This window comes from Quercus lobata, chromosome 11 (genome assembly GCF_001633185.2).
Source record: "Quercus lobata isolate SW786 chromosome 11, ValleyOak3.0 Primary Assembly, whole genome shotgun sequence".
In the NCBI taxonomy this organism is placed as follows: domain Eukaryota; kingdom Viridiplantae; phylum Streptophyta; class Magnoliopsida; order Fagales; family Fagaceae; genus Quercus; species Quercus lobata.
In genome coordinates this window covers 13,179,307-13,251,395 of record NC_044914.1, presented here as the reverse complement: position 1 = coordinate 13,251,395, position 72,089 = coordinate 13,179,307, and the positions used below count along the sequence as shown (strand labels likewise).

At 35.7% G+C, this 72,089-nt stretch overlaps 3 protein-coding genes across 3 annotated transcripts; all 3 read right to left on the bottom strand.

Moving 5' to 3' along the window:
- Window positions 1-37,737: 37,737 nt before the first annotated feature.
- On the bottom strand, window positions 37,738-38,466 carry LOC115967934 (cysteine-rich repeat secretory protein 38-like). Its single transcript, XM_031087092.1, has one exon. The coding sequence runs from the start codon at window positions 38,464-38,466 to the stop codon at window positions 37,738-37,740; it is 729 nt and encodes a 242-aa protein (XP_030942952.1).
- Window positions 38,467-54,616: 16,150 nt separating this feature from the next.
- LOC115967830 (cysteine-rich repeat secretory protein 38-like) lies at window positions 54,617-55,345 on the bottom strand. Its single transcript, XM_031086978.1, has one exon. It carries the CDS (start codon window positions 55,343-55,345, stop codon window positions 54,617-54,619), a length of 729 nt encoding a protein of 242 aa, XP_030942838.1.
- Window positions 55,346-65,776: 10,431 nt separating this feature from the next.
- Window positions 65,777-66,515, bottom strand: LOC115967852 (cysteine-rich repeat secretory protein 38-like). Its single transcript, XM_031087007.1, has one exon. It carries the CDS (start codon window positions 66,503-66,505, stop codon window positions 65,777-65,779), a length of 729 nt encoding a protein of 242 aa, XP_030942867.1. The 5' UTR covers window positions 66,506-66,515.
- Window positions 66,516-72,089: the final 5,574 nt, after the last annotated feature.

Below are 72,089 nucleotides of genomic sequence, written 5' to 3'. Positions count from 1 at the left end.
TTTGCTATAATTAATTTAAAATCATGCAATTTGACATAAACTCAACAGATTTTTTATTTTATTTTATTTTATTTATACAAGATAGAAATTCTCCTCTAACCTAATCAAAATGTATATGTGTTTAAAGTTCCCTTCTAAAGACAATTTATTATAATTTTAACAATTTATTATAATTTTAACACTAGCCCAATCAATGTGAAACGTAATTCCCATTAAAACTTTAGACGATAGGTTTCATTGTAACCATTTTAGACTTCCAAGGCCAATCTATAGTAACTGTAATAAAGTTTTTAACTACAATATGTGCATAACTTACCAAATTGACAACATGGCATAATAATTTTGTATATTAGTTAAATATGACTAAATGACATCATTTATATAATATCTAAAAAATGAAATGTAATATTTATTGTTGTTACGCTCCTATTAAGCCACATCAAAATAATAATTTGGTCCATTTTAATTCACTGTGGTCCACTTTGATCCATTCAATCTATTCAATCCAAATTAATGTTATGAATACCGTTCCGTTCCGGTCACAATGGCCGAAAAATACCATACCAGTGAGCAAACCGGAACAATAACCACCCTTGTTTCACCTCAGATCAAATTTCGGACTATTCCAAGTCATTTTGGGCATTTTGGGTCGTTTCCGTAAATTCTTGTTGAAATTCAAGATTCGGCCAGCATGAAGTTTGGGCAGTCTATTTTGAAAATGAATAAATAAATAAACTACATTTCTCTCACTGAACTACTCTCAAACTCTTTCATCTTAATATCGCTTACTTGTACAGCTTGATGCTGGTGGTGACAGGTTGCTTAGAATGATAATTGGAGAAATGATCACTAGGGAAAAAATTCAGAAAAGAGGAAACAAATAGAGTTGAAGATAAAAGAGGAGAAACTAAAAAGTGAGAAGTGGGAGAGCCAAAAGACTTGGGGAGGAGAAAAGACGAAAAAAAAAAAAGAAAAAAGAAAAAGAAGGAAATGCTAACGAATGCCCTAAGGGCATTCGTTAATAATTCATTTAAAGAAAGTTTTTATAGGAAAAAAAAATAATTAATGTTTTGACAGTTTTTTTCATTTCCCATAAAGTAATGTCAAAATTTTTCTAAAATGAATTGTTAACCAATGCCCTAAGGGCACTCGTTTGCATAACCCAAAGAAAAAATAAATGGAAAAGAAAAAAGGAAAAAAGAAAAAAGAATAAGGAAAATGTTGGGATTTGAAAATGCAGATGGCTTGGGCAGTGTGGTAGCCGAACTCTGCCAACCATTTCCTTTGATTAAATGAATTGATTAGACATGATATATATATTGTGGGGACCGACCCAGAATAATAGGTTGACTGGGCCCTGAGCCCGTTCGAGGAGGCATTCATCCGAGGAGGCGTCGTGGTCCAGAATCCTTATTTAGGCCCACTGGGGCAAAGAGAACATGTCCGAGGAGTAATTCCTCCTCGGACATTCCAAGATCCGGGTCAAGGGTGCACCCCAGCTACTGTAGTCCTCCCTCCAAGTACGTAAAAAGAAAGGAAGCCTAAAATATCTCAGCAAAAGCTACCTCCACCACATTAAATGCACCACAACTACTCTCCTGGCCGTATTAATGAGGAGAAGACCCCTGAAACAACTCACAAAGAACTGATAAGGGTGTCTGATGGGACAGGTGCTCAAGTAGGGGTTTGGATGATCAATAAGTGTAAAGCCCAGATGATTGGAGAGGGCCTATATAATATGTAAAAGTCCCCTAAGAGAAAGAGGATGAGAGACGGAGAAAAAGAGAGGAGAGAACATTGTAGAGAACTTTCATTTGCATGAATCTGTGCCCCTTAATCAAGTTTGAGACCTGATCATTTGAGAAGGATCTCCCTTCACTGTTACCTCCTTTTGTTCTTATTTCTGTATCCCCTGAGCCCATGCAACAAATCGTTTAAGCTAACTGAAACTAAGTTCTTTAGCCCATACTCTACAAAAGATTCATTGTGTAGGACCTTTTGGGTCAAGACCTGACCAATAAGGATCGGGTCAACTAAAACCGTGTCCCTACAATTGGCGCCGTCTGTGGGAAGAACTAAAATATCAGTAAGCACAATGGTCGAGCATGGTAGAAATGGATCCACACCAGGAGAATCCTCATCAGGCTAACCTTCAACAGACAGAACCCATTGAGTCCCAGCGGCAAAATAATCCTGCCAACCCAGGCAGCAGAAGGAATCGTGAGGGAAGCGTACATACTACCCAAACGAGCCAAAATCATACCCAGATAGGTAGTCACGTATCCCAAAGGCGAAACAGTCATCAGGCCATGCAGCGAGAGATAGATGACCTGAAAAGGAAGTTGTGACGTGCGCAGCGAAAGCGATCTCCCTCTAGCTCAGATGCGTCCTCTAACGAGGAGGACGTGAGTTATCGACGGAGATCGAGAACACCCCCAAGTGAAACCTTTTCTTGCGAGAAGGAGTCTCGTCCTGTACGAAAGTATGAGAGCCCATCCAGCAAGGGTTTGGAAAACGATGCTATGAATAGGGCACTAGACCAGATTTCAAGATCACCCTTCATGCACAGAATTGAAGGGGCTAAATTGCCTCGACGCTTTAATCAACCGATGTTCACCATCTACAACGGCCGAGCAGACCCGGTGGAGCACGTGAGTCAGTTTAACCAAAAAATGGCTATCTACTCGCAAAATGAAGCCCTAATGTGCAAAGTCTTCCCATCCAGCTTGGGACCAATGGCGATGAGATGGTTCAACAGCCTGGAGACAAATTCCATAGGCTCATATAAGCAACTCACTCAGGCTTTCTGCTCTCGTTTTATTACAAATAGCAGAGTCTCTCGACCCCAAAGTTCGTTGTTGTCCTTATCCATGCACGAGGGAGAGACCCTGAAGGCGTATTCGGATAGATATTGGGAGATGTATAACGAGTTGGATGAGAACCATGATAAAGTCGCTATCAGCACATTCAAAAGCGGTCTTCCCACTGAGCATGGCTTGAGGAAATCTCTTACTGGTAAACCAGTTGCCAACATTCATCAGTTGATGGATAGGATTGACAAGTACAAAAGGGTGGAAGAAGATCAGCTACAAGGAAAGGGAAAGGAGAAGATCATTCTCCCCAAAGCGAATGATTTCAGGTCGGAACGATATAACCATAACCAGCCGAGGAGAGATTTTTTGAGACAGACTGGACAAAGTAACATGCAAACGGTGAATGCCGTGTTCAGAGAGCCAGTACAACAAGTGCTGGAGAAAGTGAGGAATGAACCCTTCTTCAAATGGCCGAGAAAGATGGTTGGAGACCCGTCAAAACGTAACCAAAACCTGTATTGCCACTATCATCAGGACCATGGACATACCACTGAGGATTGTAGGAATCTATGGAATCACCTAGATCAGTTGGTCCGAGAAGAAAAGTTACGTCACCTTTTACACCCCTTGAGCAGTCATACGGGCCAGGCAATGCAAGAGCCTCGAAAAGATGTATCCTTAAGACCCCCCACAGGAACGATTCATGTCATTTTCGCCGCTCTAGGAAGAACCGGGTCATTTCCTTCCAGGGTGTTGTCTGTGGCTCGGCTCTCTGCCGAGGACGGGGGAAGAGAATTTAAAAGGCCTAAAAAGGGAAGCTCGTTAATATTAGGATTCTCGGACGAGAATAAGAGGGGAACTATCCAACCTCACGACGATGCCTTAGTGGTTACGCTGAGAATCGGAGGCTTCGATGTGAGAAGGGTGCTGGAAGACCCGGGTAGCGAAATAGAGGTAATGTACCCTGATCTATACAAGGGGTTGAACCTGAGGCCGGAGGATTTGACGGCTTATGACTCTCCCCTTATCAGCTTCGAAGGGAAGACTATTACGCCAAAAGGGCAGATCAGACTACCCATACAGACTGGATCAGAGGTGGTGAAGGTGAACTTTATTGTAGTCGATGCCTACTCGTCCTACACAGCGATAGTAGCTAGGCCATGGATCCATGCCCTAGAAGCTGTCTCCTCCACACTTCACCAAAAGGTAAAATACCCGTCCAGAGGCCAAGTAGAAGAGATTCGTGGAGATCAGGCCATGGTCAGGCAGTGTATGGTGGCCACCATCTCACGTTGGTCCCATGCAGAGTCCTTGGCCTCTGAGAACTTATAGCAACCAGCCACCTCGGCAGGGCAAGTCAATGAGTCAGCCGAGGAGATAAGGTGTGAAGGTTTAGAAAAGTTTAGAAAAGTTTATCGTTGACAATGACCCAGAGAGATTTTTCCAGGTCGGCTCCGAGTTGCCTCCTCAAGAAAAAGAGGAATTGGTCAGATTTCTGAGAAGAAATGTCGATATGTTTGCATGGGACGCTTACGACGCCCCGGGGGTTGACCCTAGCCTTATTTGTCACCACTTGAATGTTAACCCATCTTCCATTCCAAAGAAGCAACCACCCCGACGTCCTTCAAAGGAACATGCCAATGCCGTTAGAGATGAAGTGACAAAGCTGAAAAAGGCAGGAGCTATTAAAGAGGTCTTTTACCCCGAATGGCTGGCAAATATGGTGGTGGTAAGAAAGAAAATGGGGAAGTGGCGAGTCTGCGTCGACTTCACAGACTTGAACAAGGCCTGCCCGAAAGACTCGTTCCCATTACCTCGAATAGACCGACTGGTAGATGCGACTGTAGGCCACCCTCGAATGAGCTTCCTAGATGCCTTCCAGGGCTATCATCAGATACCTCTGGCATTAGAGGATCAGGAGAAAACGGCGTTCATGTCACCCGTTGGAAACTACCACTATAAGGTGATGCATTTCGGACTAAAGAACGCAGGGTCAACGTACCAAAGGATGATGGCCAGAATGTTTGAACCGCAACTAGGCAAAGTTATTGAAGTCTACATAGATGATATGGTGGTAAAAAGTAAGGTGGTGTCCGAGCATGTGAAAGACCTAGAGATCATTTTTGGCATCTTAAGGGAGCACAAGTTGCGGCTCAATGCCTCCAAGTGCTCATTCGGGTTCGGGTCAACTAAAACCGTGTCCCTACATATATATATATATATATATATATATATTCTAAAACACCCTAAAAAGGTATGTCGAAATATTCTAATATCAAAATATTTCGTTCCACTAGACAAACCGAAACAGAATTAATAATATCGGTCCAAATGGTATATTTTAGTTCACTTTTGTCCAATCGGTCCACTTTAGTCCATTTCAATCCACTTCGGTCTATTTTGATCCACTTCAGTCCACACCTTTCGTACTGCGTGTTATACATAAACATATGTAAATATACACACACACACTTTAGAGAAATGTTTTATCCATAACAATTTTACAATAAATCCTAGGTGGCAAGTTATTATTAGTTTTAATTTGGGTTTGTCACTGATGTCATCTTCTTACCCATCACTAATGACTAGTCACCTAAGATTGTTGTGATACTATTTTGCATCCTTTGTTATCCCTTTTCATTTATTATAAAAAAAAATAAAAAATAAAAAAATTCAATTGGAGTATGGTTTTGGAGTTAGGTATATGCCATGGGTTGTGTATACTTTGATTATATTTTATATCCAATTGAATGAAATCACTTGATTTAAAACTTGATTAAAACTATTTTTGCACTAAACTGATTATGGAGTTAAGTGTTGTTAGTTGTGAATTTATTACCTTTTCAATTTATGATTCTAGAGTTTGGTAAATATTTGAGGTTAAGTATTTTGATAAATATATGTAAGTTGTATGTTGGAAAGGAAGCAAATAATTATCCCATTATAAAATCTATTATTAAATAACTAAATGCATTAATTTAATTATTTTTTCCAAATTTATTAGGATATGAAGTCATTTAAGAATTTTTAACTTAATTGTGGGGCCCAAATGATTTATGGGCCAGGCCCATCTACCCAGGGAGAATCCAAAGGCCCAAGCCGAGGAAGGTTATGGCCCAAGCTCGACAAGATAGCCTATGGATACCGCCGAGGGCAGTTCAGTCATCGGCAAACCCAAAGTCCCCCCCAGAAAGAAGGGTAAAAACGGTATAGGACTGAAACTTGGAAGAAAGATCTAAAATATCCAGGGAAAGCTGCTTTTACTGCCATTTAATGCTCTGAACCTAACAGAGCCGCATTCTTTGGCTTTTACAACTACCCCCAACGACTTTGGGTATGGACTGATGGGACAAGTATCAGCCTTGGAAAGGTTGACCCTATACGTGGATGAAGGATAGTGGACGCAGGCGAGTATAAAAGGAAAAATAAGTAACCTAAAGAAGAGGCTGGGAAAAATGGCCAAAAACCAGAGCCTCCCAACCCACCTCCAGGAGAAAGACTCCAGTGGTGAAGGAAAACTTAACCTTGTATGAACACCACGAAAAACCCACCACCTGTCGATCAAGGCCTAGCCTTCCAAACCCACGCTCTACAAATGATATTGTTAGGGCCTTTCTACATGCGAACCCGACACTGTTATGGTCCGCCACGAATCGTGTCCTTACAATTGGCGCCGTCTGTGGGAAAGACTTGTGTGTTGACATAGGCCGTAGGTCGAAATAGTTCCTTTTTTATTTCTAACAATTGGTTATAGAGTTTCAGTGTAAAGTTCCGTTAGGGGCTATGTTTCTTGATTAGGGGCTACGTTTGTCAGCCTTAATCGCGCGGATAATTCTAGGGGCTTGGCCGAGGAGCTAACTCCCTTAAAGCCAAGTTCCAGCGCTAAAGGAAAACTAGGTTTTGGACAGAACCAGGGCATTGCATGGTCCACGGACTCAAGCCTATGGGGAAACCAACTACTTGGATGAGGAAAACTAGGTTTTGGACAGAACCAGGGCATTGCATGGTCCTCGGACTCAAGCCTATGGGGAAACCAACTACTTGGATGAGGAAAACTAGGTTTTGGACAGAACCAGGGCATTGCATTGTCCACGGACTCAAGCCTATGGGGAAACCAACTACTTGGATGAGGAAAACTAGGTTTTGGACAGAACCAGGGCATTGCATGGTCCTCGGACTCAAGCCTATGGGGAAACCAACTACTTGGATGAGGAAAACTAGGTTTTGGACAGAACCAGGGCATTGCATGGTCCTCGGACTCAAGCCTATGGGAAACCAACTACTTGGATGAGGAAAACTAGGTTTTGGACAGAACCAGGGCATTGCATGGTCCACGGACTCAAGCCTATGGGGAAACCAACTACTTGGATGAGGAAAACTAGGTTTTGGACAGAACCAGGGCATTGCATGGTCCTCGGACTCAAGCCTATGGGGAAACCAACCACTTGGATGAGAAACCAACTATTTAAAAAAAAAAAAAAAAAAAAAAAAAAAAAAAAAAAAAAAAAAAAAAAACTATGGCACATAAACCTCAAAATCCATCCGAAGAGAACTCCTCGTTAACAGATGGGTTAATACCGTGATTGCACGGATTCCTCGGTCTACCCTCGGATCCCCAGTATCAAAGGGGTTGATGCGGTACGGTGCAATATATTACCCAAAAGCACAACCAAAGTCCCTCGCTACTCGGCTACCCTCTCGGACGAATTACTTAGAGTCTATCGTTCTCGGACATTGCTCTAGCATGCATCGCGCAACACTCAGCGATTATCTCGGTTAGTTCCAAGAGTTTAATTTATTGAGGATTAACCTTGTTATACTTGATAATATTTGTGAGTTTAAACCAGTAGGAATCTGTGTTAAGACATTTTTCTGCCTGGAATATCATTAAGGGCAAGCTTACATTTAATATTCATGCATAAAGTAATTGTTACGGAGAAGAAAGGTATGTATAGAGAAATAGACACATATTTTATTAAGACAAAGGAACAGTACAGTGTACAATGAAAAGCTGAAACAAAGCTTATATTGAAGCTAACTACGTAAGTGACGAAAAATACAAGAGAGTGAAGATAAAGCCGAGGAGGTAGCACAGAGGAGAAGTTGGCTACTGCCTCGAGACCTTATTCCTCCTCAATGCTTTTGCACGCCCATAACTCAGGCAGTAAAAGAACTCGACTTAAGCCTCACACTACTGAGGGAAAGATGCAGGGAGCCGGAAGCTGAGGAGCCTTCACCAAAAATTTGCCTGCGACAAGGCAGAGGCGTTGGAGGCGGAGAATCTTTCTTCTGACACACCAAAATTCTGGCATGAACAGAACCTGCTTTGGATTTTGACTAAAAGAGGGAGAAACACCCTTTCCCCTCTGTCAAACTGGAATATTCTCTTGAATTTATGCTTCCTTTGCCCGTACCTTACTATCTGGAGTCTCAGGAGGACACGACGCCTTTGTGGCGGAGAGAGTTCCTTTGCCCCAATCCTTGCCTCAAACATGATGTACTAGGAGAGGAGACTGAAGGATTTGTGCGAAAGTAAAGCAACTTTCTCTCCTATTTATTTAAAAGATAAGGTGGTGGCATTTAATTCACGCAGCGTCCCAAGGAACGCCACAGACAAAATGTCTCCGGCTCGATTTCCAATGCCATCTGCAACCATGAGATTAAAGGAGTCTCGCGAAGGCGCACCTCGAACACTGGGACGCCAAAAAGTACCGCGTGACCAAAGACTACAGAAATGCCTCCTAATTTGTGGGCTTAGTAAAATCGCGGCCCAGGCCCGTTCTGCATGGGGGTCCACGAACTACGGCCCACGCCGAGGAATAACCGTTGCCGAGGACAACCTCCTGCTCGGCAACTTGTGAGATACCTGAGGAAAGGGATAAACTGAACCAAGGTCTTGCATGGTCCTCGGACTCAAGCCTATGGGGGAACCAACTACTTGGATAAAAAAAAAAAAAAAAAGTTTGAGTTTCGTAAGATTGGCTACTTGATAAAAATGCTAAGTTACTTCAGCCACGGCTTAAACACCGTAAAAGGCTAAGGCCAACAAAGGTGTAAGGAAGGGGGTAGAATGCCCCAGTATTCAGTAGCCTAAGAGGGCTATTCATTTGGCGGGTGATATGTCCTCGGATGGTTATTTCTCACACGGCATCAAGCCTTCGGTTCTCTCCTCGGCTAGTTTGGGGTAAGTATTACTTCTCACGGGTCGCCCTTATTGTGCCAAGCACTTCTATTAGAGTTATAGCAACATCTTTTTATTATCAAGTATTTTGGTCTTAGTCGTCATTGATTTAGATGCTATATTATTGTGCCGAACAGCGCTTGCAAATTTATAAAAACATAGAAACATAACATGTGAAATGAAATAAACAACAATTTTTATTAATATGAAAAATTATTACAACGTACAAAAAGGGGCTTAAACAAGCCTATACAAAAGGTGAGCCGCCGAAGCAACACTAACATCCGCAGTACAGATAAGTAAACGGTCAGGCGCCTTTTAAACTCGTCTTCAAAAATCTCTCCAATCTCTGCCTCAATGTTACTCATATTAGGAAAAGAACTTTCTTTGGAAAAAGATGAAGGAGAAGGAAATAGTAAGGAAGAAATCAATGAAGAAGATGGAGGAGATGAATGAAGAAGATGGAGGACATGAGTAAAGAAGGAGGAGAAGAAGAGAGAAGAGATGAAAAGAAAGAAAAAAGAGTAAAAGAGGGAGAAGTGAAAGCACCAGGATGGATCTGGTGCTGGGAAGACTAAGAAAGGGAGACGGAGGATAGCACCAGTGAACGAAGAGAGGAAGAAGCAGAGACACTTAGTCCCTGCCTCGATCCTGACTCCCAACACACTGGAGCCATATTAGGTATGCTCATGAAAGCGCGGTTGGTACTGATGATGGGTGTTCTTGACTCAGTCACACCGAAAGTTCGATGTGACGAGTCCCTGCTTCGGATTTTGGCTGAAAGGAAGGTAAGACGAATCTTAAGCCTTCGCCATCCTTGCCCTGACCGAGCCATTTCGAGCTTTATTAGAACATGACGCTTTGAGGAGGGGTATGGTTTCTTCATCATTTGTTATGGTGAATGTACTGTGATTTAGTGTATAAACTGGTGGGTAAAATAAACTCTAGGAGAGGCCAAGTATTTCAAATCTCAGAAGGATGAAAAGGGACTCTTTTACAAAAACAATAACCTCCTACCTTCCTTCTTATACAGAGGGTGGAGCAGGAGACATTTAATAGGTTCAGATCTCCAAAGGAATCTGCAAACACAAACATGCCGGTTCCGTTTCTCCACCTCATCAAAACAAACCGTCGAATTAAAGTAGTCTCGTAAATAGAGGTCATTAAAAGCGCGTTTTGGATACCCAAACGATAAGAACGTATCAAGCGCAAAATCAAAAAACTGTCTTGTAGACCGGTGCATTTCCTGGGCAGATGAAGAGCCACCAGCATTGTTGACAGGCCGAGTTGACTGGGCCATAATAAAGGCTCGGTGTTACCAAAACCCCCCTTTCCAACCAAGAGGTTGGACAGCAGGGTTTTGAGGAGCTATTGTGGGGCCCAAATGATTTATGGGCCAGGCCCATCTACCTGGGGAGAATCCAAAGGCCCAAGCCGAGGAAGACTATGGCCCAAGCTCGACAAGATAGCCTATGGATACCGCCGAGGGCAGTTCAGTCCTCGGCAGACCCAAAGTCCCCCCCAGAAAGAAGGGTAAAAACGGTATAGGACTGAAACTTGGAAGAAAGATCTAAAATATCCAGGGAAAGCTGCTTTTACTGCCATTTAATGCTCTGAACCTGACAGAGCCGCATTCTTTGGCTTTTACAACCACCCCCAACGACTTTGGGTATGGACTGATGGGACAAGTATCAGCCTTGGAAAGGTTGACCCTATACGTGGATGAAGGATTGTGGACGCAGGCGAGTATAAAAGGAAAAATAAGTAACCTAAAGAAGAGGCTGGGAAAAATGGCCAAAAACCAGAGCCTCCCAGCCCACCTCTAGGAGAAAGACTCTAGGGGTGAAGGAAAACTTAACCTTGTATGAACACCACGAAAAACCCACCGCCTGTCGATCAAGGCCTAGCCTTCCAAACCCATGCTCTACAAATGATATTGTTAGGGCCTTTCTACGTGCGAATCTGACACTGTTACGGTCCGCCACGAATCGTGTCCTTACATTAATATTAATCAAACAATAATTTTTTTTTTTAAATAATGAATCTTATGAATATTTTCTTTTAAATTTTTAATAGTAGAAATAACATTTAAATGGTATCGTTGTTTACTAAAATATTTAGACAGAATTAGATTGACTTTTTTTTTTTTACAAACTAATGGATTAAAATGATAATAATTTGAACATGAAGAACTAATTTGAAAAATTAAAGTGGCAAGCTACTACATAGAAAAGAATCATGAAATTCATTTCAATCAAGAAAACACCCTACACTCATCACATCTCACTCAAAATACCCTCAAAAGGTCAGCTTCTCCTTCCTCCATTCAGCCACAATGTGTCCAATTTGCCATGGTTGAATGCCAGTACACCCACTACAAGCACAACTGATAAACTTTCAAAATTTCAACACCAAACCTTAATTCTACTTTAGGTTTTCAGTAAAAAACAAGTAGAAAATAGATCTTATTCTTACCTCTCCTATTTAGCTTACTCTTTTTATGGTTACACTAGCAGTTCCTGCTCCCCTGTTTTGTTTATTCTTGGTTTTCACGCCTAGCGAGTGAGTTTTTCGCTGTAAGGAAAGTTACTGATGCATATAAAATAATGTTTTCTTTTGGGAGATAAAAGATAGAAAATCATATTAAGAAACAAGAGGAAGTTTTATTTATCAAGGATAGTTGAAACATTCTTTTTTTTTATTCAAAAAAAAAAAAAAAAACGTTAATACATAAATTTGAGGTCAGCACTGAATCCTCTGCAGACTAATCAGGGCTAGTCACAGTATTCTATTTGGCATTCAACTCATATACGAAAAATCATTGAAAGCACCAACTGTTGTTCCTAAGAACATAAAATAAATTTCATAATCTTCAAATTTAATTAAAAAGAGGACTTTCTTAGCACCAAAGACCAAACCACACTCTACAACAGCATAGATAGTACTAGGATTCAATCATATATTTAAGTTCAAGCATTCACATAGAAAGGGGCTAACTTGTTTCTTTCACTAATCCTATCCATCCATCCATCCATCCAGGACCAAACCAATATAGAAAAATCATATAAACACACCTTATTTTAATCAAATTACAAAGCATTTGATAGTGATTTCTACTTTACCTAGAAAATGTAAAAGCTTTACAAATCCAAATTTATACCTATAGCTGAGCCTTTTGCCATAAAATTTGAGCACTAGAGCTCAAATGGGGTTAAAAAAAAAAGAAAAAGAAAAGAAAAGAGAGAGACAATTGAGCAGAAGTAGCAAAATTAACATGCAAAGGAGACTTTTTTTTTTTTTTTTTGGTTAATAGGGTAGATATTATAATAAAAACCAGCACAAAACATTACAACCTGCCTACAAAGGCCAGCGTATTGGCAACAAGCCTATAATGATACAACCCATTTTTATTAGAGTTAAACAATATATACATAGCAGCAGAGGGGGGCAATCAAAAACAAAAAAATTTTCCTGCATAGTACAGCCCCTTTTAGCCAAAAGATCGGCGCATTGATTCGCCTCTCTATATATATGCCCCACCCGTACTTGCACAAATCTTAATAAGAGGTACCTGCAATCATTCAGCAAAGGGGAGTAACTCCGGTTAGGACATTTAGAACCATTGAGTAGCTCCATAATCACCTTAGCATCAAGTTCCACCTCTAGCTGGTTTATGCCCAATTGTATGGCCAAAATCAGCCCATCCCTCAATGCCCACCATTCAGCTAGCACACTAGTGGTATACCCAATTGATCTTGAATACCCCTTGACCCAATCTCCATGAAAGTTCCTAATAACTCCTCCACCACCTGCCTTACCCGGATTCCCTATAGAAGCACCATCAGTGTTTAGCTTGTGCCAGCCAACTGAAGGTAAATTCCATCTAATAGGAATGGAAATTTTGGAAGAAACTTGGCTGGACTTACTCACACAAAAGTGGAATTCCCTTGCTTGACCAAGGCAGAATTTATCTAGCCTAGGATTTGGTATACTATTATCAAACACCACAATATTCCTATTTTTCCATAAAGACCATACCGCATATAAAAAAACTGTGCACCAAGGAATATGTGTGTTATGCCTAACAGTACTCAAACTATTTATTCTAAGCCAATTAGCAAAGTTTTCATTAAAGGAGTTTATATGAGGATAAGGAACTCCCAACTTGCACCACAAATCACGCGCAACCTCACAGTCACGCAGCAAATGTACAATAGTTTCCTCTTGCTGCTTGCAAATAGGACACATCTTATCACAATTAATACCTCTAGCAGCCAGAACACTCTTCACCGGTATGCTACCATGAACACAAAGCCGGAGAAAGCTTGTTATCTTAGGAAGTATATCCAATTTCCAAATCCACTGTTCTTTAAACTGATTTTCCTCTGGTTCAGATTGGTTAGCTAATTGATAGGCTGAATTAGTGGAGAATTCACCATCTTTGGAATATTTCCACATGATAGAGTATTTCCTACTTTCAAAGAGTTGAAGTGGGATAGCTTTCATTTTATTTTTAATTGAATCAGGTAAATCAAAGGATAGAATGTCCCATTTCCAATCATAATCACAACACAAATCAGCCACAATCAACTCAGCATCCTCTTGCCTTAAAGGCCCCTCTATCATGTCGCGAAGAGACTCTCCATTAATCCAACTATCCAGCCAAGCTCTCACACCATGACCATTACCAATACCCCACCAAATACCTTTCTTAAAGATAGGGAACCCTAAGTTTATGGCTTTCCAATTGGGCGAGGAAGGGAGTTTTTCCGGATCTTTCGATCTTGCTCTCGAATTAGAACAATATTTATTAAGCAACACCTTAGTCCATAATGCATCTTGTTCATGGTACATTCTCCAATTTAATTTAGAGAGTAGCTCAATATTTTTCACCCTAGCCGCTTGTATACCTAAACCCCCCTCTTCCTTGGACTTTATAATTTTACTCCACCCAACCATGTGCATCCTCCTTTTCTCACTAGTGGAGCCCCATAAAAAGTCCCGGTTGATTTTATCCAATTTATCACAGACAATGACTGGTAGAGCCACCCCTTGCATTACATAATTGGGGATGGCAGCCATCACAGACTTGATTAAAACCGTTCGTCCAGCAAAAGATAAATACTTTTCCTTCCATTCAGCAAGCTTACCCATAACCTTTTCCACAATGAACTTATAAGGATTACGGGCAGCTCCTCTATGCCTTAATGGGAATCCAAGGTACTTTCCAATCTCATGGGTTTCCCGGATGCCCAATTTATCACATACTTCCTCTTTTAAACTATCACTAACAAAGGAGACTTTTATTTAAGCGTGTTCATCCCAAAAATAAAATTTGTATGCAAAGCTATTTCCTTTTAAGCTTATTCATCCTAGAAATTAAAAAAAAATTAGAAAACAAAAAACAAAATTAACATGCAACTATGATTTTTCTTTAAAATTAAGGTCAGCAGTAATATACTAAAATCACAAACCAGAAAAGCAAGAAGGGAAAAAAATAGAACATAAATTTTGAGAAATTGGCAAAAAAAAAAAAAAAAAAAAAACATAAACGATGAAAGATTCAAATTCTGAATTGCAAAATGGATTCGCATCATGATTTTTATATAATTTTTTTTTTTTAATATTCCATCAAATTCTAAATTTCCAAATAACATTAAATGCAAAAACAATAAACGAATAAGAGTAATTAAAGTAAACTTCAATGGGGTAAAAAGTAATTCAGCCATTTTTGTGATAATTAAGAGTAATTAAACAATAATTTCAGATTTGCAGTTTAATTATACAGGCTGTATAAAATTGAATTTAAGAATTGAAAAAAAAAAAATACAAAGATTGAAGGTTAGGTTTTTATGGGGACTAAGCAATTGGATTCATCAATGAACATATAGAAGATACCTAATTGGAGGGATTGGATTGGGAAAGTGTGAATATATAGAAGATCTAGACGTAATAGTACCAGTATGGTGAATCTAAAGCAAAGAGAAATTAACCGAAGCCAAGAACTTTGTTTGGTTGCTAAGAAAATAATAGAGAAATGGAAAGTTTTCTCAGCAGCAATTGAATAAGGAATGCAAAGAGAGAGAGAGAGAACCTGTGAGAAAATGCAACCACCAAGCCGATTAGGTTTCTGACATGAGCTACAGCGAGAGCGAGAGTGAGAAAGGGAGCATGTAACGTATTTTGGCTTGTGAGATACTGTAGCTTCTATATAATATGGTGTTACTTATTTTCAACAGTAACAAATGACCATTGATACAAACTTTTTATCCATACTAGCCTTTTTAGTGGTCCTATTTTGTAGGAAAAAAAGCTGTGTTTTTATTTATTTATTTTATATATATAATTTTTATTTGGAAAATCTAATTTATAAGTAAATAAATCAATTTAAAAATTAATAGGAGAGTGGTCATATTTTTTAGGCAATGTTTTAGTAGGAGTTATAGTTGCACTTTTACCGGATTGTCCTTTAGTTTTGTCTCTACTTAAACATAGGGATGTAAGGGTATTTTTGAACTAAAAAATGAGGAATCCAAACAGGGAAAGCCCTTTAAATAATAGTATATTATCTATATAATTTTTTTGACCCCTTTTTTTCCATGGTGCTGAAACCTGAAGAAAAAGCTGGAAATTTTTTTTTTCTAACTCTTATTTCGAAATAAGTATGCTAATTGTCTTGCTTTTACTCTACAGTTGCATATAACTGTAGAAAATTAAGGTTTTTATCAACAGTTTTTAGTGGCTGTAGACAAAAACATGTTGAAAAAACTCATGTTGTTTGTTTGTAGTGTCACCTTCTTTACAATCGGAATAAAGGTGAAGTTCACCAATTGCAGTATCAAGACAAGTGAAACATTCACTGTTGGAAAGATCTCTAGTGCATTGAACCAAACCATAGAGCTTATTTGATTCACTAAGCTCTAGCTCTCCAACCTCATACAGTTTTGGGGAGATAGATGCTTATTTTGCTAGTTTGCTCAACAACTCCTTTGTTTTGTTGTTAAATGTTGTCGGATTGCTAACGTTTTTCACGTTCCACATGAAGAACTTGTTTTGATTATCAATTTGGTGAAAGAAGTCTGTGTTCAAGTACTTCAAAAGACAATTATCATACCATATAATTGCACCTTTGTTATATGGGCAACGTTTGTGAAGTTCATTGCTGGCCTTATTAACACAAGTCTAACAGGCTGTGGCATTAACACCACTACGACAAAGAGCAAGCCCATAATTTTGGTAAGAGTTCGACCCAACTGAACTGAGACCAAAACCAAGGGGTGGGGTTTGGTAGTGAAGGTTACCCAAGAGGGTTTTAAGGTTTGATCCATATGGATCATTGGTAGTGAAGTTCCCAGCTGAGCTTAAACAAAATTGAAAGAGCGGGCTGGCTCCAAAAATGGTTTGGAGAGAGAGAGCAAAGGTTAGAAGGTAGATGGAGAAGGTGAACTTTGAAGAAGTCATTTTTCAAATGAGAGGATGATTGATGAGTTTAAACTATGGACCATGCAGCACTTATTTATAGTAGTATCAACTACGAAGTACCACTCTTCCCTAGAATTTCTGTGAGTGTGAAGCTCTTTTGCAAACCAGTTTAAGGACCTCATTGATTTCTTTGTTTGTGTATTTATTTGCAATTTGATAGGCTTGTCTTATGTGCTACTTCTTTTTTGTGCAGGGTTTGTTTTAGATTGAATGTGTTCGCCGGCATTTGTCAGCAAGTGCCTTCTGCCGAATCATGTTGTCTTACACTTTGTAAGGAGGTCCTGGCTTGTGCCTTACCTCTTCAGCAGCAGAGCTGGAAATTTTTGTTTGGGAGGCTAGATAGTAACACTAATATATTTATCATGACAACCCTCCACACACACACATATATATATATATATATATATATATACACACACATACATGCTTTTTTATTATATAAACATACTTTTTTATCTGACAAGTTTTATACACACACATACTCAAAAACAAAAAAAAAAATAAAAAAAAAACTTAATATTTTTAATCAAAATTATGTTTGATGGTAATTTTTCATAAAATAAAATTCATTTTTACTGTGAAATTCTTAAAAAGCTTTATTTTCAATACAAATTATCAAATTTTATACTAAAGTAAGTAAAAAATCTTTCAATTGAACTAATGAAAATTTTAAAAATATGAATGATTCAAAACTTGGAGGAATAAGCTATCTTTTAAATATATTTGAAACCATCTTGCTCTAATCTATTATGTAGTAACTAAAGAGACATTTCATGTGTAGATTTAGTGATAAGAATTTTTTAATGAGTTAATAATTTGTTAACTGCCACATAATGGGTTGGGTTGAAAAAGATAGATCCAAACATGTTTGGAACTAAACTTTATTAAATATTAACAATATAAGAACACATTTTACAATAAAAAATAAAATTACAAAAAATAAAGTTATGTCTCTATAACTATTAAACCAATTATTTTTTTAAGAGCATCATTGAATTAATTCAAATATTTAGGGTGCTAACTCTTATTTTTGTAAGCTAAAATTTGAAAACATTAAAATAATTATATATATTTAGGAAAATTTCAAAATTTTGGGGATCATGGCTCTCACCCATGTACATGGCTCCGCCCCTTGTGTCTCTTGGTTATGCCGAATCATTTTAGTGTTTGGTTCCTGAGAAATGAAGATTTTAGAACTTTGACCTTTCTATATTCCTATTTTTTGGGTTTCCGGATAATGTGGAAAATTTAAACTAATACTTTTAAATTAAAACTGAAACCAAATTTGCTGTTTTCGTCTGCATGGGAAGCACAATGTGAAACAAATCTGGCTACTTTCTATCATATATGTAGCTGCGATAAAGAAGAATATGTGTTTACCAAAAAAATATGAAGAAGAATGTGAATGTTGTTGGTATTAAATTCAAATTTATCTGAACCATTGAAAAAACGATAGGGGTGCACTAGGAGAAATATAGTTGTAAAAATGGATCCGCTGAGATAATCCCTACGTTAGTTTATCAAGCCCAAAAGTAACCCCTTTGATAAAGACAAGTAGCGTTAACCTCTTAATAAATTTCAAAGCAGTTAAAAAACTTACAAATACTTGTATTAGTTTAAGGGTCATTCTATTGTACCACTGCTTTTTTTTAGTGGGTATGGTACGCACCCCAATCTCATCCGTAAATTTGGTGGTGTTTTAATCTTGACCCTTTGTTTAATTTTAATGATACTCGTTACCGGCAGAGTAAGTAAGCGTATATATACAAAAGAAATAAAAATAAAACAAAAAATTAGATGATTATCTCTCTGGTGTTCTCTCCGCACTCTCTCTAGCATTCTTCTAGATCTCTCACTCTCCCAAAATGATCAAAATGTTTTTGATAAAGGTAAGACTCAAAATGATAAAACCCTAAATTCAATGTCGGTCTTTTTTTTTTTTTTTTCTTCCCCTTTTTCCTTTGTTTGTTTTTTGGGTAACCCATTTGTAAAAGTAGATATATACCATTTCAAATTGATTATTTGATTTTCTTATAGGTATTGGGTACGGGATGGGTGGGGAGGACTCCTCAGTCATCTCATGATTTTTGAATTTGAGTATATTTGTTCTTTTGAAGTAGCATGTGTGATGCGTATGTGGGTTTGTGTTATTTTATTCAAATAGATCCTGCAACTAGTTATAAAGTCTATGTTTTTGTGAATTAAATCAATAACATGATTCTGTTTTCCTATGGCATTAGAATTGTCTTTATTGTTCCAATTATGGCTGGTTAGTGCTTAAAGATTGATATATATATATATATATATATAGAGAGAGAGAGAGAGAGAGAGAGAGAGAGAGAGAGAATCCAACAGGGTTCTATTGAAACAATAAATTTTGGTTTAGCTGAGAAATAAAATCAAATGAAGCTGACTTTATAATCTTAAATTTACAAGTTCTGGGATATATTGTATGTTAGATAAAATTTCAAATAATTAACAAAGTTATTATAAAGTAGCTGATGTAATTGTGGGTGGGTAAGATCAGGCTGTAGAGGTTATGGCGATTTTTCCCTCCTTTCTTGATGGATTCACAAGAAGTGTACCAATCAAGAAAGAGAAAAATTATAAGAATGACATTGGAAGGGAAATTGCAGAAAATTTGGCAAAGAAGCAAAGAAGAATGAGCTGATATTGAGTTCTTCAGGCACTACCAAGAGCCTTGGGTGAATACTGCCTGAAGGAATTTGGGGTTATTTCTATGCCAGATGTGACATAAAGGAACATAACCAGCAGAGATAAATTGGTCATATTGGCAATTGATGGGGTATGCATTTTCTTGATGATGGTTCCAACTCTCTCTTTTCCTCTCTTTTTGCTAGGACCTTCCAAATTTCTCCTAAGCACACAATGGCTCACTTTTTTCCCCTCTTATTCACAACTTATTATAATTTCCATTGTTATAGGCATTTTAGAATGATAAAATACTCAGTTGTCAGATACAGAGCTCTTGAGTAGTAAGCAAGTTCTTGAATGAAATCACTCTTCCATAAGATAATATCATGTAGTTTACAGAAATTGTGGAATAAAAATAAATAACAAGAACATTTTCTATGATGTTCTTTCAAATTTTATTGCATAGTATAAGGTAAACATGTTTTGAGAAGTCTAGCATAATGGTGATGGCATAAGTTTGAGCACATTTATCTAGCCTTATGAATAACAATATAACGTGTATGTGATGCTCATTTCTTTTCTTTTCAGCTATGGGATGTTACTTCCAACCAAGAAGCTGTACAAATTGTTTCTTCAGCATCTGTTAATGAAAAGTCAGCTTAAAGGCTGGTGGACAATATCTCAACTATTTTTGCCTCTTCTTTCACACTTCATCCTCTCAACCAATCAACCCTATTCAAGTCTCAAAACAGGTTGTATGACAAAAGCTAGGTGATTGCCTGATTGGCTATTACCATTGCTTTCCAGTTATCATCAAAATTGCTGTTTATACATAAACCTTTATTGGACTAATTGATTATATATGTTAAGAGCTTAAAAGAAAATGCATAAGGTTAAACACGTCCTCCAAATTTACTCTGTCATGGAATATACAATTCAACTTTCCATTGTAAAATATGAAATAGGTGTTGGTTATAAGTAGGGACTAGCGATCTAATCAAAGTTTTGTGGCTTGTGTTGTGGGTTCCCTGATTTGACCATCTTAATTTCCTGTAACAAGCCTTTTTAGCAAGTTGGTCGTTGTTTTGTTTAAAGATGGTTTAGGTAAAAAGTAAAAACTAATAAATAAAAGTTCTTCCTTCAATTGAAAATATGAAAAGTAAATAATTAAACAGTTTTTAATAGAAAAATAGAAAGGTTCTGAATTCCTGTTAATAATTTTTTCAGACTCATTTCTTTTGGTATCAAAGTAAATATATTTACTGCCAGTATTTTTCTAATTTCTATTTCCTTTCATCTGTAATTATTTGTATGAGACTATGAGGGATAACTTTTAATGAAAGGAAAAGGGTTAAAAATTAAAAGTGTTTAATTTTTCATAAACTTTGAATTTTCATTATCAATTGTAGGAAAAGCTATTTAATTAAAAAATTGTATTTTTTTTTTTTTTTGCCTAAGAAGCACTGAGATTAAATTCTATAAAGTTGTTGTGTAAAACTCTTAACTTATATTCTGCAATATAACATATAGTTTCATCAGCTTTTTTTCAATTTAAATGGGATAATGATAATCACACAAATATAACGTATTAAACACTTAGTATTATGTTCTTAGCCAATTCACTTCATATTTAAAAAAATAAAAAATAAAAAAGCGTGGTGTAGAAGAAGGGACTTGTCAGATTTCTTTTATTTTATTTTTGTAATATATAAAATATACTAATATTTAATTTTAAATGTGTGTACTGTATGAAACTGGTGGCATGATTCAACGCATAATTAAAGCACAATGGTCATTTGACTATATAATTGCTATAAATTTAATTTGATTATTCAACTAGTCATTTTATTTTCTTATTTTTTTAAGGTAAAAATTGACCATTCATTTTCATTACCAAAATTATATGTAAAATTCCTTTTATTGTAAATTTACCTGTTTGTGTTAAAATGATACTCAAATAAGAAAGAACAAGAAAATTGAGGTGCATTGCCACACCTGTAAAATCTTAAGTTCTATTTTTTTTTTTTTTTTTTTTAGTTTGGCCCTCCTAAAATTTTATGAGTTCATTTCTTTCAAAAGAAAAAGATTTGTCAAAATATTCAAATTCTAATATTCAAGAGAGGTCCCTACTTTTCATAAAATAAATGTGATACTAAAAATGAGAATAAAACCGTAAGCATTAATTTTATTCATTTTTTTTAGTAAAAATATTAAATCTTTAAATTTTTTTTTTTTTTTTTTTTTTTTTTTGTTTGAGATGAATGGCAGGAATTTTATTTATTTATTTATTTATTTTTTGAGAAACTAGACTGGAAACATCAGCCTGGGCTATTATTGAAATAAGAAAAAACCTTAAGAAGTATCAGCAAGAACCAGAGGAACAAACTCCTCCGGGATGTCTTCTAACCAAACTTGAAATTCTAAACCTAACTTGGCTTTATTGATATAAAAGGTGTACAAACCCGTGGACAACACCACAGGCATGAGGGGCCGCAGCCAATTAGTTACGCTGAGTCCATACGGTGGGAATTTAAATACAATATATAGGAAACTACTTAAAAAAACACATGCTATCCTTTGTTCTACTTAAAAAAACTCATGCTATCCTTTGTGTTTCCATCAGACTTTGGTATTCCTCTAGCAAACCCGTCGCCCCTTCCAAGATTACCTTTGGGTGGGTCTGGAACTGTTCGAAGACCACCTTATTTCGTGCATTCCATATTGCCCAAGCCGTGGTCGCCCATAACTCCAGCTCTTGCTTGCTTACTTTTGTTTGCATTTGTCTAAATAGGAGGAAAAAATCGTCTACACCGTTGCTGCTCTTCTGAATTCTTCCTCTGACCAGAGCCCCTACATTCCTTGCAAAGGAGCAAGTCCATAGCACATGGGAGGTGGTCTCGGGTTCCTGTTTACACATCTTGCAAGTCCGGTCTATCCTCACTCGATGGCGGTGTAGATTGTCCCGTGTAGGCAAGCAATTTGAGCAAGCTCTCCATATAAAGGTGCGCACTTTTGGTGGCACATTTAGCATCCAGATCAAGTTCCAATGGATCTATGCATTCTGGCTGCTGAGTGCTCTGCTTTGTGATGGTGTCGCAGTCTATAGGCCACCTTGTGTTCTGATTTCACCCTAAATTTTTTTGCCCTGTTTTCCATCCAAATAACAGATTCCTGGCCATTTGTGTTATTGAGTGGCAAGGAGAGGATTTCATCCCTGGTTTGGGCAGTGAACGTGTCAGCTACTTTTTCCCAGTCCCATTGTCTTGTGTCTTGGTCTATTAGCTCACAAACCTTCATATCTGGTGGTACTTCAATCCGTGTTACAGGGGTGTGTGATAGCCATGAGTGTGTGAATACTCCAATGCTACGGCCATCTCCCACTTTCCAATCATATGATGATTGGAGGTGAGTCACTCGAGCTATTGGAAAGATTTCCTTCCACTCTACCATGGCACATGCTCTATCAAGCCTTTCCTGCACAAATGCATCTCCAAGTCTACCATTATTCCAAGTAAAGATATTACCTTGAAAGCCCAAGTCCACTAGTCCGCAATGTAGGAGTGTAGCTTGAAAATCCTGCATCTGGTTCAATGGTTTTGGTAATCCACCTTGCTTCTTGTTTGATGCCAGGATCTCATTACAATCCCCAACACAAATCCAAGGAGCCGAATTTCTAGTGTGAAGATGCTTGAGTAACTGCCATGTGTACGTTTTTAGACCCCTTAAAACACAATTGGATTAACCTAGTTAATTACCCAAGTGATTACTTAGTCAAATTATCAAATCTAAGTTAACACACATATATCATTTATTGTAAAGTGCGAAAAATAAAGAACACAATAATATAATAACCCAGAAAAACCAAACCGATAAAAAATCTGAGGAGGATTTAACCTAGTTATACTCAAGGTAAACTTGAATCCACTATAAAAGAATGAAATTTTTACAATAGCGACTTAGACCACTAACATTCTATTGCTACCCACCAGTAGAAAACTTACTGACACGACCACTTGCAAGGTCCGAGACCACGAATTCCTTCTTTCTTGGATTCTCCAGCAAGTGCAAGCACTCCCGCTTGTATATCCTTAAACTCTTTAGTGCATCAATTGAATGATCATCAAGCTCTCAATGAAATCTCCTTCTTGATAATCCTAAGTATGTGTGAAGGCAACCACCCCTCAGATCTCACAAGAGATTCACACACACACATCAAATAGAGCAACCTCAAAAACGTGGCTAGGGTTTTCCTTTTATACCTAGAGCAAAACATAAAACCCTACACGTCATATGGGCTTAGGACTAAGTTGGAAATTTTGCAGAAAAAACATTCTGCTCGACTTTCGATCAATCGAGTCAGACCGAATTGCACAATGAATTTTGCAGCAGCTCGATTCCAACTTTACATAAAACACATACTTTGAACAAGTCTAAAACAAGACTAAAAACCTATTTTGATCATAGTTTACTAATAATACAAATTAGAGTTCTAATACATTAGTTTCTAAGTACTTAGAACCTAACACCATGACTCAAGTTTACTTTATCCATCCGGCCAACTATAGGTTAATCTCCATAAGGTATTTGAGCCACTGAATATGAGAACATCAATGTGATGAAGAGTGAAAGTTTGGATATGCAAGTCTATCTCCTCCATCCAAAACAGGGCTAACCCACCACTTCTCTGAATACTTGGAATCGCTAGCATACAATGGTATGGTAAGTCTGCTTGAATTCTTCGCATCTCGTCAACTGATTGTTTTGTTTCCATGAGAAACAATATTTTGGGAGCTTTTTCCCTCACAAGGTGAGAGAGGACATCCACTACACGTTGATTCCTAAGCCTCCGATAATTCCAACTTAGGATTTTCATTATTCTCAGAGGGGCTGCATCGCAGCCTCCATCGTTTGACAAAATTGTTCATGGCTTTCATCTCCATTCTTCCTTTTTTTTCCTCTCCTCTTCTTTGTCATCTCGATCCCCTTCTGGTTGTCCTCTCCTTGACCCCAAGTTATTAGGAATAATAGTGATAACCCTCATGGGAGAGTCTGTTTGGTGCACTAGTCTCTTCCATGTTGGCGTGTTCTCCATGTTGTGTCCGGTTTGTGTTTTAGTAATCTCATGTGCCTCCTCACATGGTAATTTTTTCTGATCCTGGGGTACATTATTATGTGTAGGTTGAGTTACACCCACGTATTCAACTTGGACATTTACTAAATTTTCGGCTACAATCATGGGAGTAATTGCTTTTGTTGAAATTACTTCCTTTCCCGTTACCTTATTCCCATTCAGATAGTCATCCGTTACACTTTCCTTATGGATTTGATTGACCTCCTGAAAATCTTCTCGCATTAACTCCTCTTCATTATTTTTTCTATTAATCGTTTCCTGAGATTTCGCACTTGCTTCATCATCATTATTATTATTATTATTATTATTATTTTTCATTATTGTCATCAATGCCTCCCTTGGACATTACCCTTGCTTCATTGGGCCGCCCCCGTCGTCCTTGTGCTAGTTCCAGCATCATTTCCCACCGTGGAGTGTTGTTTTACCTTCGATCTGTGGGGTCGCTAGTTTTATGATACCCTACTCTAAGCCACTCCCCATATGGGTTCTCGGTCTGTTGCTGTGCAGTTGGTGTTGGGCAGTCTTTTAACTCGTGACCAAAGATGCCACATTGGTAGCACAGCCCCACTAGTCATTCATACTTGAATCCCACCCGAACTCGATCCCCCTCAGGACTTGCTACACACCCTCCCCTTCGAATTGGTTTGTCCAGAGGTATCTCTACTCGGATTCGAATGAAACGAGCTTGTTCTGACGTAAAGGTTTTGTTGTCAACCTCAATTACCTGACCGAGACCTTTGCCAATATCCCATGCAGCCTCCTCATTGATAAGGTCTGTTAGAAATTGGGCTGGTTTTGGTCCAACCCATAAACCATGGCCCATGGATCGTCCACATGGGTTATCTGATAAGTAAGTTTAAATTTGAACTTAACAGATATTAATATGAGTTATCAATATCAGTAGTGGAGTCATTTAAATTTAAAAGATGAGATCTTTGAGGGGTCACATTTATCTGATAGTAAGTGAATCTCTACTAGTATTTAAATACTCCTACATCAGTCAGATAGTGGTTAGACACAGTGAGTGAACATACATATAGTTTTGAGTGCTCTCTCAAAATAAACCGTCTCTCTGGGACATCATCTACTATTCCCTAGAATTTGGAGCGTGGAAATTTGGAGAGACTCTAGTAGCCTTTCCTGGGACTTGGAGGTGTTCCACAAAGGAGATCGTGAGGAGTTCATAAAGCAAGCAAAGAGAAAGATCCGGCAATTTGGTGTATCTGTTCTACCAAAGGTATGTGTCTACATGACCTCTAGTAAAGTAAATATTTGTTCAACATTGGTATCAGAGCCGTTTTATGCTTGTTTTCACTCTTGAATGATGCCATGATCTCTGAAATATATAATCCCATATGCATGCTAAAATTAAAAGTTTAAGTAATTTTTTAATTTTTTCAGATCTGTAATTTTTTAGGCATGTTATGGCATGTAGAGAGAGAAATAAAAAGCTGTAATTTTTTTTTGATTGTTTACATGTAATCTGAAATTTACAGGCTTATTTTGACCTATTAAATCTTGTTTAATGTCAAATATTTTTTAATGATTTGAAAGTACATTCCATAAGCTTTAAAATGACAGTTTACATGCTTAATTTAGACTTTAAATGAGAAAGTTATGGTCTTTTAAAGATTATGGTTGTATTTGATCAAATTTGAAAATTTGATGTCTAACGTGGAAGACGATGAACAATAAAAGGAAAATTGTTTTTGTTATGGTGTACCGTGCGGGCTCCACCAACCACTAATTGTTTGAGTGGTTATCTAATATAATAATAATAAAAATATTAGAGCCCCACGTTGATGTTAGTGTGTTAGTTACACTAGAAGTCTATAAAACTATCCTTGTTTCAGATACACACAAATATAAGGGCCCCATACTACTATATCAGTTACACCTTGATAAAGATAATGTGCATATCACGTTAGTGTATCACATATTGTTGTTGTTTCCTTCAACAAGGAAACTGTGCAAGCGATAAGCCACATGCAAGTGGCTGTGTGGGTTTTTAACATTGTTTACAAATATTGTGTGAGTTTGTAACATAGTTACAAATGAATTGAGTTAAATGAAAACTTAATATATTACTTGCACAGTTAATAATAACTCGTACAGTGGGCTTTTTTTTTTTTAATTATAGTAAAACTATATATATATTCTTAATTTTGTTTAGACCACATTTTTTCTAATGTGACATATGTGTAGTTGTAGTGGAAATTTGTTAACCGTGATGTTAAAATATAATTGTGATAACATGAGAAAATTGTGAAATTAGTTTTCTAATTTTCTGTATAATTATGCATGTTTTTAATTCTTTGAATTAATTTATGATGTCTTTTTAACATATTGTGATATGATTGAATTGATATTATATGAATGCATTATGTGATGAATATGTATCCAAAGGGTTTATGAAACTCTTTGGCTCATATCTATAGTTAAAGATTGTGTTGGTAATTTATGCAACATGTATATTTTTATTTATTGTTATTATGGATGGATAAGAAAATTTTGAAATTATTTGGTAACGTGGCATCCCCAATTTTTTTAATTACAAATAGAATCTTTGTAATAGGATACTTGAATATGTAATTTTTTGGGCCAATGTTTTTTGGCAATTTTTTGGGCCATTGTTTTTGGCAATGTAATTTAAGGCTATGTAATTTAATTTTGGAAGCCATGTAAGGGGATGTGTTTCACGGTTATCTATAATTTTCAAATTTTGCTTTAGCATGTTGTATGAAATTACCAATAGGGCTTATAGTGGAGCCCATGCACAATGTGTTGTGCACAAAAATGTATGGACACATGTTATATGTATGATTTAATATGTGTATGGTGTGATGTTTTATTCTTCACAAAATTTTATTTAAAAATCAATTAGATGTGTTATTCCAATTTACATAGTGAGAGATGATTAAGAGCTTAGCGAAATTTTCGATCTTATTATGTAGAAAGGAATATCATGGTCTAGTTGGATTTTTTGGAAATAAAATCTAAAAATGTATGTGCTAATGTCAACTTGTGTAATGAATGTAGTGAACATGGCCACTAAGAATGTAGTTGCTGATCTAACTAAGGGTGAGAAACTAGATGGAACCTACTATGATATGTGGCATAGAAAAATTCAATATCTGCTTAATGAACAAGAGGTCCTTGAAACCCTAACCAATGTGATGATGCAACCTGAAAATGGGAATACTGTCCAACATCGCCGTGACTTAGAGGCCTATGAGTCTTGGGTTAAGAAAGATCGTTGTGCATGCTTCACTATGCTGAGTAGCATGCATAACGATCTTATTGGGGAGTTTGAGAACTACCCAAATGCCCAAGAGATGTGGAACCAGCTTAAGATTGCCTTTGGAAGGACTTCAGCAACTAGGTTGCGAGCTCTTACTTTGAAGTTGAGCAATATGTTATGGATTCAAAACATAGCATATCTGAACATCTAAGGACAATGTTAGCATTGATCCGTGACCTAAAGGCTGCTGGTAATAATCTCTCTGATGAACAATAGGTCACAGCGGTGATACGTTCATTGCCTAAACCTACTTGGGGGCAAATGAAGCTTGTTTTGACACATAGTGAGAATATCAAGACTTTTGCTAATATTTCTCGTCATCTCGAGCTTGAGGCAGAGCGTATGGGAGCGCACCAAAACACCTTCCTTGTCGCCCAATCTGGGCAGCGGAAGGCATTCAGGTCTAAACGCAAATGACAAGGGAGGAATGCCAAAGGAGTTGGTAACCTTGGTCCTAAAGAAGGCAAGATAGCAAAGCACCAAAAAGGCAAGCATGCTAAGAAGGAAAAGGCAAAGATCAAGTGCTACAACTGTGGTAAGAAGGGTCACTTCGCTCGTGAGTGCACTGAGCCTAAGAAGGTATCCATTCTTAACAACTCTGCTATTACTTATGTTTGTACACATGTTTTTGTTGCTCATACCATTCCTGGGTGAATTGTAGATTCAGGAGCAACCAAACATATAGCCAGAGATAGAGTTGGGTGTGTGGATTACAAAAAGATACCAACAACCTTCATTTGCCCCCAAGTAGGTTCAGGCAGTGAACGTATCACTGCTGTGACCTGTTGTTCATCAGAGAGATTATTTCCAACAACCTTTAGGTCACGGATCAATGCTGACATTGTCCTTAGATGTTCAGCTATGCTATGTTTTGAATCCATAACATATTGCTCAAACTTCAAAGTAAGAGCTCGCAACCTAGTTGTTGAAATCCCTCCGAAGGCAATCTTAAGTTGGTTCCACATCTCTTGGGCATTTGGGTAGTTCTCAAACTCCCTAATAAGATCATTGTGCATGCTACTTAGCATAGTGAAGCGTGCACAATGATCTTTCCTAACCCAAGACTCATAGGCCTCTAAGTCACGGCGATGTTGGATAGTATTCCCATTTTCAAGTTGCATCATCACATTAGTTAGGGTTTCAAGGACCTCTTGTTGATATTTCTCGTTATCTCGAGCTTGAGGCAGAGTGCATGGGGGCGCACCAAAACACCCTCCTTGTCGCCCAATCTGGGCAGTGGAAGGCATTCAAGCCTAAACGCAAAGGACAAGGGAGGAATGCCAAAGGAGCTGGTAACCTTGAGCCTAAAGAAGGCAAGATAGCAAAGCGCCAAAAGGTCAAGCGTGCTAAGAAGGACAAGGCAAAGATCAAGTGCTACAACTATGGTAAGAAGGGTCACTTTGCTCATGAGTGTACTGAGCCGAAGAAGGTATCCATTCTTAACAACTCTGCTATTACTTATATTTGTACACATGTTTTTGTTGCTCATACTATTCCTGGGTGGATTGTAGATTCAGGAGCAACCAAACATATAGCCAGAGATAGAGTTGGATGTGTGGATTACAAAAAGATACCAACAGGCACGCCGTACGTTATTTTGGGTAACGGAGCTCAAGAAGAAGTCATAGGAGTTGGAACCTACCAACTCAAATTGCGTCTGGGACGTACGATACTTCTTCATGATGTGCTCATTGCACCTGGTGTCCAATGTATTCTATTTTCAATACTTACTATGCTTGGACTTGGATTTAGTTTCCATTTTGATGGTCCTCAGTTGGATTTTTATTTAAATAAAACCTTGTATGGACATGGTTATTTATCTAATAATTTCTTTATGTTGGATTTAGATCATTCCTCTTTTTCTTTCATTGCTCATAATGATGATATTTCTGATTCTGTAATGTGGCATGCTAGACTTGGACACATAGGAAAAGATAGATTGGCTAGACTAGCTAGAGAAGGCCTATTGGGGTCTATCACTAATGTAAGCCTACCTATGTGTGAACCTTGTCTAGCTGGAAAGGCCTGTAGGAAGCCTTTTGGTAAGGCTCCAAGGGCAACTCATCCTTTGGAATTAGTCCATTCAGACATATGTGGACCTATGAATGTTAAGGCACGCCATGACGCCTCTTATTTTCTCACATTTATAGATGATTATTCACGTTTCAGTTATGTCTATCTGATTTCTCATCGCTTTGAAGTATTAGATTGCTTTAAGCGCTTTGTGGCAGAGGTTGAGAATCAAAAAGAAAGAAACCTAAAGGTTTTTCGAACTAATAGGGGTCATGAATATTTGTCTAAACAATTTTAGGAACTATGTGAGGTAAAAGGGATACGTAGGCAATTGACGATTCCTGGTACTCCACAACAAAATGGTGTTGCAGAGAGAAGGAATCGTACTCTATTAGAGATGGTTAGATCGATGATGGCACAAGCCAACCTTCCAATTTCGTTTTGGGCGATGCATTGATGATTGCTGCCTACATCTTTAACCGTGTGCCTTCTAAGTCAGTTCCCACAACACCATATGAGTTATGGATTGGTGCAAAACCTAATTTGGAGAACTTGTGGCCTTGGGGTTGTGCAGGTTTTGTTCACAATACTTCCCATAAGTATGGGAAATTGGGCCTTAGAGCAAGTAAGAAAATCTTTATAAGATATTCAAAAAGCTTAAAGGGGTATGTAATGTATGGTGAACATTCTAATGGTGGAATGACAGAGATAGAGTCTCGTGATGTCAACTTCATTGAAGATGATTTTCCAAGCATCAGTGAAGCAAAACAAGATCTTCAGCTTTATGAGCTGCAAGAACTTGAAAATGTCATACCATCTTTGGGCGAGGGTGGAGAATCACAACTTCATCTTGAAATCGCCAAAGATAGTGGGAGTGATTTTACTCCTAGTGGGAGCAAACCACTAGATAGTGACACACAAGGATCCAAGGTACGTAGAAGTGAACGTGGAACTATTCCCCGTCGTCATTTTAAGATTGAGGGGGAATCTTTTATATGTGATTCACTGGACCTTGATGAGCCTGCTTCCTATGAGGAAGCATTAGCTTCACCTGCTTCACATGAATGGATAGTTGCCATGAAGGATGAGATGGATTATATGGCAAAGAATCAAGTTTGGGAGTTGTTTGACCTTCCACCTGGGCGCAAGACCATTGGAAACAAGTGGGTCTTAAAAATAAAGCGCAAGGCAGATGGATCGATTGACAAATATAAGGCTCGTCTCATGGCGAAAGGTTATACCCAAAGAGAAGGGATAGACTATGAAGAGACGTTCTCCCCAGTAGTGAGATTTGTCTCTATTCGCCTTATTCTAGCTATTGTTACACATTTGGATTTGGAACTCTTCCAAATGGATGTAAAGACTACATTTCTCAATGGAGAACTAGACGAGGAGATCTATATGGATCAACCTATTGGCTTTGAGGTCAAGGAACAAGGGCGCAAAGTGTGCCGCCTTAAACGTTCCATTTATGGCCTAAAGCAAGCGTCTAGACAATGGTATTTCAAATTTCATAAGACTATTATTTCGATTGGTTTCGAAATGATGGAAGAAGACCATTGTGTATATGTCAAACGATCAGGAAAGAGTTTACTTATCCTGTCTTTGTATGTGGACGACATTTTGTTGGCTGGAAATGAAATGGAGATAACTGTCACCACCAAAAGGTGGTTGTCCTTTATTTTTGAAATGAAGGACATGGGAGAGGCTAATTATGTGCTTGGAGTTAAGATCTTCAGGGATCGCTCAAAGAAACTTCTTGGTTTGTCTCAAGAAACTTACATAAAGATGATCTTAGAGTGATTTCGTATGCATAATTCCAAACCCATGGACACTCCAATTGAGAAGGGACATACATTAAGCCTTGAAGATTGCCCTAAATTAGAAAAGGAAAAGAGAGAAATGGCAAGAGTTCCCTATGCAAGTGCAGTTGGAAGTCTGATGTATGCTATGTTGTGTACTCGACCAGACATCTGTTTTGCAGTTGGTATGGTTAGTCATTATCAAAGTAATCCAGGACCTGTTCATTGGCAAGCAATTAAGAGGATTTTTCGATGCCTTTGTGGGACATCGGATCTCATTCTTTGCTATCAGGGTGGAGATTTGAGATTGAGAGGATATTTTGATGCTAACTGGGCTAGTGATAGAGATGAGCGCAAGTCCACTACAGGTTATACATTTCTACTTAGTGGTGTAGCTATCTCTTGGTGCAGTAAGAAACAGTCTTGCATTGCTTTATCCACAATGGAGTCTGAGTATGTTGCTTGTTCAGCAGCAGCACAAGAAGCTGTTTGGTTAAAGAGATTTTTCCAAAGCCTAAGGGTGACATCTCTTGTAGATGAAGCTGTAAAGATGTATTGTGATAATATGGTAGCCTTGTCTCATGCTAAAGATCCTAAGTATCATAGCAAAAGCAAACACATACAAACTCGCTATAACTACATTCGTCTTGCTATTACACAAGGAGATGTGATCCTCCAACATATCTCCACTAGCAGGATGGTGGCTGATCCACTTACTAAAGCCATTGCTAGAGATGCCTTTCAGGCTCATGTTAGGAGTTTGGGACTTTGTAGGATTTGATATGTTTTTTGGATACCTTATGGACATTTATGTTTATTCATACTTTATGCAATAATGATGTTATTCATTTTGATTCATCTTGTGATGTAATTGACATTGCATACTGAGCACACATTATTTGAGAATATGTCATCAGGCTTAGATCGGTCTACTCACATAGACGATCACCCTAGCGCTTGAGTAGCAAGCAGGATGAGACATAGTGATCACTTTGTTTTTCTGTAAATTAAGTAAGTGATCATCTTGACGCTTAGGGAGGCGTGCAAGATAATATAATGAATGTTGCCTTAGCTAAGCTAAGATGAGACTTATGGGAGTCACACTTGAAGTGTATCCTCAACTTCATGAAGCTTGAATAAAGCCAAATGTGAGATCTTGGACAGGAACTTGATGTGTAACTGTTCGAGTACTTCAAAAGACAATGATCGTACCATATAATTGCACCCTTATCATATGGGCAAAGTTTGTGAATTTCGTTGCTAGCCTCATTAACACGCGCCTTGCAGTCTATGGTAGCAACGTCTCCAAGACAAAGAGCAAGCCCATAAGTTTGGTATGGGTACCAACCTACTGAACCAAGACCAAAACCAAGAGGAGGGGCTTGGTAGTTAAGGTTACCTAAGAGCTTTCTTCTTAGGTTTGATTCATATTGATCATTAGTGGTGAAGTTTTCAGAGCTTGAACAAATATTGTAGAGAGGGCTGGCTCCAAAAATGGTTTGCAGAAAGAGAGCAAAGGTTAGAAGGTAGATTGAGAAGGTGAAGTGTGAGGAAGACATTTTCAGAAGGCAATGAAAGGATGATGGGTTTAATGTATGGACTATGGACCCTGGAGCACTTATTTATAGTAATCTCTGCTTCAACCTATCTAGAGAAGTTAAAAGGGCTGACTATTTCTTCCTTATCATTGTTGAAGTTGACAAGAAAGTGTCAATGTGGGCTGCGCTATTTGCAAAAGTCAAAAAATTAGGAACTACAGCTACATTTTGTTCAAGTTAGTGGATACAAAAAAAAAAAAAAAAAAAAAAAAAAAAAAAAAAAAAAAAAAAAAAAAAAAGAAAAAAAGAAAAAAGAAAATGTAGGCGGTGACAATATTGAATTCCAATCAAAAGTAAGCGGTGACAAAGTCGCTATATATTATATTATGAATGAATGAACTTGAAAGTTAATGTGTCATTAGATTTATTTTTTATTTTTTAAGTTTATTCACCTAATCAGGAATCAAGAAATCATTTATTAAGTAATATCATAAAAATAAAACGTAAGAAGTTGTGGAGACCAATTGATTTTAGAATTAATAAAAAAAAAAAAAAAAATTTTAAAGTAGAAATTTTACTTACGGTCCTTAAAATTTAGTCCAACTTTGATTTTCGTTTCTTAAATGATGAAAGTTACAATTTTATCTTTAAAAACTTAAAGAAAGATACATCAGTTTCATTTTACTTGAAAGAACCGTGTTAGTAGCAGAGACGAAGTGTTAGCATGAAATAACATGAGTTGGTTTAAGTTTAATGTTGATTGAGATTCTGTTAAAACTTCAGCAAATTGATTTTGTTGAGGTCAAATATGTATGTGTTGGTAAATCTGAGTTAAAACACATTTTTAACGTATTTGAGTCTTAGTTTTTAGTGTCCTTAAGTATATTGAAGAACTACATTTGAAGACAAAAAAACAACTCAAGCATGTGCTCAAGATAGTAAAGTTTTTGCTATCTCAACATTAGCCAATCTATCAAAGAACCAGCTGCAATCGTACGTCAGGGTTCTAGAACAACTTTAAAGCTACTTTTCTTAGCCTTCATCATTAGAGATCCAAGAGAACTCTGTTGTGACATAGAGAAAGATTTTCATATCCAGAGCACTTTTCATCAAAGAACCAACTGCAATCTTGAACATCTCGAGTTTTGCACTAAACTAGTTTCCAAAGCTATGAAGTTTGATGAAGTTGAAACTTGACCTCATCAAAATGCTCCTCGTCAATATCGATGGATGATCTCCTGTACTTGTTGCTAAGAAAAGAAAGGCAAAGGAGGTTTCCACCAGCGTGAAGCCAATTGAGAATACTCTGATACTAAAGTCAGCTTATCAATTCTCAAAAAAGCTTCTCACAAGTGTCTCTCTAATTTTTCATGTCCCTTTACCTGAGTTCCATTTCCCTTTTTATAGTTTGCTTCGGGTTGGTGCAGTTATGTCTGTTAATGCTACTCCGAGCGTTTTTCTCCTGAGGAACGCGGCATTAATTGACAATGATGATTCCATTTAAGGTGTAATGGATGACTGTAGGGCCACCATTACTCTTGTAATTGTTGCGGCGCAGTCATTGCTTGTCAGCTGTCCTAATGGCATTTATTTGCGCCTTCAATGAATGCTGGTCTGGCTCGTCTAAAAGGACGACGTACGATGACGGGATTTTACGCATACTCTTGTCCCCAACTTGAGTGTGGCTAAGATCGTCTTTTATCTAGACGATGTTATCTTGATACTCATCAAAGTTCATAGTGTTCTAGTCAAATTATTGCACCCTCTACCTTCAACAACAACCAAAAAAAAAAAAAGATTGTTTGAAGTAAGTCAAGGATTGGGTATCCAAAGAAATTCACTTGGACAAGTAGTCCAACAGGGTTGGTGCTAGGCTCAAATAGCATTAATAGGTTCTATTGCAGGTAGGTATTTCAGGATTGACTATATTACTTATACTTGTAATCTCAATTTTTTATAATTGGTATTTTCCAATCACAACCATATCACGTGCGTTTAAATTTATTTTTCGTTGCATTTAGTATTTACAATATAGTTGTACCTATCACATATTAAATTGGACAATTGTGTAATTTGACTAATTAATCAAATGCTAGATCTAAAAAAAAGTGTTGTAAAATAGCTTGTAGCTATAGCATTACTCTTCCAATTGGAAAATGCTAGAGCTACAAACTATTTTACAACATTTTTTACAAACTATTAATGTGGTTATTAGTAAATGAGTAATGATACATCCATATACTATTTTACAATATTTTTACAAAATGTAGATATGACAAATTCTTACTGATTCTCATTTGGGCTCACCACTAACATCATTTTTTAACTTACTAATAACTACTTACCGCATCATTAATTTGTAAAAAAAAAAAAAAAAATGTTGTAGCTCTAGTATTTTCCAATTGGAAGAGTATTGCTATAGTCACAAACTAATTTACAATATTTTTACAAAATATTGATATGGTCAATTCTTATTGATTCTCTCATTTGATCTTACCGTTAACATCACTTTTCTATTTATTAATAATCACTCATCACATTTATAGTTTGTAAAAGAAATGTTGTAAAATAATTTGTAACTCTAACATTTTCCAATTGGAAGAATAATGTTATAACCACAAACTAGTTATTTTACAACATTTTTACAAAATGTTGATATGACCAATTTTTACTGATTCTCACCTGGACCATCACTAACATCACTTTAATTAATTAAGAGTATTGTTATAGGCACAAATAATTTCATAACATTTTTACAAACATTTAATATGGTCAACTTCTTACAAGTTTTAATCTAAGTCCACTATTAACATTACTTTTTTATTAAAATAATTTGTAGCTATAGCATTACTCTTGCTCATTTCATTTTTTTATATATACAAGATAAAAATTCTACTCTATTATAATCTAAGTATATATGTATGTGAAACTTCCTCCTTGAAACTTGAACCCAAACACTTTCCCTCCCACACCCCACAAACACTTATATTTATGGAGTATTTATTCATTATATCACTAAATGAAATTTAATGACATATTAATATATAAAAAGTCGAATGTTGATGAACCTTCATGAGCATAAATTTCTCAATATCCCAAATTATAGAACATGCATATCAACTATCAACTATCAAGCTCTGGTTTCTCAAAAAAAAAAAAATAAAAAAAAATAAAACTATCAAGCTCTGAAGATTACTTTACTAATTAACTGAATATTTCGAAAGAAAGAGAAAAATCTCATTAGACTTTTTTTTTCTTTTTTTTTTTTTGAATTTGAATTTGAATCTCACATTAGACTGAATCATTACATAGACGCGTACTTGATATTTTACGGAGACGTATAATGTTTAAATTTCCAAACGGTTTATAGTAATTAAAGTTGAATTATTTACATATTCGTACCTATTCAATTCCCTTTGCTAATCATACTCACCAATGACCAATCACCGTGCACCTTGAGTCCTTGAGTCATATAACCTCTGCAAAAGGCTATTATATTTTATTTTATTTTTCCTTTGTATATTCAGTGCTGCGCGTACGGTGATCCAACATCGTCTAATCAAGGTTTAGCGGAAAAAGTAAGAGGAAAATTTTAAAACTATCAACTTATTGTGCCGCTAAATGATTCATGAATTAGTTTTAGGTTTAGACTTTATAAATGAGAGATTTATAAATGGAGTCTTATTCATTTATGTAGGACCAGCAGACTAGGTGTTGGCAACCAATGACAAAAAATTGAGTCTTGTTAAAGTTTCAATGTAAATTAATAAATCCAAGATGAAAGCTCAAGATTTGCTGGGAAAAAAAAATTTGTGTTTTTGTCGGTTCAACTACAAGTTCGACCAATCAAGATGAGTTTGATAGCTAGTTTGACCGATCAAAATTGTAGACTCAGTTTTTCAGATCTAACGTGATTTATTATATCTACTATACACATAAGTTTTTGAAACCCTAATAGAAAACCTATATAATGGCCCATTAAGCACAACTTATTAAGTGGTTAGAGAGACAAAAACCCTAAATTTTTCATAAAGTAAATATGAGCTTCCACCTATTCAACCGTGAGAGTTCAAGAGCATATGGAAAAAAATCAACATGGTGTTACTACTGCCATAGTGTAGATCTTGTATGAAGCCATATAGTAATCCAATCTATAATAGTTACTGGACAAACCTTTAAGTGGATTTCTTGGAGTCACAAATGAGGAGTTTTTGTACAATCAATTAACTACAAATACTGATTAAATCTTTGAGCGAAGATCTCAGAGTAACAAATAAGGGAGTTCGTGTACAAAAATCCATAATCGAAGAGTCCATGAATTCGGAGCTATGTGTGATCATACAAGTACTATATGAGGTAGGAATAGATATAGGATTAAGTATATTGTATAAACTTCAATGCAATTAGTGGACATATTGCCTTGAGAACTATTTAGATTAAATCCTATCCAGGTTTTTTTTACTATGAAACAAATAACTTCATTGGTTTTCCTAAGACTCCATATTGTTGTCTTCTGTTATTTCCGTTGGATTTACTGCTTTATTTATTACTTTATTGGTGATATATTTTTAATTTGTAGCAATTAACCTGTAAAATCAACCAAAGGAAACCCTAACAATTTATATAATTAGAAAAATCAATTAAGAAAATCGAAAAAAAAGAAAAAAAAGAAAAAGAAAAAAAGTCAATTTTATTGGAAAATAATTTTATAAATATATTGGTTCAAAGAAAATTAAAGAATTGTAGAACATTATTCTTGTGTATCCCCTCAAAAGTGATGTCACACACAAGCTCTTGAAACCTAGAGAACTTGAAATCTAGTTAAGCACTGATAAATGGGTAAATCTCATATCTTATGATGCAACTCCCACCAACAACTCTCCCTCCTTCTTTCCCATCACAACAACTAGGAAGTTGACCAATTGCACCATCAAGACACTGTAAACATTCAACGGTAGAAAGGTCCCATGTGCATTGAGCCAAGCCATAGAGTTTGGTTGATTTTCCTAGCTCTAGCTCTCCAATCGCATACTTTTTTGTGGTGAAAGATGCATCCTTGGCTAGTTGGCTCAATAACTCCCTACTCTTTTGGTTAAATATAGTTAGCTCACTCACATTTTGCACATTCAACAAAGAGAACCAGTTTTCATTATCAATTTGACCCAAGAAATCCTTGTTTGAGTACTTCAAATGACAATTATCGTACCATATAATTGCACCTTTATCATATGGGCAAAGTTTGTGAATTTCGTTGCTAGCCTCATTTACGCACACCTTGCAGTCTGCGGTGGCAACGTCTCCACGGCAAAGAGCAAGCCCATAAGTTTGGTACTCGTACCAACCTACTGAACCAAGACCAAAACCAAGAGGAGGGGTTTGGTAGTTAAGATTACCTAAGAGCTTTCTTAGGTTTGATTCATATTGATCACCGGTGGTGAAGTTCTCAGCGTTTGAACAAAAATGGAAGAGAGGGCTGGCTCCAAAAATGGTTTGGAGAAAGAGCGCAAAGGTTAGAACGTAGATGGAGAAAGTGAAGTGTGAGGAAGACATTTTCAGAAAGAAATGAGAGGTATGATGGGTTTAAGGTATGGACTATGGAGAGTGGAGTACTTATTTAGAGTAAATCTGAGCTTCATCCTAGCTATCTGGATAAGTTAAAAGGGACTGACTATTTCTTCCTTATCATTGTTGAAGTTGACAAGAAATTGTCAATGTGGACTGCGCCATTTGCAAAAGTAAAAAATAATGGGAGAATGAAAATAAATAAATAAATGTGTTTCAAGGACCATGTACCTGCATTAGCGTAATCCTCAAGTTCCCAAAAAGAAAAATTGCAAGCATCGCCGGCACAAGAATAAAGAAAACGACAATATTGAATTCCAACGAAAAGTAGAAGGTGACAAAGTCGCCAGAATATTAAAGGGAAAAGTTCCAAAACATTATGACTAGAAAGTTAACGAGTCATTAGATTTTTTTTTATTGTTATTTTTTATTTTTTATTTTTTTATTTTTTTTTAAGTTTATTCACCTAAATCAGGAATCATGTAATCGTGTAGTATTAAGTAATGTCAAAAAATCTATAAAGTTGTAATTTACAACTAGTTAACTTTAATTCTGTGCCAAATTTGATTGTAATTATATTCAATCTCATGTATCTTATATTTTATGTGAGATTTATTTGTAAGGGTTGTGTTGAGAGAGAGTGTGTGAAAACTCAAGGTAATTGAAGACTGAAACTATTTTTGCGGGTAGCTCGCGAATAAGCTTCCCGCGAAGTGAAGCATGTATCCTACACATGACTGGAATGCGAAGAGTCAAAACAGGATAGAGACAACAAGTTTTCGCAAGTGTCACGCAGGTAAGGCCTTCCCGCAAGATACTCGCTAAACATTTTGTTTTGTTGAACTGTCATATCTGATACATACTATCTGTACCTATACTATATATACCCCCATTACCCATAGATGTTGATGAGTGTTTTTGAAAGAAAACCCTAGCCACTATCATTGAGAGTTAGAAATTGTTATACCCACATTTTTCTACACAATCCATTGCGGTTTTCCCTTAACTCCTACCTCTCCATTTTCATATCCTTGAGAGGTTAATAGTTTAAACACTTACCACACCCTTTCAGAGTGTCAAGTGAGATTTTGGTGCTACTAGGAAGTATTGGAAAAAGCCAAGCTTTGGCAGATGCAATCGGGCATATTGCAAGATTTGGAGAGCTAGATAGGACACGATTTCGAGAAGTCTTGTTAGAGTAGAGCTTGGAGGGCTTAGGTGCATTGGGTAGATTAGGCTTGGATGACCTCTTACTACTCATGTATCTCAATTGATTGTCTAGTGGATCAATTTACCGCTTAGAGGGCGGCGGAGAGGTTTTTCGCCGAGTTCTTTGGTTTCTTCTTCGATAACACATCGGAGTGCTATCTTGTGTTCACATTCTTCTTCCCTACTCTTTTAACTTTCGTTTTATTACTGTGCTTTAATGAATATGGCTTAGAGTAGTTATATTGTTTATTCGCTCACATTTACTCTATTCTGCTCTTAGTATAAGTTAGAGTAAAATCAAGCCATAATATTTAATTTGGAGGTATAAACAACTCTTGTGTTTTTAACACAAATCTGAGCTTTCAATTGGTATCAAAGCAGGTATACTCGTTATGGTTTTATTACCTGAGTGTGATCCTTGACCCCTTTGTGATGGACCGATCACAATCGCTCAATGCTCCACCATTCTTTGATGGGAGCAACTATGCATTTTGGAAAGTCCACATGAGAGCTTTCTTATGTGCTATAGATGAGTCAATATAGGACTTCGTCGAGAATGGGTATGTTAAACCCATGATAGCCAAGTCCGAGTGAGACAAGGCAACTCTTGCTTTGGCTAATGCAAACAGTAAGGCTATTAACGCTATATTCCGTGGTATGTCTAGTGATAAATTTCACAAGATATCACATGTGGAGACAGCTAAGGAAGCTTGGATGATTCTTGAGACTACCTATAAGGGTACCAAGAAAGTTAAGGACACAAAACTCCAGATGCTTACCACCAAATTTGAAAAGCTCAAGATGGGTGACGATGAGTCTTTTGATTCATTCTTTAGGAAGCTTAATGAAATCATAATTGCTAAGCTCAATCTCGGAGAGAAGATTGAGGATGCTAAGGTGGTGAGAAAGATTTGAGGTCCTTACCGGAGAGCTTCAGTGCAAAGATTACAACTATAGAGGAAAGTAAAGATTTGGATGAGATCAAAATCCAAGAACTCATTGGATCTCTCCAAACATATGAGCTGGGACTGCCTTCTCACAAGAAGAGCAAATCTCTTGCTTTCAAAACCATCACCGAGAGAATGGATGACTCCTCCAAAGAAGATGATATGGAGAAGGAGGTAGCATCCCTTATAAAGAACTTCTGAAAATTTCTAAAGATGAAAAACGGTGAGAAGCCGCTCAAGAAGAAAGATGGGAAGGATTTTCAATCCCCTCAAGGAATCGTGTGTTACGAATGCAATGGTCATGGATGTCTCAAGAAGGAGTGTCCCAACTATTTGAGAGGGAAAGGTGAAGTGTTTGCCACAACCCTTAGTGATTCTGACGGCTAAAATTTAGACACAAAAGGAGAATGTGACAGTGAAGGAAACTATAGAGCCTTCATGACAATTGCCTTCATTGATTCAAAAAATTATTTGAGCAATTTGGTTGATGAACTTGGTAATTTTTCCAAGGATGAGGAAGTTGAAGAATCGGAAGATGAAGACGTATGCCAAAATGAAGGCGAGAACAACCTTTAAGAAGCTTATGATTCTCTGTTGGAAGATTGTGGAAAATACGCCAAAGTTGTAAACCTTGCTATGAAAAAGATGAAAAAGGTTGAGGAAGAGCATAGGTGTATATTTGTGCAACTCAAGGAAGTAAAGTGTGAAGTAGAAGGACTCAAGGGAGAGTTGGTTGAAGCTTACTCAAAGATCAAGTTCCTTGAACTTGAAATTATCCAAGCTAATGTCAAGGTTGAGCATATCTCTACCAAGAAACTTGACAACGTGCTGTCATCACAAAAATCTTCACATGATAAGACTGGTTTGGGCTATACCGGAGAAGGAAGCTCTAGCAGCAAACCCAAGAAGGAAGTAAGATTCGTTTTGACTAAGAATATTGAGAAACTCAAGGAAGTGAAACCTGAGATTGAGACCCCTATTGCTATAAAAAGAACCTTTGGTGCAAAGCCAAAGGAAGAAGGAAAGTCATTACCCAAAAATCAAAGGGGGCCTCAAGTGAAGCATGTGTGTCATCATTGTGGCGTACAAGGGCACATAAGGCCGAATTGTTTCAAGCTTTATGCACTCAAGAAGGCTGACTTTATGCGTGGTCAGGAAAGTTCATAGAGGAGACTAAAGGGAGCACAAGCTAAAGGAGATAGTGAGGGACATCTCATTGGAGACGTTATCAAAATGTTGAAAAACATATTACTATGGCTTGCTAGCTTCACTCCGAGGTTTGAAAGTTATGTTGGTCATACCCTGCTATCTAAAGCTCTCACCTAAAATACTCATAAGAGTGGGTGAAGAAGGGTACTTATGGATGATCTATTCCTATGTACATGCTTTAATTCTTCCGATGTTTAGGGTCATAGGTTCATGTACCATGTCATACATAATCCTCCTATGTCATTGCTTCCATATTATAGCATGTTTCTTTTACAAGTTGTGTTTTGTACTTGTTTTTGTTGATTTTACTTTACTTGTTCTGTTTTTAAGTGTGTTCAAAAATTCAAAAACCCATAAAAATTGAAAAATCTCCAAAAGGTTTGATCGCTTGTATTGTGTATATCACATGTGAGTTTGGCTTAGTACCTTCGTACTAATGGCGTAGTGCATTTATGAGCTTACCTTGTTTTGTATGCACATATATCTTTATGGGAAAATTCTTGAAATCTATGTGTAACTATTGTAAATCAATCTTCAAGCGTATCATGAATGATTGGTCAATAGTTTTGTTGGTTTTGATATATGTATAGACTTGTGCCTTTCTCTTCCCACTTTATTTTTATTTTTTTTGTGTAAAGAGCTCAACAAATGTAAATCTCAAAATGAAAAGAGATAATGAGCTGCAAAAGTCATCGTACATACTAGTATTTGACTAGAAAAAAGGGAAAGCGACTTTTTATTGAAATGTATGGTGCTTAAAAAGCCAAAGGCTCATTCTCAATATTGAAATATAAAAAATTTCAAGCATCGATCTCAAAATGAGATGTATTATTCAAAAAATTATCAAATATTATGATTTGTATAGAAGCCGAATGAAAAGCTTCTAAGATTTGTAATTATTTTCTTGTGGTAGGTCATATATGTTCGTTTCTATAATTAAGATAAACCACTTGACTTAGTACCAATTGTGTATGACTTGATTCAATTGATCATTGAAGCTTCACTCTGGTCTAAGGACTATTCCACATTTAATACTCACACACAAGTTTAGTTCAATTAATGCTTATTTCATTTGTATAATTGTACATGATCAAATATAATGTGTATGCTTAATTGCTTGTTGATAAACCCAAAAAGATTTTTGAGTGTTTTATATGTTTTTGAAAGTGATTTTATACTTTCGTGCTTTAAGTTTTTGTTCATAGTGCATTTTTGTGTTGATCTTCATAAACTTGTTCAGAGGCCTTTTCACGAGAAGCTTGTGGCTAAGTACTTCCCGCAAAAAGAGGTTAAGGCAAAAACTGGGAAACACAAATTTCATACAGAGACTTTCGCGACTGTTTCGTGACTAGGAGCTTCCCGAGAAAGTTTTTATGCTTTAGTGGTGTTTTTCGTGAGTAATTTCGCGATTATCTAACCCATGAAAAACGCATGTTTTCAATTTTATAGGGCTGATGTGATAGTTTTTTAAAACACTCTTGAGTTCCCTCCTTTGCCTCACTTAAACCTCTCTCAACCCAAATTTGTGTTTCACTCAAAACCCTCTAATTTCAAGTACAAATCTCTTCAAAGGTATGTTTCTTAACATTCTTTTCATCTTTCCATTTTAGATTATGTATAATTTGTTTTAGGGTTCTTGAATTGGGGATTTTCGAAAAAGGGGTTGGGAACTATGATTTTTGGCAAAAAAATTTCAAAATTTTGATTGGGCTTTGCCCCATTTGTCTTGTGTGCATCTATGTTGGCCCCTTGTGGCAATTTGAACATGTATTTAGGCATATTTTCATCTGTTCATGCATTACTCATATGTGTAGTATAGTGTTGCATTCCATGTGTTTGATAAAATGCTCAAGTGGCATTTTTGAGTTGTTTGGACTCAAATGAGCTCCAAATTTTTGGGTTTACTCTTGATTGAACTTGTTGAACATGTTTTGATTATTGGGTGTGTGTTTTACACACTTTGACCCACATGTGCCTCACCATGCCTTGCCATGCATCACCTAGGCACACACCATGCACACCTTATGCACACCTCATGCATTGTAGATGCACACACATGCATGGTTGCTATATCTTTGCATTTTGGTGATATTCATATGGTTTAGCATTTAAAGCATGATGATTTAACACTGTTGTGTTCTATTTTAAGTCTTTGTACTTATGGTTTGAACTAACTTGACACTAATCAATTTTGTGTTATGTTTTTGTGTTGTTGCACTTGTTTTCTCTTGTTTGGTAATTATATGTGTAGATGTCTCCCACCAAGCATTCTGTTTCCAAGAAATCCTCCAAGCATCCTCACACGGACTCTAACAACTTCAAGTCTATTGAGGCAAACATGGCTTATAACGATTGCTACAAACGAGCCACAATTATTATGGAAAGAGTTGTTAGAATGGAGACTTTTGAGGACACTTGCATTCCTGATGTGTTCAAGGAAAGGACATGGATGAAATTGTTGAATCCGAGTGGAAATGTGTACTCATAAATCATCAAAGAGTTCTTTTCAAATGCTAGTGTGGATGGAGACCACATTAATTGCTAGGTGAGACACAAGGAGTTTGTTATTGCAAGGGAATCAATCCAAGAATTCCTCGAAGTTCATCCACCTTCTCAGCAGATTACCGTTCAGTATGATGACCAATGGTGAGAGTTCTTGGTGGTACACTAAACAAGAAGTCAATGAACACCACTCCATTTAACTCGGAGATAAGGACTCTAGCATATGTCATGATCCACAATTTGTATCCGGTCACCAACTTGACGACATTTTCCGCTCCAAGGAAAATTTTCTTATACAATCTCTTCACATATAAAGAGATTGACATTTGTGGAGACATCTTCCATCTCCTGACCAAAAGCATTGAAAAAAGGAACTCCAAAACTATAATGCCAATCCTCACTTTCATCATGGGCTTCATTGCAAAGACAAGGCTCAAACTTCCAAGCAGTTTCACCATAGTACAAAGAGACTATCCCATTGGTGCTAACACAGTGACTAGAAGCAAAGCTCACATCATCGGATCCAAGACCGGCGTCTCACAAATACCAAGGGATCATGTTGAGGAAGAGGGTGAAGATATTGAGGAGGAGATTGACAAATTCACCTTAGCACTAGGGAGTTCTGCTCAACCATCCTCTAAAGCACAAGCAAGGGGACACGATAGACTTGAACGCCTCATTGCTAAGGTAGAGCAGATGTATGGCATGCTAGATTCCCATGTGCAGCACACCGCAGACCAGTTTGCATACATCTAGGATCAAATTACTGCCCTATCTTCATAGATAAAGGATATGTCGATGGAGCAGGGATCCGATTCAGAGTCCTAGCAATTCTAGCTAGCCTTTTTGGCTATTCTAGTCAAAAAGGGGGAGAAAATTTTAAGGGAGAGTATGCACAGTTAAGGGGGAGCAGGGCATAGTCATAGCCACTGGTTCATTGTTGGCGGTTTAGCATTTTTTATATTTGGATTAAACTTTATTAGTTTTTATAACTCTTGGATAGTTTTTATTTCTTTCCTTTAAAGCTTAAGTACTTTGGCTTTAATATTTCAGTTTAATATTCAGTACTTGTGTTTCTTTAATTGCTTTGTAGTAATTTTTTAGTACTTTTAGATATTGTTAAACTATCTTAAGTACCTCACACTTGTACCCTAGTAGGATTTTATATCCCTGATGTAAATACTTCGTGTATTTTGCATTGGTTGTGTGTTGGACATGCAGTTAATCATTGTGATTGGTCTTTATTGCATTACGTGTCCAAATGAGCATTTACTAGCTAAATGTTCATTGTAGTCATTCTTTAATGACTAACCTTGTTTGATCAAGATATGCTTATATGTTATATAATTTATAAACTTGATTACATTTTACTTGCTTATATACATACTATGTATTCAACTTGTCATAAGCTTAATGAAAGTTTTGTTTGTGTGCGAGTGTTTCAGGTTACAGGTATATACATGCAAGTGCTTCATGGCTTCTAGATTAGATGTGAGTGAGTTTTGCCACTGTTCCCAAACTCACATTTAAGTCTAGAGTCTATTTTAGGAGTTTTGTCACGGAATAGCTAAAGGGAGAGATTGTAAATTTACAACTAGTTTATGTTGGCTTTAATTTTGTGCCAAATTTGATTGTAATTATTTTCAATCTTATGTACCCTGTATTTTAAGTGGGATTTATTTGTAAGGCTTGTGTATGAAAGAGAGAGTTTGAAGACTCAAGGCAATTGAAGACTAAAGTTGTTTTCGTGGGTAGCTCTCGAGTAAGTTTCCCGCGAAATGAAATATGTTCCCCGCACATTATTGGAATGCGAAGAGTCAGGACAGACAACTGGTTTTTGCGAGTGTCTAGCGGGTAAGGCCTTCCCGCGAGATACCCGCAAAACATTTTGTTTTGCTGAATTGTCATATCTGATACACACTATCTATACCCACACCATATATACCCCCATTGCCCATAGATTTTGAGGAGTGCTTTTAAGAGAAAACCCTAGCCACTATCCTTCAAAATTAGAAATTATTCTACCCACATTTCTATACACAAATCCATTATAGTTTTTCCTCAACTCTTACGTCTTCATTTTCATATCCTTGAGAGGTTGATAGCCCAAATACTTACCACACCCTTTCAGAGTATCAAGTGAGGTTTTGGTGCTACTGGGAAGTATTGGAAGAAGCCAAGTTTTGGCGGATGCAATCAAGTGTATTGCGGGATCCAAAGAGCTAGACAATACACGGTTCCGAGAAGCCTTGTTGGAGTAGGAGCTTGGAGGGCTTAAGTGCATTGGGTAGATTAGGCTTGGAGGGTCTCTTGCTATTCGTGTATCCCAACTGATTATCTAGTAGATCGATTTACCACTTGGAGGGCGACGGAGAGGTTTTTTGCCGAGTTCTTCGATTTCCTCTTCGATAACACATCAGAGTGTTATCTTGTACTTGCATTCTTCTTCCCTATTCTTTTAGCTTTCATTTTACTGTTGTGCTTTAATGAATATGGCTTAGAATTGTTATATTGTTTATCCACTTGCATTTACTTTATTCCACTAGTTAGAATAAAATCAATCCAGCCATAATATTTAATTTGGGGGTCTAAACAGCTCTTGTGTTTTCAACACAAATCCGAGTTTTCAAAATCCTCTCACGAAAAAAAAAAAAAAAATTTGATGTCATAAAAAATAAAACGTAAGACGTTGTTGAGGCCAAATGATTTTATAATTAATAAAAAAAAATTAAAAAAAAATATTTATTTTAAAAAATGCTAGAAATTTACTTACGGCCAGTCATTAAAATTTTGTCCAACTTTGATTTTCGATTCTCAAATGTTGAAAGTCACAATTTTATCTTTAAAAACTTAAGAAAGTATACACCAATTTCATTATACTTAAAAGAATCGAATTGGTGGCAGACAAAGTGTTAACATAAAAAAATTTGAGTTGGTTGAAGTTTAGAATTGATTGAGATTCTTTTAAAACTTCAGCAAAAGGATTTTGTTAGGTCAAATATGTATGTGTTTGCAAATCCGAGTCAAATTTCATTTTTAATGTGTTTGAGTCATAGGTTTTAGTGTCATTAAGTATTGTCTTGACACTAACTCGACACCAACCGATTGATCAAGGAATTTTAAACTTCAACACTAGTTTGATACCATGCAATCGATCGAGTTTCAGGATTTTTAAATTTTCAGATCTGGAGCACTCTTTACATAAGAACCAGTTGCAATCTTGTATGCCCTAGGTTTTGCATAAAGCTAAGTTTCTGGAATTGCTTGCGAAGTTCATAGTGTTCTAGCCAAGATAGTTGCACTTTCTACCTTTAATAATCAAAGAATGATTGTGTGAAGTTAGTCACAAATTGGGTATCCACGATTCTATACATCGAAGAGATTCACTTAGAAGAGTAGACCAACCAGGTTGCAGCTACACTTGCATAGCATCAGTAGGTTTTACTCTAGATAAGTACTTTGAGATTGGGTTTATTTCTTGTACTTGTAACTATAATCTTTTATAGTGGATTCTTCAAGTTGGTGGCAACCTTCAAACCACTTGCTGGGGCTTCTTCCATCAAGTTTATTTTCCCTATCATGACCATATATACTATGTTAAAAATTATTTTTCCACACATTTAGTTTTTGCGAAATGGTTGTACTCATCACATATTAGATTGGACCTATGAATAAATTGATTAATTAATCAATTTAGGTAATTAATTAAGGACAAAGTTTAGCTATAAAATTTATTGTAGCATAAGGCTACAACCTTACTTAATAAAATAACATTACTACATACTTTGAAAATTTAATTGTTGAATTGCATGTTCTTTACACTCTTAATACGCGTGTTAAATTTTGCGTCAATCAGATTTTATTTATATATGATCTATAAGTTTATATTTTATGCATAATTTTAAATTAAAAAAAAACTTTCAATTTAAACAATTTATCGATAAAATAGCTATTGATCTTTAATTTTTTAAAAATTTTGTAAGTAGATATAAGATGAAGATATAATCCAACATTGGATTTGTCAAAATTCAAATTCAATAAAAAGATATTAAGTAAGGTTGTAACGTAAAACTACAACTAATTTTGTAGCTAAACTTTGTCCATCAATTAATTGAATTGGAAGATTGGAGCTTTATATAACTTGACTAATTAATCAACTTCGACAATTGATAAATTGATTGGAGCCAATTTAAACCCAAAAATTTTCAATATTTACGAACTTATTTACTATGCCTCATTAGTCATTCAGTGTCATTGAATGAAATTTAGTGACACGTTATAACACGTCATAGCCAAATGTTAATTAACCTTCTTTTTTTTTCTTTTTGAGAATGTTAATGAACCTTCTTAGGCATAAATTTCTCCACATCCCTAATTATTGAACATGTGTACATCAAGCCATAAAGATTACCGTGCCAAATAAATGGTTCAAGAGAAAGCAGTAAAAAATAAATAAATTGGACCATTACAAAAGTGCATACTTGATATTCTTGTCAAGATATTTAAAGTTTAAATTTTTCTTTCTCAACTATCAAATTATTAAATCTACTAGTTTCCCAAAAAAAAAAAATTATTAAATCTACTATCTATCTATTATACATTATAAAATTTGACTTGTCTCCCTTTGACAATACATATAACATTACGTGTCATCTTTTAGAATGATGTATGCTTATATCTACATATATGAAACAATGATTTGTACACGTTAAACATATTTGACACTTTTACACGTCATACATATTTCACACTTTTTCAGGTTGATGCTTATTTATATTTTTATATATAGAATAATTTGCCTACTTAAAAAATGCTCCTAAATTAATGACTGTTTAAATGTAAATTAAATGCATCACAATTGAGAAAGAATTAGCTCAAAAATCACTAACGGCCAATCATCTCCTCCTTACTAAAATCAATAAAATTTAGGGGGAGGGGGGAAGAGAGAGAGAGAAAGTGACCCACAGACTCCTCTTGCTAAAATTGGCGTGAACTTGAGAGCTCCACAATGAGCTCAGAGAGAGAGAGAGAGAGAGGCAGAGATTAAGTGAAGAGAGAAAAAAAATGGGAGAGAAAAATAAATGCTTTTTTATTTTTTATTGTCTAGCGAGGAAAAAACATTGCCAGTTATGGTAAGGGTACAATCCCATGTTAAAATTGTAGGATAAAATATTGAGACTAATGCGAGAGTTTTTTTGAGCTTTTAGTTATGTATTTGCCGAAATATTAAATTAGCTACATTGATGTAAATGCTCTTATAACATATATATATATATATATATATATAATTATAAAATATTCTCTTTAAGGCATATTTTTATACATAATTGCAAAATTTATACATAAAATCCTTTAAAGGAAAGATAAAAAAATAAACGAGAGATTTGAAATATTCCTTTTTGTCGCCTCATGGTATTTTGAAATTAGAGAATACCGACAAAAAAAAAAAAAAAAAAATTTGTATACATATACAATTGTATCTTGCTTTTAAAATTGTATACCTATACACACACAAATATATATATATATATATATATAGAGAGAGAGAGAGAGAGAGAGAGAGAGAGAGAGAGGATGTTCCTTTTTAATTTTTTAATTTTGGACCCATAATTAAATGTATCACGTGTACATAACACCATGCTTGGATCCAATTTAGTAGTAAGGAACAATTTAATAATTGTCTATGGAAAATATAATCAAAGAAGTTATAATTTAAGCCTTAAAATAACAGGTTGAGTCAGACGCCATTAAAGGGATGGATTCAAAGAAAGCTGTTGGAATATTTAGAACCTGTACATTTAGATTGTTTAAACTAGCTAATTAATTAACCAAGTTGTTATTTAGGTTTATTATTTAGATTTAGGTTAAACAGAAACAATCATATCACTAAGTATGGAAAAGTAAAGAAGACAAGCGATATGATAACTAAGGAAAACCAATGAAACCGTTCAATTTCAAGGTAAAAAACTTGGAGATGATTTAACCTAAACTATCCCTAAGATAACAAATTCATTATATAGAATGAAAGATTTACAATAGATTTTTTCTTAAATCTAAAGCTACGTCTTGTAAGACTTACTCATGTGACCACACACAATTTTGAATCCACGGATTCTTCTATCTGAATTTGTTAAACACAAACACCCATATTTATGACTTTGAGATCTCACTTAAAGCTTTAAATCATCAACAACGTGCAACTTCTACAATACTGGATCTTAAGTTTCTTCAAGGAATATTGTCGATAGAAGATTTTAGAGAGTTTTCAGTACAGAAACCCTAGATCTACAATAGGAGACACAAGAATCACTCTTCTCTCTCTAAAAGAATTCTTAAAATGTATCTTAGGGTTTCCTTTAAATACTATAAGAATTAGATTTGAAACTCTAATCACTTAATGGGCTGATGGGCTTTAATTAAATTCTGCAGAAACGCATCTCGATCGATCAAACCTAGCATGTTTCCAATTTCTAAACCTGCAGTTTCCTTTTTATTGTATTCTGACTTGTAGCACCTTGAGTATTATCTAATCATACCTATAGATTTAGAAATCTATATCAATCTAGACAAATTTGTATTCATGGATTGCCAATTGTTCTAAACTTTTAGAACCTAACAAAAGCTTATATGCTATTCTAGGGAAGGAGATTATTAAAATTGCTAAAAAAGTGTTAGAAATACTAAATAATTATATTGTATTTCTCAAATGAAAGAATATACATCAGTGCCTTTATATAGGAGGCATATGTGTGCGGTATAAGTAAAATGTAGTACAAGTACAAGTGTGCTATACAAGTAATCTAACTGGGCCTAAAACCCATAACATAATATACGTTAACAGCCCCCCTCAAACTCAAGGTAGATATGAGACCAGTTTAAGGTTGTCAACCAAATCACGAGTGCATCCCTTAGGAAGTGACTTGGTGAAGATATCTGCAAGTTGATCTTTGGAGGAGACGGAGAAAAGCTTGAAAGCGCCATAGACAAGATGATAACGGATAATATGACAATTAATCTTGATGTGTTTAGTCCGTTCATGGAAGACATCATTGTGAGTAATATGAATGGCACTCTAGTTGTCACAATAAAGGGGAGTAGCAAAGGAAGTGGACACACCCAAATCCTTAAAAAGCCATCGTAATCAAAGGAGCTCAGATGTGGTATCAGCAAAGGCACGATATTCTGCTTCAGTACTGGAGCGGGTCATAAAAGTTTGTTTCTTACTTCGCCAAGAAATCAAAGAAGAACTAAGGAGAAAGCAATAACCTGTAGTGGACCTGCGATCAGTGGGATCTCCTGCCAATCAGCATCAAAGAATGCATGGAGTACAAGAGGAGACTGAGCTGAGTAGAAAAGGCCATAGAAGAGAGTGTCCTTCAAGTATCGAAGAATGCGCAAAACAGCAGCATAGTGAGTTGATCATGGAGCAGACAGATATTGGCTCACCTGGTGAACAGCATAGGAGATGTTTGGACGAGTAACTATGAGATAAACTAGGTTACCAACCAATCGTCTATAAAGAGAAGGATTAGACAATGGCTTCCCCCTCGAGGGTGTCAGATGTACATTAAGTTCAACTGGAGTGTCAACAGTCTTGCTGTTAGTGAGTCCAGCTCGAGACAAAAGGTCGGAAGCATACTTGGTTTGAATAATGTAAAGACCATATGTGGAATGAGTAATTTCAAGACCCAAGAAATAGCTGAGATGTCCAAGATCTTTCATCTCAAATTGTTGACTGAGAAAATCCTTGAGTTCTTGAATGTAACATGGTTTTCTTTTTCTTTTCTACGGGATTATTAAGACATTCAAAAATCTCAATTAAATGTTTATGAAAGGTTTAAATCCAAAAGAATATTCAAGAATACCATAAATCGGGTACAAAAACCAAACTAAAGTAAACCCAACAATAATTTGATTAAAAATGTATCCCATTTTTTATATCAATGGAAAACATTGTATAGATTAAGATTTCCTATGTAAAATAAATTCTGGTAACTCATGGGAACAGGATAAATTTCAAACTAAACATATAAAAAAAAAATAAAAAATTGAACGGAAGATATTTCTATTACACTCATTTTGTTTTGCAAAAGAACTAAAAATCCAAAAAACTAGACGATTTATTCCAAGATAAACTGCTGTGGCCAAGAGTAAAGCAAGTAGTATAAATTATAAAAGATTCATATCCTTTTGATATTACGTGGTTCATAGTTTGGTGGGTTGTGAAGATGATCAAGGCCTCCAAGTGTTTCGTGGATCATGTATAAGATTAGGCCCTCCTCGAGTTTCTCTATTGATTCTTGCTTGATGATTATGTAGAGGATTGATTCCTTGTATAGGATCACTCCTTACAAAGACTGAATTATGTATAGGATTGGGTCCTCCAGGTCTAGGAGTTTCTTTGTTGATTCTTGATCAAAGATTACGTATAGGATTCGGTCCTCCTGGAGTTTGCCCGTAGATATGTACTGGATTTCTAATCCCCATTGAGTTATTCAAGCATTTGAGCTCACGAAACGTGAGTACATGACACTGAACATCTTTGTGAATATCAAGTCAAACATTTTGTCAATTCTAAATTATCGAAGTGATTGTTGGAATAAACTCTCTTGTTAACAAACCATATTTATAAGCGTTAGATTTAAGCATTAAAGGTAAATTTATTTATTCAATTAAAAAAGGCTGACTTGTTTCCATCGCCTCTAAAACTTTACCAATTCAAACTTGAACCTTAATATGCTTTTTCTTTTTTTAATTTTAAAAGTTTACATGAGGCATGCAATGCAATGGTTTGCAGTCTAGGCCAGATTTCGATCAGTGAGCAGAGCACTATCATCAAGTACATTGCAAATAAAAAATATTAGGGACACTAATTTTGGCACAACTTCATGTCACAACTCGTCACATGGCGAGTTGTAATTGGTAAAGGTGTGTCTTCACATGACTCACCAACACATCTTTACTAATCACAACTCACCATGTGGCGAGTTATGGCACAAAATTGGTATCCCTAGCATTTCTCCATTGCAAATCCAAGCAGAGACCGTTGGTTAACCATTTCAAATTATCTAATAGTCCGTGACCGAAGAATAAGAAAAGAATATGAAGACACGTCAAAGATACCGTATGCTAGTGCATTGGCATCTCTAGTGCGTGCAGTGGTTTGCACTAGGCCGGATTTCGATTAGTGAGCACTGTCATTAAGTACATAATTGCAAACCCAAGCAGAGAGCAGTGGGATTAAATGGGCTAGTCAAAGAGATTGGTTTAAAGTAATGAGAAGTTCAATTGCATTGTAACAATCAAAGTTAAAAGCACTAGGTTTACCGTGCTAGGATAAAGCATATGATGTGAGATTCAAGAAGATAAGAGAATTTATTGATGCCAAAGACATTATTTTTAAGAAGATTCATACTTGAGATAATACAGCCAATACGTTGATGAAGCTTATCAACGCAGCCATGTTCAAGTATTTCTTGGACTCGGCCAATGTTTATTCATGTTCATAAATGATGACATATCCCACCTATTATTAGTTGTTGGAGCTGGAGGCAAAGCAAGGAGACATTTTCTTTGGGACTGAATATTCGCCAAGGTGGAGATTGTTGTAGTTGGCTTATATTTTTTTTTTTAGTAGCCACTAAGTTGGGGCCTTATGGGCATAGTGAAGTGGAATGAAGCTAGTGGAAAGGAGCATAAGCAGCAGAACGGAACGTAGTAAACCATACAACTCTATTTAGGGAAATTTTTACCAGGTATTATATATGATAAATAAAAAAATAAAAAAATAAACTGCTCCTAACCCCGCAACTCGAACCCTTTCCCTCTTAGACCTCCAAGTACTTTGTACATGGGGAGGTGTCAATTCAACTATAAGGTCTTTCACAAATAAAATGTGAAGATTAAAACTTACTATCACTCATTATTATATATTTAAAACAAAATAAGATGTCCAGTTAAAAAATATTGAATATAAGCCAGACCCAACATAAGTACACTGCCGATCCACATAAATAGAGTGTAATAATTTCTCTTCACTGCCTTCTTTAATCTTGTATAAACATGTTACTTCAAAAAAAGATTTTGTCTTGTATAAACAAGTTACTTCACAACAGACAAGAGAACTAAAATAAATACATTTTATTGGCAATGAATTTTACAAATACATTGTTCAACAGAAATAAAGAATTACATAGCATTATTCCCTAGTATCCCTCCAAAAGTAAATGATTATAAACTCGCTCCTGAAATCTAGAGAACTTGAATTATAATTAAGCACTAACAAACGGGTAAATCTCATATCTTATGTTGCAACTCCCACCAATAACTCTCCCACCTTCTTTCCCATCACAACAACTAGGAAGTTGACCAATTGCATCATCAAGACACTGCAAACATTCAATGGTAGAAAGGTCCCATGTGCATTGAGCCAAGCCATACAGTTTGGTTGATTTTCCCAGCTCTAGCTCTCCTACTGCATACTTTTTTGTGGTGAAAGATGCATCCTTGGCTAGTTGGCTCAATAACTCCCTAGTCTTCTGGTTAAATATAGTTGGCTCACTCACATTTTGCACATTCGACATGTAGAACCAGTTTTCATTATCAATTTGACCCAAGAAATCCTTGTTTGAGTACTTCAACAGACAATTATCGTACCATATAATCGCACCTTTATCGTATGGGCAAAGTTTGTGAATTTCATTGCTGGCATCATTAACACACGCCTTGCAGTCTGCGGCTGCAACGTCTCCACGACAAAGAGCAATCCCATAAGTTTGGTATTGGTACCAACCAACCGAACCAAGACCAAAACCAAGGGAAGGGGTTTGGTAGTTAAGATTACCTAAGAGCTTTCTTAGATTTGATTCATATTGGTCATTTGTGGTGAAGTTCTCAGAGCTTGAACAGATATTGTAAAGAGGGATGTCTCCAAAAATAGTTTGGAGAAAGAGAGCAAAGGTTAGCAGGTAGATTGAGAAGGTGAAATGTAAGGAAGACATTTTCAGAAGGAAATGAGAGGATGATGGGTCTAAGCTATGGCCCGTGCTGCACTTATTTATAGTAAATCTCAGCTTCAACCTATCTAGAAAAGTTAAAGGGGGCTGACTATTTCTTCCTTATCATTGTTGAAGTTGACAAGAAATTGTCAATGTGGACTGCGCTATTTGCAAAGGTCAAAAAATTAGGAATTAGAGCTAAATTTTGATCAAGCTAGTAAAAATAAATATTAAATGATTGCACACTCAACCCTGATAATATTGAATTCCAACCAAAAAAAAAAAAAAAATTTAGACGGCGACAAAGTCGTTGGAATATTATATTATGAATGAATGAACTAGAAAGTTAATGTGTCATTATATATATATATATATATATATATATTTAAGTTTATTCACCTAATCTGGAATCAAGAAATCATGTATTAAGTAATGTCATAAAAATAAAACGTAAGAAGTTGTGGAGGCCAATTGATTTGAGAAATAATAGAAAACAAAAAAAAGGGGCCGGGGTGGTGGAGAAATTTACTTACGGTCATTAAAATTTAGTCCAACTTTGATTTTAAATGTTGAAAGTTTCAATTTTATCTTTAACAACTTAAAGAAAGTATACATCAGTTTCATTATACTTGAAAGAATCGTGCTAGTGGCTGAGACGAAGTGTTTGCATGAAAAAACACAAGTTGGTTTAAGTTTAATGTTGATTGAGATTCTGTTAAAACTTCAGCAAATTGATTTTGTTAAGGTCAAATATGAATGTGTTGGCAAATCTGAGTTAAAACACATTTTTAACGTATTTGAGTCCTAGTTTTTTGTGTCCTTAAGTATGTTGAAGAACTACATTTGAAGACACAAAAAAACAACTCAAGCATGTGTACAAGATAGTGAAGTTCCTGCTATGTCAACATTAGCCGATCGATAAAAAATCGGGCTGCATTCGTGCATTAGGGTTCTAGAACAACTTTAAAGCTACTTTTTAGAGTCACCATCCTTAGAAATGTATGAGAACTTTGTTGTGACCTAGAGAAAGATTTTCATATTCAGAGCACTTTTCATCGAAGAACCAACTACAATCTTGAGCGCCTCGAGGTTTACACCAAGCTAAGTTTCCAAAGCTACGAAGTTCATAGTGTTCTAGTCAAGATTGCCGCACCCTCTACCTTCTACCAAAAAAAAAAAAAAAAAGAATAATTGTGTGAAGTAAGCCAAGAATTGGGTATTTATGCAGCAAAGACATTTACTTGAAAGAGTAGTCCAACCGAGTTGGTGCTAGGCTCGAATAGCATTAATAGGTTCTATAGTTGGTAAGTACTTCAGAATCAACTATATTACTTATACTTGTAATGTTGGAAATAAATGAGAGATATTACCTAACTTTTCCTTGAAAATTACACAGTATGATTTTACCAAAAGAGGTGACGAAGATGAGACATGGACCAAGTTATTGTCTTGAGACAAATCATGTCATCTATAATATATCTAATATAGTTAGACAAATAATTTCTGCATATTATCCCCAGGATACAATAGCTCAGCTACCTTTGCTGATTATCCTTGTGAGCCTACACAGCTTGTAGGATATAAGCTCACTATAGTACTTTCTTTTCCCAAGAAAATTTATTAAAAGATAAAATATTTTTGTGAATAACAAGAAGTAGTAGATGGTGAGTGTTTAGAACAATAATAAATTTTTTTTTTTGAAAGTATGTAGCTTTGTAATTCAAAAATAATGTGATACTAAAACTTTTATTTCTTTCCATATATATAGAGAGAGAGAACCTGTTGGGTTCTAAGACTTTAGGTTTAAATGTATTAGAATTTCAATTTGTAATATTGGCAAACCATGATCAAAACGTTTTCGTCTCACTTAGACTTGTTCAAAGTATTTGCTTTTTATGTAAAGTTGGAATTGAGTTATTGCAGAATTTATTGTACAATTCTGTCTGGCTCGATCGATCGAGAATTAGACTCGATCGATTGAAAGTCGTGTAGATTGTTTTTCTGCAGAAATTTCCAACTCAGCCTAAGCTTGTTTGACATGTAGGGTTTTATATTTTGTCTTAAGTATAAAAGGGATCCCCTAGCCATGCTTTGGAGATGCTCCATATGCTGTGTGTGTGAATCTTTTGTGAGATTAAGAGGTGATTGCCTTCACACATACTTAGGGTTTCCAAGTTTCAAGATTATGTCAAGAACTTGGTGATCGATTCAGTTACTGCTTTAAGAGCTTAAAGATACACAAGCAGGGGTGCTTGTACTTGCTGGGAATCCAAGAAAAAAGTAGTCTGTGGACTCAGAGCTGTCACATGATCGTGGTAGTAAGTTTTCTACTCGAGGTAACAATAGGATGTTAGTGGTCTAAGTCGCTATTGTGTAAACTTCAATTCTTTCATAACAGATTCAGTTTTACCTTGAGAATAGCTAAGTTAAATCCTCCCCAAGTTTTTACCGGTTTGGTTTTCCTGGGTTATCATATTGTTGTGTTCTTTATTTTCCGCATTTTACAATAATATGATATATGTGTGTTAATAGGGATGAACTCAGGATTTTTAGTTGGGGGGGGAGGGGGCGGAGATAAGCGAAAAAAAATTTCAAATACGCATCCATATAGTATTAATAAACTATCAACTAAGACAAATACCCAAAAATCATTGTTTCTTAATATATTAAGATACAATCATCTACTAACAAAAACAAAAGACCCGAAACACTATTATTTCTTTATACAATTATCTATGAAAAGGGAACTTGACGCTCTTTCAAATTTTCAAAATCATCTACGATTGAATCCAAACTAAATGTCGAAACTATATCCTTTTCAATGTATAACATCAAAGAGTCCATCAAAAAATCATTTTCCATTGTGTTTCGAAAGTTAGTTTTGACAACTTTCATAGCTAAAAATGCTCATTCTGTAGTAGTAGTAGAAACTAGAAGAGTAAGCACAAGTCTCACTATTCTATAAACAAGTTTGTAGCGTTCTGAATTTCTAGTTCTCACTAACCATTGAGAAAACTCAGATAAACTTTTCAATTTTTTGAAATCTGGATCTTGGACTACATTATGCTCAAAATGATAAAACTCCTTCTCCAACACTTGTTTGTCATAATCTGTAAAATCTTATGGATAGAAATTCTTTACCAACAAACAAAGATCACTACTTCTAAAAGATTTTAATGCCTCTCGAGGTTCTAAAACTGAGCTAAGCTTAAGTAACTCCATTACATCTTCATTAAATTGATAATTTAGTTCCTGTAGTTAAGAATCTATTGTAGTATAAAAAATATTTACTCGATAATGATGCTCAATTGTAACGTTATCTTGTTGATTACGAGCTCAACCTTACCTCGCAACATAACGAGCATTCATATCTGGGACATCAATGCAATGCTGCTCACAAAATGATATCACAGTGGTGAGTAAACCATCCCACCCATCATCTCTAAATTTTTGGATAAGTGCTTTAGTAAATGAAACTAAATGCATGGCATTTAAAATATCTTGAGATTGGCTTTGAAAAGCTTGACAAATTTTATCAGTGATCTCCATAGTTTCCTTCTCAAGATGCAAGATGAAGACAATTTCAAATGAAGTTAAACCCTCATAAGCCGACTCTGCTTCTGCCCGATGTTCTCCATCAATTGCATCATTAATTATATTTTGTAAAACTTCAACAGTTAAAATAAACATCCTTCATAAGCTAAAAACTGATTTAAAATGTGAACTCCAACGTGTTTCTACAGATCGTTGTAAAGTGCCAATTTGATTAAGTCCACTTCCAGTCTCAAGCTCTTCAAGATCAATCAAACATGTTATTTCATTAGTATTGGCAACTTTCAATTGCTCGTTGTGCTTGCATGAAGCATTAACAATTTTGATCAGAAAAAGCAATGTAAAAAAAAATGACTAATGGGAACAACTTGTTTTGATGCTTTTACTAATACCAATCATTCAAAATCAAAGCTTGTAATATATTTCACATACCTCGCATGTTGCTTGCTCCATCATATCCTTGCCCTCGAATATTTTGTATATCTAAGCAATGTTGAGATAACAAAGAATATATCCCCTTCTTAGAGTCAAAGTCGTAGTGTCAATAGCATGAATAAGCCCTAAAAAACGTTCTTTCACAAAGCCTTCTGCATCAACATATTTAAAAACCATAGCCATTTGCTCTTTCATGGACTCATCATGAGGTTCATCAACCATTATGAAAAACTTTGCATCACCAATTTCTTCCCAAATGGCCTTCTTCACTTTGACTAAGAAAACATGTAGAATTTCCTTTTGCATCCTAGGTGATGTGTAGGTTGCATTTTTGGAAGCTTTTTCTATTATTTCAGCAACCTTCTCATTCCAAAAAGTCACAATACCCAATGATTCTAAAAAGTTCCCATGATTTAATGAACTAAACTTTCATGTCGACCTCTAAAAGCTATAGCTTGAAAGGCAAGATTTCAGACAATAAAAATTATGGCCTTCAGTAGCAACCAATTATTTGCAATTTGTTCAGTAGTGAAATGATCAACTACCATTTGTAAATGCTGCCATTAGTTCATCAAATCCTTACACATTTGCTCGGCAACTCTATGAGCTGAGTTAGGATATTTTCCTATATGACCTTGAAAATAACAATCTTTTCCCCCAACCTTTCTCCAATTTCTAAATCCACCAACAATGAATTTATTTTGTCCCATAACCCCATTTGAATTATAAAAGAAAAAACATGGTAGACAATAAGCTGCATCTGTCGTAGGAGAATATTCAAGCCATGTTGAATAATTTCCAAACCAAGAAGCTTGAAAGCTACAATTGTGCTTTCCACTTTTTTTTAATGTCTTTAAAGGAGGTTGGTGTGGACCTTTTATAATGTAAGCTTGTCGAATTTCATCACGTTGATTAACATGATATTCCAATATTTGTTTGCGTGTTCCGGGATCATAATCCAAAGAATCAAGGTCAATTCTTTGAAATTGTGTTTGAGAGATTGGAACATCGACATTTTCTGGAATTGAAACATCAACATTTTCCGGAATTGGAACATCAACATTTTCTAGAATTGGAATAGCAACATTAGTTGTTGGCAATTCTACGTTAACTTCAGAAGAATTTAGAGTTGAACATTTTCTTTTGAAAAAATCAAGCATTGTAGTTGATTTTTTCATGATCTACAAATAAAATAAAATCATATAAGAATCACCGTTATTTTCTTAAATTTGTGTGACAATTTTCTATATTATATGATTTGTTTTTTTCTTTTTGTCTTTGGTCTGCCTTTATTTATGTCTTTGTATTTGGTTGATCTGCCTTTATTTATGTCTTTATGTTGTCTCTCTTTGCCTTTAATTATGTCTTTGTGCCTTTGTGTTGTCTCCATCTTTCTAATTATGACCCACTAACCCAATGAATCCCACTACCGACACTGTTAACAAAAACGTTTCTTAACTTTACCTTCTTCTTTTTTTGTCACTTGTCCGTTGCCCAACTCCACTTGTCCCTATTATGCCCAACTACCAATCAACAAAGAAAAAACTATCTCTACAAACTCTACTCTCTCTCTCTCTCTATCTCTATCTCTCTTATCTATATAATGCAAGAGAGAGAGTCACAAACACAGACTCACAGAGTGACAGTCACAAAGCCAAAAAGCCCAAAAAAAAAAAAAACACAAATTCTCAGATCACAAGCATAGTTTCTCAAATTCTAAAAAACACAGATTCTCAGTAAGAACACAAACATGAACAAGGCACAACACAAGCATAGTTTCTGTGAATCTCAGATTCTCAGTTTTTGTGATAAAAGTCAATACCTGTGAGTGTGATGAGTCTTTGTGGGCAGCGACGTTGGCAAGTGGGTCTTGCATGGCGGCATGGGTTTCGCTGGCGTGGGTACAAGATAATTAGATGAACTGATGAAGATGGGTCTCCGCTCTGGTCTCGCAAGCTTCACGAGCCACGACATCACCGACATGGCTCTCTATTTCTCTGTCACGGCGACACTAACACGGGTCTCCTCTACGATCAAGATGGGTCTCTCTGTCTCGCCTCTCATAGTCTCACTTTCCTTTCTTTTCTTTTCTTTTCTTTTTTTTTTCCTTCGTTTTTTGCTTTCTCCGTTTGGTTTTGGACTGCTGAGACTTGAGAGCTGAGTTTTTTTTTTTTTTTTACATGGGTCATGGGCTCCTGGCCAGATGATGGGCTAGGGGTTCATGATTTTTGGGAGGGGTTCGAGCTAAAAACTAGGGGAGCCCGAGCTAAAAACTCAAGGGGGCCTAAGCCCCCCCTTTTTTTTTTTTTTTTGAAAATTTTACTTGCTAAAAATTTTTTTTTTGGGCCCGGGCCCCCTTAGCCTTCTACCTGGGTCCATCCCTGTGTGTTAATCTAGACTTAATAATTTTTCTAAGTAATCACTTGACTAATTATCTAAGTTAATCTGGTTGTGTTTTAAGGGATCTAAAAACGTACAGAGTCGGACATATAACTTGTCCTTAGCCAAAGAATCCAAAAGTTTGATATCAATTAAAAGTTCATAAAGCTATTGAAATCAATAGATATCAATAGCTTTCTTTATTTCTATATATATATATATATATATATATAATATTAAAACCGGACATCAAAAGTCTTTTGCCAAATCTATATACGTTGAGAACAACATAATGGTATCATAATACAATTGAAAACAAATCAATAGCCCATAATTAACGTGGCTGAACTTTATTAAATTCCTTTTAGAAAGCTTCAAAATATATATTACAAAAATTGCTAGTTGTTTTGACCACTTTCCATTAAACCAAATAGTAAACACTTGTGTATATATAGTAACTTATTATAACATAAAATAATTCAGCAATAGTTGTACATTTAAGTGTGCGTTTAGATACCACTTATTTTACTAAAAACTTAAAACAATAAAAAAATTACTGTTCATGCTTGAAAGTACTGTTTATATGCCTGATATGAACAGTGCATTAGGCGTTGGTTTAAAAAAAAAAAAAAAAAAAAATTGAAAACGCAAATAATCTAGACATGGACGCACAAACCAAACCGACCCTAAGTGTTGAAAACATTCTATATATGACGTTACCATGTCATATTCAAATAAGAACATTTGAATACAAAACGTTTAGAATAGAAAGTTTATATTTGTAATAAAACCAAAAATGCTGGCAATGATGGTATTAATATCACGTTAATGTTTAGAAATTTTCCAATTAAAAACCATTGACAATAGCTATTCAAATTTTGAGTTTTATTTGAATTTCAAAATTTAGCAATCAACATATCTGACATTAAGGGATAATTGATTTCCTCAACGCACTTTTTTTTTTTTTTTTTTTTTTGAGAAACAAACACACACACACATAGGGGAGAGAAAAATGAGTTTTAACACAAAAGCACACCACAACTCCACTCAAAAGCCATGGTAACTTTTAAGGGAGGGTGGAGAAACGGTCAACTCACATAAATGAGTATTAAACTAAATATGATACTTTTATAAAAATATCCAACATGTAATCTCAATTTTTTATAGTGGGTCTTTTCCCATCATGACCATATCGCATATGTTAAAATTTATTTTTCGTTGCATTTAGTATTTGTAATATGGTTGTACCCATGAAATATTAAATTGGACATTTGTGTAATTTGACTAATTAATCAAATGCTAGATCTAAGAAAAATATTGTAAAATAGCTTGTGGCTATAGCATTACTCTTCCAACTGGAAAATGCTAGCTAGAGCTATAAATAATTTTACAACATTTTTTACAAACTACCGATGTGGTAAGCAATTATTAGTAAATTAAAAAGTGATATTAGCAATGGGCCTAAATTAGAATCAGTAAAAATTGGTCATATCAACATTTTATAAAAATGTTGTAAAATAATTTGTGGTTATAGCATTGCTCTTCTAATTGGAAAATGCTAAAATTACAAACTATTGTAACATAGTTTGTGACTATAACATTACCTTTTTGATTGGAAAATACTAGAGTTACAAATTATTTTATAACATTATTTACAAATTACTGATATGGTGAGTGGTTATTAGTAAATAAAAAAATAATGTTAGTGGTGAGTCCAGATGAAAATCAGTAAAAATTGGTCATATCAACATTTTATAAAATTATTATTGTGAACGACTAAATTTTGAGAAAATCAAACAAGTAAAATAGTTTCACAAATGTGAATTTGTTTTGATGAATATGTAGTACAATTCTTTGAAATTACAAAATATTGATCATCTGATTCTATCTCCTTACAAGACTTGTTGATTGGAATTGTGATTTTTGATCCAAACACCAAATATCCATCAATTTGGCTAAAGAATAGATCGAAGACCCTTGAAACAGAATTACAACAAATTTCTGGCTATAAGCTTGTTAGAAATTCTTTGTTCTACGTGCATTCTTCGTGTTATTCGCATGTGTTCTTCGTCTTCAAAGGTTTATGGTGGAAGTTCTTTGGAGTTTTTGGGGCTTGAATCCTTAGAGCTTCGCTAATTTCTATTTTCTTGGAGTTTTTAGAGGCTTTTGGGCTTGATTCCAGCAAACTTTAAGATCTAGGAAGGTAGTTTGTATGATTCTACTTCAAATGTTTTTCAATTTTGAGGTTGAAGTTCTTGAAGTTCCTGAAAGCTTTAAGGCTTAATTCCTGCAGAATTTTTGTACGTCTAAGTGATTCTGAATCTTCTTTGATGCTACTTGTGCTCTAGATGTCTTGGTGTCTGTAGAAATATCTTAGGAAAGTTTCTATTTATAAGAGTTTGGGGGTGGCTGAATAACACATGGCAAAATTTCATTGGTGACATGTTTCACAATCTAACTGGATGAGCTTTAAGACATTTTCTCCAAGATATGTGGCATCTTTTGATTGGCCGAAATGTCTTGATTTTCAAGGTGACACATGTCAACACTCGATTGAACTGCTTATATCATTGCTTACACACACCGGTGTGTGATTGGCATTTTGCATCATTTTTATGTTTTTATTTCATGATACTTGGCAAATTTCAATTGGTTTCTGAATGGTGATGGTAAAACTAGTAGCAATACATGGCGCTTTGTAATTGGCCATACTTTGTGGACTTGGTAGTATGATGTGTTAACTTGTGATAGGTCGGGAATTTTCCCTCTCTACAATTGTAAAATAGTTTATGACTATAGCATTACTCATTTAAATTTTTTAGAACTATTGACATTGCTTAATTAGTCATTAATCACTTAATCAAAATTTAATGACATATTAATATATAAGAAGCCGAATGTTAATGAACCTTCATGAGCATAAATTTCTCAACATCCCAACTTATAGAACATGTCTATCAACTATCAACCTCTGAAGATTACGTTGCCAAATAAATATTTCGAGAGAAAGAATTAAAAATCTCATTAGACTTTTTTCTTTTCTTTTTTTGGAATCTCACACTAGACTGAATCGTTACAAAGACGCGTACTTGTTATTTTACTGAGACGTATAATGTTTAAATTTCCAAACAGTTTATAGTAATTAAAGTTGAATTTACATATTCGTACCTGTTCCCTTTACTAATCATACTCAAAATCATAGACTTAGTTTTTCAGATTTGACGTGATTTATTAAGTCTACTATACACATGAGTTTTCTAACCCTAATGGAAAACCTATATAAAGGCCCATTAAGCACAACTTATTAAGTGATTAGAGAGGTAGAAACCCTAAATTTTTCAGAAAGTAAACATGAGCTTCCACCTATTCAACACGGTACGTGTTACTCCTACCATAGTGTAGATCTTGTATGAAGCCATATAGTAATCCAATCTACAATAGTTACTAGACAAACCATTAAGTGGATTTCTTGAAGTCACAAACAAGGAATTTTTGTAGAATCAGTTAACTACTTATATTGATTAAATCTTTGAGCAAATATCTCGGAGTCGCAAACAAGGGAGTTCATGTACAATAATCCATAATCGAAGAGTCCATGAATTTGGAGCTACGTGTGATCATGCAAATACTACATGAGATAGTAATAGATTTAGAATTAAGTACATTGTATAAACTTCAATTCTATTAGTGGATATGTTGCCTTAAGAATTGTTGTCTCCTATTATTTCTACTGGATTTACTATTTTATTTATTACTTTATTGGTAATATATTTAATTTGCTGCAATTAACCAGGAAATTAATATGAATTCCTAATTGGTTAATTATTTGAAATTGATTAATTCCATTGTAAAATCAATCAAGGAAACCCTAACAAGTTATATAATGAGAAAAAATCAATTAAGAAAACTGGAAAAAAAAAAAAAAAAAAAAAAAAAAAAAAAAAAAGCCAATTTTATTGGAAAATAATTTTATAAATACATTGGTTCAAAGAAAATTAAAGAATTGTAGAACATTATTCTTGAGTATCCCCACAAAAGTGATATCACACACAAGCTCTTGAAATCTAGTTAAGCACTGATAAATGGGTAAATCTCATATCTTATGTTGCAACTCCCACCAACAACTCTCCCTCCTTCTTTCCCATCACAACAACTAGGAAGTTGACCAATTGCATCATCAAGACACTGCAAACATTCAACGGTAGAAAGGTCCCATGTGCATTGAGCCAAGCCATAGAGTTTGGTTGATTTTCGTAGCTCTAGCTCTCCAATCGCATACTTTTTTGTGGTGAAAGACGCATCCTTGGCTAGTCGGCTCAATAACTCCCTAGTCTTTTGGTTAAATATGGTTGGCTCACTCACATTTTGCACATTCAACAAAGAGAACCAGTTATCATTATCAATTCGACCCAAGAAATCCTTGTTTGAGTACTTCAAAAGACAATTATCGTACCATATAATTGTACCTTTATCATATGGGCAAAGTTTGTGAATTTCGTTGCTAGCCTCATTTACACACACCTTGCAGTCTGCGGTGGCGACGTCTCCACGACAAAGAGCAAGCCCATAAGTTTGGTATTGGTACCAACCTACTGAACCAAGACCAAAACCAAGAGGAGGGGTTTGGTAGTTAAGATTACCTAAGAGCTTTCTTAGGTTTGATTCATATTGATCACCGGTGGTGAAGTTCTCAGCGTTTGAACAAAAATGGAAGAGAGGGCTGGCTCCAAAAATGGTTTGGAGAAAGAGAGCAAAGGTTAGAAAGTAGATAGAGAAAGTGAAGTATGAGGAAGACATTTTCAGAAGGAAAAGAAAGGTATGATGGGTTTAAGGTATGGACTATGGAGAATGGGGCACTTATTTATAGTAAATCTGAGCTTCATCCTAGCTATCTGGAAAAGTTAAAAGGGGCTGACTATTTCTTCCTTATCATTGTTGAAGTTGACAAGAAATTGTCAATGTGGGCTGCGCCATTTGCAAAAGTCAAAAATACTGGGAGAACGAAATAAATAAATAAATGAATGCGTTTGGAGGACCATGTACCTGCATTAGCATAATTCTCAAGTTCCCAAACAGAAAAATTGCAAGCATCGCCGGCACAAGAATAAAGAAAACGATAATATTGAATTCCAACGAAAAGTAGGTGACAAAGTCGCTAGAATATTAAAGCGATAGTTCCAATACATTATGACTAGAAATTTAATGAGTCATTAGAATTTTTTTTTTTTTTAGTTTATTCACCTAAATCAGGAATCATGTAATCATGTAGTATTAAGTAATGTCATAAAATCCTCTCCAAAAAAAAAAAAAAGTAATGTCATAAAATTTTGTCCCACTTTGATTTTCGTTTTTCAAATGTTGAAAGTCACAATTTTATCTTTAAAAACTTAAGAAAGTATACATCCATGTCATTATACTTAAAAGAATTGTATTTTTTTTTTTTTTTCCTGAGAATGAAATACTTTCTTCAATTAATCAAAGGAGGCTAGATCAGCCTGAACTACATGAAGGATATCTAGTGGTACATTATCCATCCAGATATTTAAATTGGGCGACGTAATTGCCCTTTTTGCCAAAGTGTGGGCGATATTATTTCCTTGTCTACGAACATGGACAAAACGTATACAAGTAAAATAAGAAGCCAACTATTTTACATCATGAATTATATGGCCATGTAAAGCTAAGGACGGTTCTGTGCTTATCAGCTCCCTGTGAACAATGTCGGAATCTCCCTCTAACACCGCGGAACTGATGCCGAGTTCTACTGCAAATTCAGTTGCTCTCCTCGCTGCTAGTGCTTCTACTTGAGTAACCGTTGCTAGCAGAGGAATTTGCTAAGACAGTGAAGCGATTACTGCACCTTCCGAATTGCGAACCACTACTCTCAGTCCGGCTCTACCCTCTTCTGAGAATATTGCACCGTCGTAATTTATCTTCATCTCGTTTGTATTTGGTGGTCTCCAACGGACATGGTTTTTGTGTACCAGCTTCGGGATAGAGGGTCTAGTACCTTGAAATTCAGCTTTCCTCTCCTTAGATAAATTGGAAATGTGGTTCAAGGGGCATGCTGCTTCTTTGAAACGGATCTAATTTCTACAATTCCAAATTACCCACCCCATGAATGCTAGTAACTCTGTGTCGTTGTCTTTCAATAAAGCAAACTTGAAGATATCCTTCATAGACTGACCTTCCAAAGCCGAGAGCCAACTCCACTGTCGATCAGACCTCCAGACTACCTGCACACCAGAACAGAAAAAAATAGAATGTGAGCCATCCTCAGACCGCACCTTGCAACTCTCACAGAGAGCGTCTTGGGCGATCTTTCTGCGATACAAGTTAGCTTTTGTTGGGAGAGCTTCCTTGCACGCTCACCAAACGAAGTTTTTCACTTTGTTTGGGACTTGTAGACCCCAAATCTTCTTCCAAAAAATTGAATCTTCTGTTAAAAGAATTGTATTAGTGGCAGACAAAGTGTTCACATGAAAAAATTTGAGTTGGTTTAAGTTTAGAATTGATTGAGATTCTTTTAAAACTTCAGCGAAAGGATTTGATTGCTAGGTCAAATATGTATGTGTTTGCAAATCCAAGTCAAATTGCATTTTTAATGTGTTTGAGTCTTAGTTTTTAGTGTCATTAAGTATTGTCTTGACACTAACTCAACACCAGCCAATTGATCAAGGAATTTTAAACTTCAACACTAGTTTGATACCATGCAATCAATCAAGTTTCAGGATTTTTGAATTTTCAGATCTAGAGCACTCTTCACATAAGAACCAATTGCAATCTTGTGTACCCCAGGTTTTGCATCAATTTAGTTTTCAGAGTTACATGCGAAGTTCATAGTGTTCTAGCCAAGATAGTTGCACTCTCTACCTTTAATACTCAAAGAATGATTGTGTGAAGTTAGTCACAAATTGAGTATCCGTGATTGTAAGATTGAATTTAATCAACCATTTTGTTTGGCTTTATTTCGTGCCAATTTGCTTATAATTCAGCATTTAGAAACCCTGTATTTAGGTGAGAATCATGTAAGGATAGTGTGTGAGAGAGTGTGAAGAAAAACTCAAGAGTGTGCACTCAAGCAGGACCTCGTGACTGGATCTCGCGACTAGCGAGTCGCCAAAAGAGGCACACGTGTGAACCATGCAGGGGAGCTGAAGAGTCACGCCAGCTAGAGCACTATAGGACAAAACTTCCAGTCTAGCTAGACAGTTAGCTCGCAACTCATTCCAGTCGCGAGCCTGAGTCGCCAGACAACTTTGTTTGTTACGAACTTGACCTTTCACGTTAACACCAGTATAAATATCCTTATACCCACGTATTGTAAAGGGCTTCTAAAGAGAATTTTGAGAGAGAAACTCTAGAGAAAAACAAGATTGACTCATCCACAATCTTCATCCTTTGATTCTCCAAATTCCTCTACTCTCACCCTCTCCATTGTTACATCCTTGAGAGGTACATTAGCCAAATCCTTATCTCACCTTACCCATATCTATGAGAAGGTTATTTGGTGCCTGGGAAGTAGTTAGGAAGGGACCAATTGATTGGTTGATGCAATGGGCTAATTGCGGGATCCAGTAAGCTAGAGAAGACAAAGGTTCGACGTAACCTCCAAGAACAAGAAGCTTGGAGAGTTTAGGTACACTAGGTAGATTAGGCTTGGAGGGTCTTCTGCTATTCATGTATCCCAACTTTATTCTCTAGTGGATTATTGACTGCTTAGAGGGCGGTAGAGAGATTTTACACCAAGGACTTCGGTTTCCTCTTCAATAACACATCACTATGTTGTCTTTGTGTTTGCATCTCTCTTCCCTTAACCTTTGTCATTTAATTACTGGTGTGGTTGTAATTATTTTCAGTTTAGATTGTTTTATCAATTCTGTTTTAGCTTATTTTCATATTCCGCACATACATTATTTGATAATAAGCTTAAATTGGTAATTTATAATTGGGGAGCCTAAACGTTCACAGGTGTTTTACACACTATTTGAACATTCAGTGATTCTATACACTAAAGAGATTCACCTAGAAGAGTAGACCAACCAGGTTGGAGCTACACTTGCATAGCATCAATAGGTTTTACTCTAGGTAAGTACTTTGAGATCGGGTTTATTCCTTAAACTTGTAACTATAATTTTTTATAGTGGATTCTTCAAGTTGGTGGCAACCTTCAAACCACCCATCAGGGCTTTTCCCATCAGGGTTATTTTCCTTATCGTGATCATATATTCTATGTTGAAATTTATTTTTCCACATATTTAGTTTTTGCGATATGACTGTACTCATCACATATTAGATTGGACCTATGAATAATTTGGTTAATTAATCAATTTGGGTAATTGATTTTTTTTTTCTTTGAAAAGAAGGGTAATTAATTAAGGACAAAGTTTAACTACAAAATTAGTTGTAGCATAAGGCTACAACCTTACTCAATAAAATAAACATTACCACATATTTTGAAAATCAAATAATTGAATTGCATGTTCTTTACACTCTTAATACACATGTTAAATTTTGCGTCAATCGGATGTTATTTACTATATAATCTATAAGCTTATATTTTATACATAATTATAAATTACAAAAACTTGCAATTTAAACAATTTATTGATGAAATAACTATTGATCTTTAATTTTCTAAAAATTTTGCGAGCATGGGGGATATAAGATGAAGATATAATCCAACAATGGATTTGACAAAATTCAAATCCAATAAAAAAATATTAAGTAAGATTATAACTTAAGACTACAACCAATTTTGTAGTTAAATTTTATCAATTAATTAATTGAATTGGAAGATTGGAGCTTTGTATAATTTGACTAATTAATCAACTTGGGCAATCGATAAATTGATTGGGGCCAATTTAAACCCAAAAATTTTCAATATTTACAAACTTATTTAGTATGCCTAATTAGTAATTCAGTGTCATTGAATGAAATTTAGTGACATGTTAATTGACATAGCCAGATGTTAATGAAACTTCTTGGGCATAAATTTCTCCACATCCCTAATTATAGAACATGTACATCAAGCCATAAAGATTACCGTGCCAAATTAATGGTTCAAGAGAAAGAAGTAAAAAATAAATAAATTGGACCATTACAAAAATGCATACTTGATATTCTTGTCGAGATATTTAAGGTTTAAATTTTCCTTTCTCAATTTCTCCACATCCCTTATTATAGAACATGTACATCAAGCCATAAAGATTACCATGCCAAATAAATGGTTCAAAAGAAAGAAGTAAAAAATAAATAAATTGGACCATTACAAAAATGCATACTTGACATTCTTGTCAAGATATTTAAGATTTAAATTTTCGTTTCTCAACTATCACATAATCAAATCTACTATCTATCTATTATACATTATAAAATTTGACCTGTGTCCCTTTAACAATACATATAACAACACATGTCATCTTTTAGAATGATGTAAGCTTATATCTACATATACCAAACAACAATTTGTACACATTAAACATATTTGACACATTTACGCGTCATACATATTTCACACATTTTTAGGTTATTGCTTGTTTATATTTTTATATATAGAATAATTAGCCTACTTAAATTAATGAGTGTTTAAAAGTAAATTAAATGCATGAGAGAGAGAGAGAGAGAGAGAGAGAGAGAGAGAGAGAGACTCCTCTTATTAAAATTGGTGCGAACTCAAGAGCTCCACCATGAGAGAGAGAGAGAGAGAGAGAGAGAGAGAGAGAGAGAGAGAGAGAGAGAGAGAGAGAGAGAGAGAGAGAGAGAGGTAGAGAGGTAGAGATTAAGTGAAGAGAGATAAAGAAAGGGAGAGAAAAATAACTTTTTTTTATTATTATTGTCTAGTGAGGAAAAAAAACATTGCGGTGAGGGTACAATCCCATGTTAAAATTGTAATATAAAATATTGAGACTAATGCATGAGTTTTTTTGAGCCTTTAGCTATATATTTGCTAGAAAAATTAAAATAGCTACACTAATGTGAATGTTCTTATAACTAATATATATATATATATATATATATATATGAGATGGGTTCAAGTTACACCTAAAGAGTTACGCTTTTCTAATCCATTGGATTTAAGTAGATCTAACGGTCAAAAAAGACACTCATTAATACTGATATTCTTATTAGGATCTCATTTATTATTTCATATTTACGACGTTCCATACTTATCTCTAAAATCAAAAATTGGTATACGTTCTCTCTGCTCTCTCTTTCTCCTCCATTGCCCTTTCGATTGCAGACCATGGATTTTTGAATTTTTGGCTTACACTTCATTTTGCAAGGAAATGTTTTCCCTGCATGTGGCATTATGAATGAACAAAATCCCACTTTCCTTTGTGACAAGAAATAGATCAAGAGTTACAAATCTTAGATGAAA

Coding starts and splice junctions, on each gene's coding strand:
- LOC115967852 (XM_031087007.1), bottom strand. CDS start 66,505: ATGTCTTCCTCATACTTCACTTTCTCTATCTACTTTCTAACCTTTGCT.
- LOC115967934 (XM_031087092.1), bottom strand. CDS start 38,466: ATGTCTTCCTCACACTTCACTTTCTCCATCTACGTTCTAACCTTTGCG.
- LOC115967830 (XM_031086978.1), bottom strand. CDS start 55,345: ATGTCTTCCTTACATTTCACCTTCTCAATCTACCTGCTAACCTTTGCT.